A 72,089-nucleotide genomic window follows, 5' to 3' on the forward strand; every position below is an offset into this window, starting at 1 on the left:
GTACAGAAGGAAATGTCGACGCCGAAGTAAACAAATTTTATCACATTATAAACAAAATATTAGCCGAAACTTTGCCTATGGAAAGAAGAAGAAAAAATCATAACAGCAAATTACCTGTATGGTTCAATTCACAACTAAAACATTTGAAAAATAGGAAACAAAAAGCACACAAAACTTACAAACAAGAAAAAAGTGACGCTCATCTTCAAAATTACTTAAATCTATGCAATCAACTTAAAATAGCCATTAACACAGCACATGAAGAATACAACCGCAAAATTGAAAACGAAATAAAGACTTGCCCTAAGAACTTTTTTAACTACACAAAAACTAAACTAAAAAACAACAATTTTCCATCTCAAATGCACCTCGACGAACATGTAGGGAAAAATAGTACAGAAATCTGCAATCACTTTGCAAATTTTTTCCAAGAAGTATATACATCTTATTCAGAAACTGACCGTGATCGTGAATACTTCTCTTTCATACCTGCATTTTCCAACTCCATCTCTGTAAACTATCTATCAGAACATGACATTTCGACAGCACTGAAAAACTTAGACGCCTCAAAAGGGCCTGGACCTGACAGTATACCACCAATATTTTTAAAAAATCTTGCCGAAGAACTTACACTACCACTACAACTACTTTTTAACTTATCACTTAATAAATGTACTTTTCCTAAAGCATGGAAATCTTCCTTTCTTGTACCAATATTAAAATCTGGTGCAAAATCTCACATTCGGAACTACCGTGGAATAGCCATTATCTCATGCATTCCAAAATTATTTGAAAAAATTGTAAATGAAAAACTTTTTCATCAACTTAAAAATGTAATAACAAACAAACAACATGGCTTTTTCAAATGCCGCTCAACGACAACAAATCTCTTAGAATTTATGACATTAACTCTGAATGCAATGGACGCCGGAAACTACGTAGAAACTCTTTACACTGACTTTAGCAAAGCCTTCGACCGTATTGACATACCATTACTTCTACACAAACTACAAAAATATGGCATAAAACATACTCTTCTGGCTCAAATCATACTTAACGAATCGTGTACAGGTAGTCCGCTTCCAAAACATTCTGTCTGAACCAATTAATGTAACTTCTGGCGTACCTCAGGGTTCTCACTTAGGGTCTCTCCTTTTCATTTTACATATAAACGACATTTTCTTCATACTCAAAAATCTGAAAGTGCTTATATATGCAGACGACATGAAACTCTTCATGGAAATTAACAATATCACTACTCCAACTCAATGTAAAAAAATGTAACTCAATAACTTTCAGCAGGAAAAATGAAACTATATCTATAAACATACATCTAGGAAATCAACTTGTAGAAAAATGTAAAATTGTACGAGATTTAGGCGTAATCTTAGACTCAAAGCTCACTTTTGTGGAACACTACAACACCATAATCAATAAAGCTAATAGCATGCTGGGCTTTATTAAACGCTTCAGTCATAACTTTCAGGACCCATACACAATTAAATTATTATACACTACATATGTCAGACCTATTTTGGAATATTGCAGCCTAGTATGGAATCCATACAATATTATTCACGAAGAACGCATCGAATCTATTCAAAAACAATTTCTTTTATATGCACTTCGTAAATTAAACTGGACAGCATTTCCTCTACCATCATATGAAGCACGCTGCATGCTCATCAATATACAAACACTTAAAGAACGCCGCGACTTTGCAATGCTTTATTTTATCAGCGACATTATTTCTCAACGCATTCAATCAGCTTCATTATTATCCCAATTAAATTTTTATATACCTAGCCGTCAACTACGTTCCAGGAAATTATTTTTAGAAAAACAAGCTAGAACAAATTATGCAAAATACAGTCCAGTCAATCGAATAATGCGCCATTACAATCAATACTGCGAACATCTTGACCTTACTATGTCAAAAAATCAAATCAAATCTCAGCTTTGTCGTAGAAATAATGCGTAGTATGTAAGTGAACATTGTAAACAATTTATATGTAGTCTACATTTGCTTGACGAAATAAATAAATAAAATGCTTTGTTTTGATTGCTGTCGCCATTTCTAATTAATAGGATGAGCAAAAGGACCAACGATAGGATGAATAAAAATCCTTTGAGATGGAATTAGGAGTAGAGTACTGAACATATCAGAAGCGTTTGTAGCTGATTTTTTTAACATTATTTCAATTTCCAAGGAATGTGAATCAATTCTCCATGTGCAGTAAGACGAATTGAGCAGAAAAAGGAAAAAATCATTTTATTTTAATGACTAAATCAGGTTTTTAAGGTAACGTTCTTACAAATGAGATGAAATAGGGAGCTTTTACCCTATAACATTTTTATCACTCTTCACCCTGTAATTCCGGAACCAGAAGTCGGATCCGGATGAAATTCAGGAGTTTTGTATGAGACCATAAAACCATTCATTTGAATCCAAGTTTATTAAAATCGATCTCTGAAGAAAGTGATTAGGTTTTTTGAGATTGAAAACTTTCACTAGATCCCCTGTTATTCTGGAATTGGATGTCGGATTAAAAAAAAACAGCACCTTTATATGGGACTACAAGACCTATTATTTGAATTTGAGTTTGTCTAAATCGGTTCCATTTTGCGAAGGCACCTCGCGTCGCGTTTAATGCATCTTGAGACAACTTTAAACGCGTTTTTCTCGAAACACGATCACAAATCTTTATCGATTGTTTCCAAATTTTGAGGGGACTTCTATTAACACATTATCTAAATACACCACATGTTGTAAACTTTTTTTTATAAACAATATGAAATTTTCATGTAAAAAATAGAATTTCCCTACGTGGTATACTAGTTCATGATATATACTTAAAAAAGCTTTGGCTCCTGTTCCTGCTTAAAATTTGAAGACACTGGCGGTTCACCCGTTTTGGACCACCCGGGAAACTAGCCGCAACAACTTGGTCATGAAGAGACTGTTTTTCATCGAAATTATGTAACAATATTTTTTTTGTACGTTGAAGTACACTTGATTAAACACTGAAAAAATTAATTTCGATAGCTTTCACTATATTTTCGGAAAACGTTTCTGAAATTATCTTATTTTTTTAAAGCACATGGTGACCTTACCCCTTAAAAAATAACTTGTTTTTAACTGTGTTAGTTATGAGCCATTTTGTGTTAACCAAGTAGAATTTGTGGAAACTTTTAGTTTTCTGTTTTAATTGGAAGAGTGCAGATGAAGCTCATCAATGCTTGTGAATGATTATGATGATAATACACCAACAGATAAATCATGTAGGAAATGGTTTCGATGTTTCAAGAATTAGCGTTGAAGACAGGCCTCGCTGTTAAAAGCCTAAAAAATTTCGAAGACAAACAGTTTTACGAAACAATTGGACAGTTGCGTTTAACTCGTTCCTGAATACAAGCAAAGACATGATAAACTTATTCTCCTGCATGACAACGCTCATGTTGCAAAAGTCGTGAAAAAATATTTGAAAACGCTCAATTGGGACATTTTGCCGCACCCGCCGTATTCTCTTGACATTGTTCCTTCAGATTACTGGTTGTTCCGACGCTCTGGCAGGTCATCGGTTTACTTTCTCTGCAGAACCCGAAAATTGGCTTCAAACTTATATCACCTCAAAATACGAGACATGTTTTCGAGGTGGAATTCGAAAATTGCCTGAGAGGTGGGAAGAAGTAGTAACTAAAATTTCCTTACCTAACAGCTATAGTCCTGGGGTGTCCTTTGCTGTATCAAGAATACGTTTCCACATAACTCGGTCCATGGTTGCTCGTCGCCAGCCACTCAAGGCACGGATGCTTCTGAGATCACCCTCCTCTTGATCGATCCACCTTGCTCGCTGCGCTCCTCTTCTTCTTGTACCAGTCGGATTAGATTCAAGAACCATTTTCACTGGGCTGTCGTCCGACATTCTTATGACATGCCCAGCCCATCGTAGACTTCCGATTTTAGCTGTCCGTACGATAGGTGATTCTCCTAGCAGCTGTTGCAATTCGTGATTCATTCGCCGTCTCCACGTTCCGTCTTCCATCTGCACTCCGCCATAGATGGTCCTCAATACCTTTCTTTCGAAAACACTGAGGGCGCGTTGTCCCTCTGCCAACACAGTCTAGGTCTCGTGGCCATAGAGAACAATCATTCTAATAAGCGTTTTGTGTAGATGGTCAATTTCGTGCGGTGGCGTACTTTTCTCGATCGAAGGGTTTTTCTGAGTCCAACGTACGCACGATTTCCTGCCAAAACACGTCTCTGAATTTATGTGCTGGTGTCATTATCGGCGGTCACCAGTGAGCCCAAATACACTAACTCGTCATCCACCTCGATATCGTCACCGTCTATCAATATTCGTGGTGGGAGGCGTAGTGTTTCTTCTCTAGAGCCTCTTCCTCTCATGTATTTTGTTTTCGACGCATTTATGGCCAGTCCGATACGCCTAGCTTCAGCTTTCAGTCCGATATTTGTTTCCGTCATCTTCTTAAGGTTACGAGTCACAATATCAATATCGTCAGCGAAGCCAAAAAGTTGTACGGACTTTCGGAAGATCGTGCCACTCGTGTCGATCCGCGCTCTTCGAATCACACCTTTCAAGGCAATATTGAACAAGATACAAGAGAGTCCATCACCTTGCCGTTGCTCCCTCCAAGATTCGAAGGGACTCGAGAGCGTCCCAGATACTCGGACGTAGCACATCACTCTATCCATCGTTGCTTTGACCAATCGCGTCAGTTTATCCGGGAAACCGTATTCGTGCATTATCTGCCATAGCTGTTCTCGATCGATTGTGTCGTATGCCGCTTTGAAGTCAATGAATAGGTGATGCGTGGGTACGTTTTATTCACGACACTTCTGGAGTACTTGTCTTATCGCGAATATGTGATCCGCAGTGGCGCGGGCTCCAGTATATCCCGCTTGGTACGGCCCTACGAATTCCTTAGCTATTGGTGATAGACGACGGCAAAGGATTTGGGAGAGTAGCGTGTAGCGTTCACGTGAGCGGTTCACCTTCTCATAGAACTTCCGTGTGTCATTTGCGCCGTTCAACTGTTCCATCGCTTCGCGATCTTGGTCTTCTTGGTGGCGCTTTATCCTCCGGAAAACCGTGTTCTGTCTGTTACGCGCCTGTCTGCAACGTTCCTCGTCCGCTTTCGTGCAGCGTATCAGCATCCTCGTCTTTGCTGCAGTCCTCTCTTCGATCAACTGCTGATATACGCCGTAAAACCAGTCATTTCCGCGATTCGATAACTTACGGCGGACCTTATGTTCCTCCAGCCGTCTTCAAGAGTCGCCGTACCAAGCTGCTCTTCCGTTGGTAGCACTAGCTTAAGCTGTTGCGCGAATTCCTCTGCAGTACGAACGCTACGTATCTGCTCGAAATTGAGTCTCGGCGTTCCTGTGCGACGAGTGTTGTGAACCGTCGATAGTTTTGAGCGAATACAAACCGCGACAAGGTAGTGGTCAGAATCAATGTTGGCACAGCGGTAAATGCAGAGGTTGATGACTTAAAAGAAGAATCGCCCGTCGGGGAGAACGTGGTCGATTTGATTTTCCGTATGTTGTTCAGGGATCTCTAGGTGGCTTTGATAAAATCTTTTCGGGGGAACAAGGTTCTTCGAACTTCCATTCCTCGGGAGGCTGCAAAGTTCACGCATCGTTGGCCGTTGTCGTTTGTTGCCGCGTGCATGCTCTCCAGTCCGATCACGGGCCTGTACATTACCTTCCGGCCTACCTGAGCATTCATGTCGCCGATGACGAGTTTTACAGCCCGCCGTGGAGAGCTGTCGTAGGTTCGTTCCAGCTGCGCGTAAAATGCTTCTTTCTCGTCATCGGATCTCGACTCATGTGAGCAGTGCACGTTGATGATACTGTAATTGAAGAAACGACCCTTGATCTTCAAGACGCACATCCTATCACTGATTGACTGCCATCCAATCACGCGCTGGCGCTTCTTGCCCAACACTACGAATCCCGTTCCTAGAACGTTGGTTGTGCCACAGCTCTGGTAGAAGGGTAGCCGCTCGATGCCCACTTTTCCACACCTTCTGTCCTGTCCAACAAAATTCCTGCAGTGCTACGATATCGAAGCCGCGGATTTTAAGCTCATCATGCATCATTCGGTCGTATCCTTGAAAGCCAAGCGATTTTGATTTATTTATTTATTTCGTCAAGCAAATGTAGACTACATATAAATTGTTTACAATGTTCACTTACATACTACGCATTATTTCTACGACAAAGCTGAGATTTGATTTGATTTTTTGACATAGTAAGGTCAAGATGTTCGCAGTATTGATTGTAATGGCGCATTATTCGATTGACTGGACTGTATTTTGCATAATTTGTTCTAGCTTGTTTTTCTAAAAATAATTTCCTGGAACGTAGTTGACGGCTAGGTATATAAAAATTTAATTGGGATAATAATGAAGCTGATTGAATGCGTTGAGAAATAATGTCGCTGATAAAATAAAGCATTGCAAAGTCGCGGCGTTCTTTAAGTGTTTGTATATTGATGAGCATGCAGCGTGCTTCATATGATGGTAGAGGAAATGCTGTCCAGTTTAATTTACGAAGTGCATATAAAAGAAATTGTTTTTGAATAGATTCGATGCGTTCTTCGTGAATAATATTGTATGGATTCCATACTAGGCTGCAATATTCCAAAATAGGTCTGACATATGTAGTGTATAATAATTTAATTGTGTATGGATCCAGAAAGTTATGACTGAAGCGTTTAATAAAGCCCAGCATGCTATTAGCTTTATTGATTATGGTATTGTAGTGTTCCACAAAAGTGAGCTTGGAGTCTAAGATTACGCCTAAATCTCTTACAATTTTACATTTTTCTACAAGTTGATTTCCTAGATGTATGTTTATAGATATAGTTTCATTTTTCCTGCTGAAAGTTATTGAGTTACATTTTTTTACATTGAGTTGGAGTAGTGATATTGTTAATTTCCATGAAGAGTTTCATGTCGTCTGCATATATAAGCACTTTCAGATTTTTGAGTATGAAGAAAATGTCGTTTATATGTAAAATGAAAAGGAGAGACCCTAAGTGAGAACCCTGAGGTACGCCAGAAGTTACATTAATTGGTTCAGACAGAATGTTTTGGAAGCGGACTACCTGTACACGATTCGTTAAGTATGATTTGAGCCAGAAGAGTATGTTTTATGCCATATTTTTGTAGTTTGTGTAGAAGTAATGGTATGTCAATACGGTCGAAGGCTTTGCTAAAGTCAGTGTAAAGAGTTTCTACGTAGTTTCCGGCGTCCATTGCATTCAGAGTTAATGTCATAAATTCTAAGAGATTTGTTGTCGTTGAGCGGCCTTTGAAAAAGCCATGTTGTTTGTTTGTTATTACATTTTTAAGTTGATGAAAAAGTTTTTCATTTACAATTTTTTCAAATAATTTTGGAATGCATGAGATAATGGCTATTCCACGGTAGTTCCGAATGTGAGATTTTGCACCAGATTTTAATATTGGTACAAGAAAGGAAGATTTCCATGCTTTAGGAAAAGTACATTTATTAAGTGATAAGTTAAAAAGTAGTTGTAGTGGTAGTGTAAGTTCTTCGGCAAGATTTTTTAAAAATATTGGTGGTATACTGTCAGGTCCAGGCCCTTTTGAGGCGTCTAAGTTTTTCAGTGCTGTCGAAATGTCATGTTCTGATAGATAGTTTACAGAGATGGAGTTGGAAAATGCAGGTATGAAAGAGAAGTATTCACGATCACGGTCAGTTTCTGAATAAGATGTATATACTTCTTGGAAAAAATTTGCAAAGTGATTGCAGATTTCTGTACTATTTTTCCCTACATGTTCGTCGAGGTGCATTTGAGATGGAAAATTGTTGCTTTTTAGTTTAGTTTTTGTTTAGTTAAAAAAGTTCTTAGGACAAGTCTTTATTTCGTTTTCCATTTTGCGATTATATTCTTCATGTGCTGTGTTAATGGCTATTTTAAGTTGATTGCATAGATTTAAGTAATTTTGAAGATGAGCGTCACTTTTTTCTTGTTTGTAAGTTTTGTGTGCTTTTTGTTTCCTATTTTTCAAATGTTTCAGTTGTGAATTGAACCATTCGGGTAATTTGCTGTTATGGTTTTTTCTTCTTCTTTTCATAGACAAAGTTTCGGCTAATATTTTGTTTATAATGTGATAAAATTTGTTTACTTCGACGTCGACATTTCCTTCTGTACTCAGTATGTTCCGCCAATTTATTATACTTAGTCTACACTTGACTACTTCAAAGTCAATTTTATTGTATTCCGGCACTTCCTCATATTCCAAGTCGTAGGGAAGGGATGCATTGTGTGTAAATAATGAATATTCAATTGCGGTGTGAAATGCTTCATTTTTCCATAATGGCAGGTTTGATGCATTCACACAAAAGTCTTCTGTGCAATTTGTGAAAAGAAGGTCTAAATATGCGTTTTGTTGAATTTTTACGGAGTTTACTTGATGTAGGCCAAAATTAGAAATTTTGTCGAAAAAGTAGTGCAATGTTTCGTTTTCTCCTACGACTGGAAGTAAGATTGATTCATTTTCAATGTCAGAAATGAAGTTCGCACTACGTTGATTGAAGTCGCCAAAAATATGAAGCTTTACTTCAGGTTCCATATTCGAAATAATTGTGTCTAAAGATTGAAAGAATAATTCAAAGGAGAATTTGTTCGCATTTTCGGGTGGGAAATAGACAGAGCAGTAAATATGTTCTTCTTCCAATATTGAGACTTTGGCCCATACATGCTCAAATTCTTTATATTTAGGAGTAATAATTTCTTCAGAAGTAAAGCAAGAGTTTATGGCTATGAGGACTCCACCTCCAGATTTTTTCTGACAGAGAGATAAATTTCGGTCGTGCCGAAATACGTTAAAATTATTTCCAAATACTTCTTCGCTTCTTACACTTTCATCCCAGCTGCTTTCAGTTCCAAAGATTACGTCGAAAGAGGAGGTTATTAAATTTTGATGAATTTCTTTCATTTTGGCCGGGCTTTTCATGCGGTTGAAATTTTGGCAATAGACCAAAATTTCAGTCACATTTTGTCTATGAAGCGAAGAAGTTTTTGAGAATTCTGGAATACTTACATTACTAATTCCTGTTTCTATTCCTTCGTCAAAAGGCGTCGTTATTTCCGAAAATTCGGCCTTGTTAAATTATGTTCGGCTTCCCGGATTAGTTGGAGTCGGCGGGTACGTTCACTTGTCCAAAATTTCCCATAAGAGTCCAGGTCGGCCTGCGCTTCCTTAGGTTTCATTCCATATTCCTGATGCACTTCGATGAAGATTCGTAGAAGGTGGTCAGGTGTTGTTGGAAGGCCTTCTGATGCTAATAGCATTTTTATAAATACTAGTTGGTGTCATACCCTCGATGCATACTGTAGGTTGTTGATTTTTCTTGTACGACAAATACAGACGGACGACGTGCATTATTTTCGGGTCACGAAGTCTTGCTTTCAAGAAGCGTTCGTCGCCATTTGCAGATTGTGAAGTAAGACGTACAATTGGAGGACGCATTGGATCAATTTCGAATTGGCTGTCTGTACTCATGTCCTGTGATACTGTAGATGTATTTACGTTCTGTGATATTGAAGATGTATTCACATAGTTAGTGGATGGTGCAGCTTCGATGTCATTACTTCCTAAGACCGGAGTAGTGTTGTTTTGAATACTTCTTGTTCCTTTGTAAGGGTTGATGGTTTCACCTTTTTGAAAATTTATGAATTTTGAGGCAATATCTGCACCTGGATTCCCGGAGAATTGAACCCGTGCAGCTGCTAGTAGGTCTTTGTCCAAGGGTAAGGTATATTGTAATGACACATTATTGTTATTGTTGTGGCAGGTATTGTTACTATTAGTGTTCAAGTTGCTGTTATAGTGCACATTATTGTCGTTGTTGTTGTTGCTGCTGTTGTTGTTGTTGTTGTTGTTGTTGTCGTGTTTGCTGTTGTTGGTGTAGTTGTTGTTTTTACTGCGTATACTGTAATTTGTATTATTTTGCTGTTTCCGCTTCCGATGTTTTCGTCTGAGGTTTGCTGTTACACTCTCAGGCTCAAAATGTCCGAATTTTTCTTAAAAATGGCCTAATGCCAACTATAATACAACACACGATATTTTTAGGACCAGTTTTGAATTATTTCGAAGTTTTAAACATTTTTGGGTCGTATTCGTTACCTTTCGTTTAAAATTTAAAATTTTACTGTGCAGTTAATTTGGTACACTTAACAACAAAACAAAAAAGGAATTGTTTTTATTTAGGCATTAGCCCTTCTCAAAACAAAATGCAGAGCCAGAGATGCCATTTATACAGATTTATCTGTATTGTATAGATTTTTGCGTTCGCATACTGATTTAAATCAGAGTTCAGAGTTTAACAGATTTCCGAAATTTGATACAGATTTATACAGGTTTATAAAAAGTGAAAAGTAAAAAAATAGACTTTTTCCTTTGAGTATCTATTAGTATTTGATTGCAGTAATTCTTTGAAAGTTTATTAATCAACGTACAAATCGCATGTTAAAATGGAAATCTTCGCCGATATGAAGAATTACCTTTTAACATCATTTCATTAGTGAGAACAGATAGAGCAGATATAGGCTTTTTATGCAAACCAACACATATTTTCTATGAAAATATCTGACATCTCTGTGCGCAGCCGATGAAACACGGTATGTTGACATATAGCGGAATGAAACCAGTGCTACTAGATTTGCCACAATGGTTATTTCATTAGTATTTAACACACTCTTTCTGGCAATATTCGAAGCCGAAATAGTTTTATTGAAACCTAAATATCAATAATATAATTAAACTAATGTCACGGATACCAAAAAAAAAACTTGATGATAATTTGAAGAAGAAAAACAATTTTGTTTTGTAACATTATGAGAAAACCTGGCAACTTTGCGAAAGCAAATGAGATGAAAACAAAGTGCAATCAAATGAATTAAGTGAAAAACTTCTTCTCATATTTTGGAAGACTTTTATTGATTGTCGGATAATTTTTGAAGTTTTTAATCGTTAATTAAGCAAGTGGCAAGTGAACATTGCTAATTATGAAGTCAACCAGCATTCAATAGTAGTGTAATTGTGCGAAATAGTGATCATGTTTTGAGACGAATCGTTTAGTAGATATTCAGAAACATGACGAACTGTAAATCTTGAGACGAAAATGTGTCCTAAACCGAAAAGTGAGTTTGTTTTAAATGAAAAAAAAATGATCACCGAAGAATTTAAAACCATTTCTTCCAATGGAAACGTGTGACAATTGCTTAAATATTCAATTTTAAATATTTCACAGTTTGGTTCAGGTACGTTGTAAGATATTATTCATGTTCAAAGTAATGAGGTGATGAGATGGAAATAGGAGCTCAGATGAAATGGGGAGCCCTTACCCTATCGTCGCTCAAAGCGACGAAGAAAAAAACGTAAAAAACTTGTCTAAAGTGGGGTCAGAACTGTTACAATCGCTAGCCATTGTCAGTAGCAGGCCAAATAAACCACATCCGACTCCGAATATACTGGCTCTCGGTTTCCGATTCCAAAAGCACGGGCCATATAGTAACCATATACTCAAAATTTTTCGAAAATGAAAGGTCGTATGATTCCATAAAAAAAACTTCAGAATTTCATCCGAATTCGACTTCTGGTTCCGGAATTACAGAAAGAAGATTATTAAAAATTGTATATAGTTCAAAGCGGTGAAGCAAACAACGTAAAAAAATGCTGAACCAATCTCCAAATTAATCCTATCGAAAGAGAATTTCAGTCCGACTATTCTGGTTTCCGATTCCAGAAGCACCGGAAATGGTGGAAAATAGTGCTCACAAGTCAAAATTGACACTAACTCAATCAACCGCGGTTAGTTTTACCAGAAGTCTGATCGAATGAAATCTAAAACCCGTTGTCATATGTAGCTATTCAGAGGATTTGGTGCCGCTGCGATTTATAGTATGTTAAACCGTTAGATGGAATTGGCAGTTCAATGAAAACTGCTAATGCACTGATGAGCCGTAGGCGAAACGTTAAAGTAAGTATGTTTTATGGCCAAAGACAATGAAAAAGCAACCTTCGTCCATCTGAACATAAACAATCGGTACTGATGACGGCTGATACCAAATACAATCATGATGGTGATAAAAGGCTTAGTTAGAACTTCTAAGCCATAATCCCTTTTCCGAAAAAAAACGTTGATTATGTGACAATTTTCACTGACCCGAACCCACACAACAGCTCCCCTATCTGTTCGAAAGCCACTCCAGTAACAGCCAGCCTACCAACTACCGGTTCGGATTCAGTTTTCAACAGCTACCGATCCCGTTGGCTAGTTCAATTATTTAGTAACACTATCCAACAGTAGATGCCGGTGTTGTTATTGTTGCCACTGCGATGACCACTCTCGGGGACAATAAATTACAGCATTACCGGAGCCAACTACACATTCGACACGGGCTGAACTAATAATTCAACAGCAGCCCTTTACTGCCCTGTAACAGCCAGACAATCCGTGTTTCTGATTTTGAAGTGATACATAATGGAAGGAGTGGACCCTTCTCACGTTTGCTGTTGATGTTGGGCTGTCGAGAATGTGTACTTTATATCCGCTCAAACATCGACACCCATTTGCAATTTACCCACGGCATACGGTGACTGCCACGGTTTGGTTGCGGGGTGAGGCAGGAGAGACGCACCATAAATCTATATTAAACCCATTAACGGTGGCACAAACGAGGGCCATCAAAATTCGTCAAACAACGCTGGCATCAGCCAAGCACCCCGGCTGTGATTCGAGGAGCAAACCGGAGGTGAAGCGGAGCGGAGAGGTGGAGGTACTTAAACTGAGATTAATAAATTCCTCGTAAGCGAGAAATTATGACAGCGCATCAAATGTGCAGGGACAATGATCCTAGAGCCTGGGGGCACTGCATCGCAGTAAGCGTCGTAATTGCAGAATTTACGGTCGCATTCATTTTGGGCGGGACGCGATTATGGCGGATATATGTAGATAATGATGGAAATTGGCCACTCAATCAGCGTTCGAATTGCCGGTCACGGGTTTTAGTTGAAATAGTCATAAAACTTCAAGTGACACCAGCAGAACTGCTAGATTCATGAATTCAAAGCTCAGCAACGATTCGGTACCTACTACTTCAAACCCCTTTGGAGCAAGTTATTTATCCTTTTCATAAATAATAGAGCTTACCAGCCAGTACAATGAGCAATGATCAGCGTACAAGCGAACATAAAGAACCACACTTGGAGAAGACCACTAGCGGTGCCAGACGCAGTAGCCAAGTACTTCCAAGGGCTTGTTTCGCCTGTTGTCGCTTGGCAGTAGAACAGAACACAATAACCGGGACCTCCGTGGCTTGGGCTTGGGCTTGGTTCGCCGTGTTCCACCCGTTTGACACTGTTCATTAATCTCGTTCGCTCGGTAGAAAACCATCCGACGTCCGTTTGTAGAAATTGCTCTGGCACAAGATTTGCAACACTCACTGGAAGACGACGAAGATAAACTACTATTTCCTCGCTATCACGATGGAACGAGCAGCAGCAGGATGCTCTACGGCCAGCGCCTGCGGTAGGACCCGGGCACACGACTGCTTTCTATTTTCAGCGGAACCAGCATTACATTTGTGTACTATACCCGTAATACTGCGTACTGTTCATACTTAAACAAGCGAAAAATTAAATTACATTCTTTATGAGATAGACATTTGAAGATAGATTGTAGCATATTTTCTCTATCGTTCGGGAAAACATGGAAATTCATTTGCTGGATTGAAATAGTTAACTACACTCTTGCCAAGTTCAATTCCTAGACTTTTACTACTTTAAATATTCAGTTTTTTTTTGTCGTGAATACGACTTACTTTACTATGGGGTGCCTTTTCAAAATTCTGAAAGAATGATAGGTTTTTGATCGTGAATATCTCATGTTGTATCTAACGTATCAACATCATTTTTGCTACATGCCATCTGAAATATGATCATCAATTTATGATAACATTTTCAGTTGTATGACATAATCACAAATTTGTCGTTTTCAGACATTTTGTTCCCACATCCCCTTTTTTGCACGTTTTCCACAATATTTACTTCTCTTTCATTCTCTTCGGCAATATCATCATCACCGCCCACGGAAGACCGCTCCAGTCGAAAACCAGCATACGGGCTACCCGCCGGGCCTTCGTAGCCTGGGGGTGTTTCCCGCGGACCCACACGGACCAACGCCATCTGGAAGACTCATGCAACACTCAATGCATCGACCACTGCCGATCGCCATTATATTTCAGAATTTAGTTCCAGATACAGAATCAAGCATGCAGTTCTGCCGCGTGACTGTTTTTTGTGCATCGTTCGCGCACTTCAAACAAGAGCGATTGCGTCATCCAGCTGCTGGTCGTTTGCATTTGAGAAAAACACAACGAAAAGTGAACAAAGATGGGGAACTACAAATGCAGTGAAAATAATGCACCAAAAATGTGAAAATAATGTCACTCACTTTTCTCGGAGATAGAAGTTCTTAAGATGCCTTAAGAATCTTCCAATTTTCATTCGGATCAAACCCTTTGTTCCGGAGATAGGGTGCTCGGTATGAAAACGTCAATTCCAGGAATACTTTGTTCATAAGCTACTTCTTTATATTGGCTAGTGATTTTCTCTAGTTTGCATTTGAGATTAAAGCGAAAGGCCTTGAAATTGTTAAAAAAAATTAGAACATTTCAATTGGATTCGACTTCTGGTTTCGGAACTAGAGTTCGATAGGTGGGAAATTTTCAATTTCATGAGTGTTTTTTTTTTCACAACCGATGGCAAAAACAAGTACAAATCTTATAAGTTCTTCTAGTTTGCAGAACTTTATATGCAGGGCATATAAACTTAATTAGGCACTAATAGTTGCCCATTTTCTGTTCCGGAAGCACCGAATTTAATGAATAAATACTTCAAAAGCAGAACTTACTTCGATGCCTAAATCGATTTTCACTAATTTTGATTTAAATTGAAGTTCATATTGTCACAAAAGCTACTGTGACATTCCATCCGGAGCTGACTTCCGGTTCCGCAATTACAGGGCGATGAGTGTGAAAGCTTCCAAACCGCCATATAAAATGACGATACAAAACCAGTACGAGAAAACACAGCTCGCCATTACAAACAATGCACACAGCGGGCTTTGTTCGATTTCGTACACGTTACAAAGAAAACGAGAACCAACACTCAAACTGATTACTTACTTACTTTCCTTAGATAAGCGTTAAAAATGTTAAAGCGACGAAGTGAAAGAGAGAAAAGTTCGTAACTAGGTTCAAATCAGGTCCAAGGTCCAAGGTTTAAATTTGTAGGTCATGGTTGTTGCTGGCCATACGAACCAACATCGGCTATTTCGATCCTCAAATTAAGTTTCAAAAGTATTGGAAATAGCCAATTTTCACAAACTTATGGATTCAAAGGAAAATAATTCATACAGAATCACTGAATTCATTGTGGATGATACTTCAAGTTCCGGAGCTATAGAGTGTTTTGATTCGTACACTGACGTTCGAACAAAATTTCTTGTTCCTATTTAATGAACAGTTGTTTTTAGAACTACATAGTAATATTTGTGATGGTATAAGTAATACGAGAAAGGCATCGTTACACCACTTGGTGGATTTCTAACAGGTTTTCTCAATTACAATTTCTTATTATGTTTCTCCTTACTAAAAATCCGGCTACACTAAACTCCGTCGATAATTCGGGGAACGTTTGATCAATGCATCTATTTTTATTCGGGTTCAACGTTAAGTTCAAGACACGCGCGTGAAGTTTATAATTTGCATTCGAATGAGTATTAGTTGATTTAGCGCGGACTTGAATTTTTATCCTAACAACATCTTAAGGTTATATTTTATATTCCCATCATACGACTTTTATTATAGTTTCGAAATATCCAATTTGTTTCAAACAAAACAAGCGATTGGTTAGGCCGTTATCAGTCCGCATATTATTCTTATTCGTCGACGAGAAGACCTAAGACAGCAAACTTATTCATTGTTTAAGAACAACAGAACAGTTTCCGAAACAGCAGGGTGAAATATGTTTAAAATTTAAAACCGTCGTTTAGAGTGAAAATGCTAAGAATTCCAATAAACTTGAAATCTAAAATAAAATAGATGCAACATTTAATTTAAAGTGAATTTGTTATAACACCGTTGCCTAATTTTCACTTCAAGGAATCGTTCATAGTAATAAAAACGACAAAGGAAATTTAATTTCCTTCGAATATGTATAAGACATCTTAAGAGTACGTAAAACCTAGAAAATCATTTGATGAATGCAGGAATATCGCTACAGAGGTAATCGAAAGGGAGAAGAGTCTCCGGTGACATTCTGATGCTGAATTTCCACTACACTTCAGTTCGACGCCGAAGTGATTCGTGCAAAATTTAACGATTTTATTCTCATCAATAAAAAATTCTCTACTGAACAAATTCGCAACTAAGAATTGATGACTGTAATATTTTCGTTGCACGTAGGGTAATAAATATGAACAACAATTTTTTTCCATTCTTCAAATAGTGATTACAGCGACGAAAGGCTGTTTTAATTCCAACTGGTTGATTAACACTCATGCACTAGTTAGATTATACCCAATAAAACGCAATTTAGCATGAATTTTATTTATAAAAGTAACAGGACCGCAGCATTTTGCATGTCTCGATTACACAGCACAGCGTTTGAATTTGCATAGCGATATCCTGCGCTCCAGTTACTTCTGCGTATGGTATTCAAGCTAAATTTTTCAATCAGCTGCATAACATGCTATGTGATTGGTTTTTTGTAACTGTTGTATTTTTGTTTCGATTATAGAGGTTTCAATTTCAAGGTCATTTGCATCTTCGGGCCAGAAAAATTTTCTGATCCTATGTGCGGGGTTGGGAATCAAACCAGGCAGACTGCGTGAAAGGCATCGACTTACCCATCACGCCACACCCGTGCCCTTTGTTGATGTTTTTATTATCATTATAACTAACCCTCATATCCGTACTGTATTATACAGCATTGTATCGTATTTTCAACCCAAATACTGCGTACTGTTTTTTACCCTCGAATGCACTGAATTTTAATTTGCACTGTATTTTTACACTGAAATGTACTGTATTTATCACATTAAAAATAAGTACAGCATTTTAAACCTTTAACGCATCGCTTTTCGATTCGTGGTAATACAAAACGTCAGAAAGGACAGTGACAAAAAGTAGCGAATGTGAATGTAAATGTATGTACATGCAAACAATATTATTTTCATTATTCATTCTTGTGCAGACCGCGTCACATCAATTAAATGAAATTTGGATGACTAAAAAAAAAAGAAAAATGTCTCAACCAAGAAGAATCATGTGCTTCTCAAAAAAAGTTCCATGAAAAATTCGTGCATTTTTTTAGTTTTTGTCAAACTTAAAAATTCGCACCAAACGAGCGCAAATAAAGCTAGCATTTGGCTGCTTCGCGTTTGAGAAAAATGCTCGAAAAGTGTTTAAAATTCGCCAAGAATTCCACAATTTGACGCTTTTGAAAGCCGGAAATCAATCAAATTCCAATCAAATATTGGATGTATGAAATATTGAAATATATGAGCGATTGCACGACTTGCCGATTGTACCGATTTCTTCTAGACTCAAACTTACAAATAACTTTTAATGGCGCCCTACTTCTTTCCAAGACTCCAAAGCCACTAACGGCCCTTTTCAGGATCACAAAAGTAACGTAAAGAACTTATTTAGAAAACTGTCTTAAACTACCGGCCTAACTCCAAGAATAAAAACGTAATCTTACGAAACCGAATGGTTCGTTTCCTGACAACAAAATCTTAAACGTTCAAACGGTATCGAATCAGTTGATATCTATAAACATCTCGAATGCAGTCCTACGTCAATCTCGCGGCTATGTCTCTGACATTGACCAACTCAATCACAGTCCCGCACAGTTTCTCTGATTCTAGAAACGAATGCAAGAACCGGAACTGCTAAGTAGCAACAGAAAATTCAATATGAGCTGCCGGGCAATGATAATTTGAACATGAAACGTAACTAAACCGAACAATGTATGCTATAATAGGCTCCTACCAAATCAAGCGCATTGTGACAAGCTCGATTTTGAGCTGTATTTGGAAAATCAGCAGTTACTGTGCTAGTGATGCCGGAAAAAAACCCCGCTAAGGTTCACCTGCACAGCGAAATTCTTCGTCAGCGAGAATGGAATGGCTGCGGCAAATGTACTTCAGTCGTTCCCAACAATTTCCGTAGCCAATCAAATGCAAATTGGCTTTAACTCGTAGGTAGTGATTTGCTGTTGAAACAAAATTTTTCGATTACCAACCGGTCACACACGGGTGAAGCCGAAGAAAGTGTGTTGGACAGTTGCCACAGTTGCACACAGAAGTTTCGCTCGAGAATGGTGCCATTCGCCATTCGCCGGCAGCGCACAGACAGGTCACATCTGGAGGACGGAGAGCAAACTTTGAATGTTTCCAGTTGCAGCATGGTGTCCATCCGTTACATAAAATATTACTTTTGCAGAAAAGGCGGCAGTAGAATTTTCCCTCTAACAAACCAATCACGACTCACGACCACCCGGAGCACGTAGACCGCCATCACCATTTCGTTCGACATGGGAATGCAACAGAAAAATATCCTTCCTCATCCGCTTTCCCGGGGCTTCCGGGCCTGGTTGCGAAATTCTTCCCTTCTAATACGTATAACACAATACAATGGCAAAATGCATAGTGCGCTTTTCAGCATATAATTTTTCTGCTTCTTACAACAGAGGAGAAGAGCGTCGTCTACCACACTTAGTGCCATTCACTCGTCGGAGGCACGTTTCGTCAATGAGCCATGGGAAAGTGCTGGTGATGGTGGTGGTTGGAGGTGGTGTCCAGGCAGCACCTAGCTATCACCGATCACCAATGGGAAATGGTTTCACTATACGCTACATTGATCATTGTCGTCATCGCCTTAGTCGTCGTCGCCGTTGTCGTCGTCCTCGTCGTCGTCATCTAAAGCTTTCAAAGCCGGAACATTCCGGCAATCGATGCTTGTTAGAGGCAGCAGCTCTTCGGTTGGTTCGTGTCTCTCTCCATGTGTGTGTGTGTGTGTGTATGTCACTGTATAGAGCGAGTGCAACTCGTGTGGATTATGCTGCTTCCAGTTTCGCCCAATTTACTCCACTTTCATCAGAAGGAATAACAACAGCAATTGAGTACGGTTCTGCGCCAATATCATTTCATAATCGTGCGATGCGTTGGATGGCAAAAATGGTGAGTGTTTGTATGTGTGTGTGTGTGTGTGTGTTAAAATGTGTGCCGACACGAGAAATGTATGCTATCGCTTGAACCGCTTTAGAGCTTAGAATCGATACTTTTCATTTTTATGGATTGGAAGAAAAAAATCAAACTAGGGTAGCGTTGTGATAAACTAGAGTTAAAATTGGCTCCTACTTCACCTTGCTACGCAATTTTAATGAATTTCTCAAATTTTTGCAAAAACTCACCCCTGATGAAGAATGCTTCTACAGCAGATCGAAACGTCAGAACCGATGCAAGTGACACAATGTCCAAACCGAGAAAAAAACGATTACACCCCATTTCATCGTTGGTTACAGTTAGTGGAACGGATCACAATAAGGCCTGGGAGTTATTTTTTTATTCCCATCTTTCAATTGATCCACGGTTCCATGGTTCACTGTGGTAATGGAATGCAAACCTTCTCGAACATTCTTCATTGCATGTGTTGAGCGAGCAAAACGACAAATAGGATAAAGCTTAGAAATTTGAATCAGGCAGCATCGATCCTACGGTTGGTAGTATGTCAGGTAGGCCCTCGCAGCAGGGACTGCATAATGGCTCGGTAGGAATTGGGGTTCCGGTTATAATAAAAAAAAACGTGATTAATCCACCTAGCAGTGAGATGATACCTTTTTTTTATCAATCCGCATGTGTTTTTTGCATGAATATTCTTCGGTGTTTAAGTTTTCATTACATTATTTTAATGACCGTCGTTTTAAGCGACAATTTGAGATTTCAATCACTCATTACTCTGTAATGTCGAAACTGCAAATACAATCGAATTTATCTAGAAGTGTGATAATCGATTAAACATGCCATGATATGTAAGTTCCACTTTAGAGTTTACGGTAATTTAAGGTACTTCCAGAGCCGGTATTCAGGAACCAGCATAACCCAAACCGATTCGTATGGCCATATGACGAATAAATTACAGTTTTGAGTACAACTTTGAAGCTTAATTGGATAAAATCCATTAATTTTGGTATGTATGTATAAAACTAATTAATTTTGTATATAAGTTTAATTCAATTTGAATTTTTGTTTCTGAAATTTGATTAGGCTTTTTTGAGAAAACGATTGAGCTTTGAGAAACGATTTTATACTGGAACCGGAATTTTAAAATCGGTATGGCCGAAGTCAGATAAATTCACCTGAATAGCTGTATAGTTTGAATTTGTTTCAAAATATTTGAAAATCAGTGAAGACATCTTTGAGAAATCATAGCACGAATTGAATTTTTAGGTGCCTTCTGAATCGACAACTGAATACCACTAAAACTGAAAAAAGTTAATTTTTTTATCGACTATCCAAATCTGCTAACCCGATAAACCTGATTAATTTATGTGGAATAGACATTTTTATAGCAATCACCCTGTATCCCCGAAACCGGAAGTTGGATCTGACTGAAGAGCAAGATGTTTTAAAGAATCTTGAAACTTTTCATTTGCATCTTAGATGATTCTTAGATTTCATTTGAATCTTAGATCTGTTCAGCCATCTACGAGAAGAATGAGTTACACAATTTTGATTTCGTTTCATATATCATCCTGTAGTTCCGGAACCAGAGGTCGGAACCAAACATAATTCAGGAACTTTGTTTGGGAGCATACGAATTTTCGTATGAATCTGAATTTGTAGAAAAGAAATTTTCAGAGAAAATTTAGTGAAATTATTTGTCACACACGCATTTGCTGATCTCGACGAACTGATTCGAATGGTATATGGATGTTATCTTCTTCCAGCATTTATTGCTGTAAGTAGTTTAAAACAATATAATTTAAACAAATCTGCCATCATCTGGTTTATATATGTGTCTGGTTTATAACCGATGCAAGTGACACAATGTCCAAACCGAGAAAAAAACGATTACACCCCATTTCATCGTTGGTTACAGTTAGTGGAACGGATCACAATAAGGCCTGGGAGTTATTTTTTTATTCCCATCTTTCAATTGATCCACGGTTCCATGGTTCACTGTGGTAATGGAATGCAAACCTTCTCGAACATTCTTCATTGCATGTGTTGAGCGAGCAAAACGACAAATAGGATAAAGCTTAGAAATTTGAATCAGGCAGCATCGATCCTACGGTTGGTAGTATGTCAGGTAGGCCCTCGCAGCAGGGACTGCATAATGGCTCGGTAGGAATTGGGGTTCCGGTTATAATAAAAAAAAACGTGATTAATCCACCTAGCAGTGAGATGATACCTTTTTTTTATCAATCCGCATGTGTTTTTTGCATGAATATTCTTCGGTGTTTAAGTTTTCATTACATTATTTTAATGACCGTCGTTTTAAGCGACAATTTGAGATTTCAATCACTCATTACTCTGTAATGTCGAAACTGCAAATACAATCGAATTTATCTAGAAGTGTGATAATCGATTAAACATGCCATGATATGTAAGTTCCACTTTAGAGTTTACGGTAATTTAAGGTACTTCCAGAGCCGGTATTCAGGAACCAGCATAACCCAAACCGATTCGTATGGCCATATGACGAATAAATTACAGTTTTGAGTACAACTTTGAAGCTTAATTGGATAAAATCCATTAATTTTGGTATGTATGTATAAAACTAATTAATTTTGTATATAAGTTTAATTCAATTTGAATTTTTGTTTCTGAAATTTGATTAGGCTTTTTTGAGAAAACGATTGAGCTTTGAGAAACGATTTTATACTGGAACCGGAATTTTAAAATCGGTATGGCCGAAGTCAGATAAATTCACCTGAATAGCTGTATAGTTTGAATTTGTTTCAAAATATTTGAAAATCAGTGAAGACATCTTTGAGAAATCATAGCACGAATTGAATTTTTAGGTGCCTTCTGAATCGACAACTGAATACCACTAAAACTGAAAAAAGTTAATTTTTTTATCGACTATCCAAATCTGCTAACCCGATAAACCTGATTAATTTATGTGGAATAGACATTTTTATAGCAATCACCCTGTATCCCCGAAACCGGAAGTTGGATCTGACTGAAGAGCAAGATGTTTTAAAGAATCTTGAAACTTTTCATTTGCATCTTAGATGATTCTTAGATTTCATTTGAATCTTAGATCTGTTCAGCCATCTACGAGAAGAATGAGTTACACAATTTTGATTTCGTTTCATATATCATCCTGTAGTTCCGGAACCAGAGGTCGGAACCAAACATAATTCAGGAACTTTGTTTGGGAGCATACGAATTTTCGTATGAATCTGAATTTGTAGAAAAGAAATTTTCAGAGAAAATTTAGTGAAATTATTTGTCACACACGCATTTGCTGATCTCGACGAACTGATTCGAATGGTATATGGATGTTATCTTCTTCCAGCATTTATTGCTGTAAGTAGTTTAAAACAATATAATTTAAACAAATCTGCCATCATCTGGTTTATATATGTCATATTCGAACGATTATGTTGTCAAAAACGAGCCGTGCTAAAATCGGTCCGAGGCTAAATGTCATGGAAAAGGACTGTACACAGTCTTTTTGGTACTTAGAAACAATTGTATGTAACAGAATAAAAAATCGTGTTTTCCGTTGCTCCCTAGCATTGCTTTGTCATACAGCGCTCAAAACTCCTACTGCTGGAATAGCGGGAAAAGTCGTTTACACAAAAATTTCGATATCTCCGTTAAAAATGGACGGATTTTAACAATCTATGGCTTGTTGGATAGGTTTTATCATGCGGAATCTAAGTCTGAAAACATATTCTGTGTTCAAGGTCAATTGTGACAGATACTATCGAAAAACTGAAAATTTTGACATAAAACTTTGTATAACTCAAAAAGTAAACATCCGATCTCAAAACCATTCAATAGCGTTTTGGGTGACGGGGAGACCTTTCATTTGCGACTAGTTTGATCAAAATCGGTCTAGCCATCTCTGAGATCTCGACCTCTTAGTTGACAACACACATACGGACACACACACATACACACACACACACACACACACACAGACATTTGCTCAGTTCGTCGAGCTGAATCGATTGGTATATGTCATTCGGCCCTCCGGGCCTCGGAAAAATTTCCGAAAGTTTGAGCGAATTCTATACCTATTTTTTATATATATAAAAAAAGGTAAAACGAGGATTGAGCAAAGAAATTGAATTACTTGTTATACTGAAAATGTAGAAGAGCACTTGTTTATAAGATCGATCATTAGCAACCAATTAAGGATCAAGAGTAAACCAGGTTTGCTAGTGTTAGATTTTAGTGTATTACGACCGTTTATGTTGTAGATGTGCATTTGACTTATTTCCAATACACATACAAAATACACTTGATATTTCAATGAGTAGTATTGATATTGATAAAGATCGATATTCGATTATTTTTCACGCGAACTTTTAAAAAGTGTTAAGATATGAGAAAGGATTGAAGTGTGAACTTTGAGAAAGGGTTAAATTGGTATACACTATGTCGTTTTTCTGTACTGTTGCACGAGTTGTTAATAAAAATATACAAAATTATTTGTTTTTCTTTTAATTTTTAATGGAAATTTGATCTAGAATTACTTTTTTCACAAGAAATTCATTGAAAAATTTAAAAAATTTTAGGTTCAATGTGACTTCTGAAGTATGATTCATCTCTTCTAATTACTTTGGAAATATAATCACTAACATTGCTTGCATTGATAAATACAATCAAAGCGTTTGGAACGTCGCATATGTGCATAGATGTTTGAGACTCCACAATCATTCTTCTATCAATCATGATTTCACCATTACGTATTTGGCATCCAAGTTTATTGTTGGGCTTTTTCACAAACTCTGAAATTTTATCTGTTTTCTTCAATGATTTTTTCTTAATAATCAACAAATATTGTTTATCTTCAGATATAGCTGAAAAAAAAACATTATTTATTGATTATTAAAATTTTATTATACGAACCATCTGCAACGCAACACAAGAAACTATGACAACTATCAACAACCATGCGACTTCCTGTCATTGAATAACCATGGTTGTCTTTTAATATACCAATTACAGATCCTACGAGAGATCTATTTGATTTTAATATGTTCCATGTATTGGAGGTTAATATAATGGTTTCACGTTTTTTATCTAGTGTTTTTATTGTAGAACCAATGATATCAGCAACGCATTTCGATAGTATTCTACCTTTTGAAAACTCTTCCATTTCGGTTAGGCTTAAACATTCGTTTAAGCGCTTCTTGGATAATTCAGTCATCTACAAGTAATACCCGGGACAATATATTGATATCTATGCTATGAAAATATGAAAATGCAAGAAATTCTAACCTCGTATTGTTTTTTAATGACAGGCGTTTCTTTTTCGAAGTCTATTTCTTTCACTTCCACAGTTTCTATTTCAAATCCATAATCGTGTTCCACAGCTGGGTTACTTGACACAGCTTTTCTACTGTAGGAGGGACGCTTTTTTGATTTAGCAGTTGCAGCTTTCAAATTTGCCTTGTCAATATCCAATTGCGTTAGTAGCTTTCCGGGGCTATTTCCGGTGTAGAGCTTCATGTAAGTGTGATGCCACTGAAAACCCTCATTGTGTTGTAATGTAGTTATCCACACCCTTCTCTGGTAAGATCCTCTACTCGTAAGATTTATTCTTTTGCCGACATTATACTTACTAAGGCGACAGAAAATATTTTCAGCACTAAAACGGTTTATTACATAAGTATTTATGTATATATATATATATATATATATATATATATATATATATATATATATATATATATATATATATATATATATATATATATATATATATATATATATATATATATATATATATATATATATATATATATATATATATATATATATATATAACTCCGCCTTAGCTGTCAATGCTTCGACAGCCTCCTGAACCTTTGAAAAAATACCATATCTTTCTAACAACGGTACTTGGCAAACGTCATCTGTAGATTTTTTCGTGCAAAAATAACTTCGACAATTATCATGTTTCCCATAAACATGGGAAGGGACATTTCGAATGTCGTAACGAAGGCCTTCTACATCAGTACCACCCGTGTCATTAGCACAATGTATAATTGCACTTCGAACTCCAAAAGTAATTCGTTCTATATTTTTCGATACCAAGTCTCCAACATCTTTTGGGACTTTAATCTATAAACGGTAGATATTGATAAACTTAAACGATTTTTAGACACTTTCAGGTGAAATTTACAGCGAAAAGATTCCGGACTACTGAATGCATAAATACTACAGTTCTACGATAAGTTGTGTTTAATTAATTGATCATGTACGAATTTGGTTGCCCGAAGGGCTCTGAATATTTCAATATTTCGAAGAAATTCTAAATTTATTTGTTTCACAATTGAAAATAAATGTAATTCTGAATCGTTTTGAAAAATTTTTGACATCCATATCAATGCTTGATTAGATATGAACGAAAAGAAAAAAGTGGAATATAAGATATAATTGCTGCAAAGATGATTATGAAATTTTAAATATTCAACATTAATGATTACCTCTCGAAGCTTTCTTCCAAAGTTTTTGCAAGCATGATTGCAGCATAGTTGATGTTCAATAGATGGTCCGTATTTGATGGCATTCTTTAGCTTTGAGACCGTAGTCGAATCGCCATCAGTTGTAATTGTGGTAAGTAAAAGGTTTTGCTTTTCGAGTTTACGGAAGCCCTCAATCATGATATCTGGTTCCACACTTCCTGAAGATTTTGAAAAATTTCTGTAGCACTTATGCTTTGAGCCGGTCTTTTTTAGGCGATCGTTTCGAACACATATGGAACATCGCTTGTTCCTAACGCCAACGAAAAGAATTTTTTTCGATTTCTCCCCGATTATTACGCCACAGCCAGAAGCAGAATTGAATCTAGTTCCGTAGCTCCTTTTAGCCCAACTTCCATCTAAAGCAACCTTCACTTTGACTGGAGCATCCCCGTTTACGGAGAATCCTTTTCCTTGGATCTCTGCAATGCTTTCCCTTTTCTCTTGTTCTGCTGCTCTTCTCATCGAATCGTCTTTTGCTTTTTCTAGTATATCGTCCATTTTAACCTCATCCACAGCAAAAGTTTTCTTTGGCATAAACGGTACGTCGAGAAATGCTAAAAATTCACGAGTGTGGCTATATGTACCACCCGTACACAATGTTGCCCAAACGACACTTTTACGAAGTACTGGCTTATCAGACGGTTCAATAGTTTTTATTTTGAAAAGGGACTCGCATTTATCGCATTTGAACCATGTTGTGGAAACCATTGAAGAATATTGTTCTCGATATATGCACAGAATACCTGAACATTTTCTAGAATGACTAGCTTGAGCTTCTAGTAAACACTTGCATACATAATTCCAATCCACTATTCTACGTCCTTCGACAGCATTCCAACATGGATTTTTAATATGGGCATATCTATACATATCTATAACGCATGACTTTGTATTTTTAGTACTCGTATTAGGAACATCCATCATTGTATCGTTCTTGTGATTTATCTAAAATATTTGGAAGACATTATCTTCAGTTGTTTATGATCATGACTGAAACTAATTCTTAAAGCCTATTTGAGAGCAATTTGAATTACTAAATGGCATTATCGGCAGTATTGTAAATTAATTTTCAGATGACAGTTGAACATTCCCTGCTTTGTTAATAATGAACTTACTTTAAGTGTATAGTTCCTATCATCCTCAGTTTGGAAAATATCAGATATTTCTTCAAATGAACTCGCAGAAACTGCCAAAGTTGTAGGTACGGAAACGCACTCATTGACGTCAATCTAGAATGACAGTACATGATTCGCATTGAGAACGCAGCGAAGTAAGTGTTACACTCGCCAAATCGAAAACATTTTCCGGCTTTAGTTGATGTGAATATGCATCAACTAAAACATCAGTAGAACAGATAGCTGCAGTTCTGCTAAAAGAATAATAAACTTACCATGTTACACTCATTTTGATTCCAATCCAATGAAGCTGAGCACAAGTGCTGAAAAAACTCAACTGTTAGTCAGCAAATATATTTCTTCATAGTATGTCGTTTGAGAACGAACCCCTTGCATATTATTTATATCAAAGTCAACTGGCCAAACAAGCTCTTCAGAGTCTAACCCAATAGGAATTTCTTCCCAGTAATCATTCGACTCAGTGGATTGGTCAACGCTCTCGTCATCATACATGTCTATACCATGCGTTTTCTGATCTATAAAAGCACGTTTATCGTTCAAATTCTGCCTTGCGACTTTTTTCCTGACCTCTCGCCTCAGTGCAGCCACCTGCGCTTTCCGTTTTATTGGCATGCTAAAATACAAGCAGTAAAGCATTGAAAGCATCACGAAACCCAATAGAATAATTTAATATATAATATAGAAAGTAATCATTTTTACAAATAGTTTACCGTTGATGAAAAGTTTTATCTTGAATTGTATATTTAGGCTACTTGATATTTCGTGAAACTTTATATGTTTTTAATTATTTGTATAACGTGTGTCAGTTTTCGTCTGTTTTACGCATAAATTTGAATTTTTTTTCCTCGTGAATAATATGAAAATATAACCCTATTTCTATAAATGCATAACAATTTTAACTGATTTTTTCATCCTTTCAAACTATATGATGATTAAAATTAGAAAGTATTCATTAATCAGAAATATTCAGTTTGTGGTATGTAATTATATGTTTCAAAATTATATATTTTCATAACCATATTTTTATTATGCGCGAAAATATTTTTTTAAAGAAATAAACTCGGAAAAAAAACATTACAGTGTATTTACTTCGTAAAATAATTATATTTCGGAATATGCTTCGTATAATGTACTTTTACAACACTGTATGCTTCCAAGGTAGTGGCATTAAAAAAGGTTCTATCTAGAAATAAATGTCCATTCATGAAGTTCATGTACAGTCTTACACCTCGAGAAGAGCGTTCAATGTTATTTCGTTATAAAGACGTAGCTACCAGCAGATAACTTTGATGGTGTGATACATAATTTCCCATTGAGGCACGGCATACTACTACTAATGTAACAAATTTTGTGCAGCATCTACTGGGTGTGCAGAATTTATATTTTCAGCGCTGCCAGTTAATCAAAGTAATGTATAAAGAAGAAGAAAAATACATTTTATTTTCCAAACATGTCTCCTAAAATCATTTTGGAGTACTAATTCTAGGTTTATAATTTGAGGTTTACATTTGTTTATCATTATTTGTTGGAAAATATCACAAATTTCGAACTTAGATATAAATTAAAATAAAACTATTCTAGCAACATTGTATCAGCATAATTGTATGAGTTGACTAAATTGTAAACAAACAACAGTTTAATATTTTCGTTTAAAATTCAGTTTTATGAGAACCTAGAGGATTTTGTGTCAGTTTTTTTTCAACTTGTGCCTTCGTCATACTAAAACAATTGATTCTATTTTGTTGGAAAGCTAAGAAAAGGTAAGAGAATCTTCATTTTTCCACAAAATCAGCAAGTGAAAATGCACACGGAAATGTGTTGGTAGCTGATCAAGTGGCTTAGTGTGAAGAAGAAGAAATCGGTTTTATTTTCCGACTGCAGTTTTCATAAAAACTAAAAGATGTAGAACTTACCTCTTTGTTTTTTCCAAATCACAAATCAAAACACGAACAACCGATTCGTTGCTTATCTCGTTCTGTGGTGGTTTTATCGAATAAAACTGATAAAAATGTACTAAAACTTGTATTTACGCACACACTTTTTACTTCACCTACACACTTGCAAAGAGTCTTGCTCCTTAACACTCCAAATACCAAACCTCAAAAAAAGTTGGAACGGTAACTTTGACCTGTCATAGCTCAGCTGTTTTTCAACGAATCTCAATAAATTTTACACCCTCGAAATTTGTGAAGTTCGTAGATTGATTCTAAAACTTTGTAGCAGACGATTGGAAAAGGAAAACCAATGAAAATTTGATTTTTCCCGTTCCAAGTTTTTTTCACGCGCCCAATATGCCCTATCTGCTTTTCAATTTTCTTTCCTTTGGCATAAACGTCGCATTGAAAACATTGAATATTTCAACTTTACCGACGCATAACTTTGATGTTAGTCAACCGATCTTCAACATTTGTTCACCATTGGAAAGGTACTACTTCCACAAATAAAATGCACTGAAAAAAACTAAAAATAGAGTTGTCTACCCAAAGTTATAATGAAAACTGTACATAGATGACCTAAGAAAAGATGAGACTTTTTACAATGATCGTAAATATCTCGAAATTCCAGCTACAATTTTCGCTCAACTACCATTCCTGCACAATCAAAAGAAAACATTAAACAATCGATGAATTTATAAATATATATGAATTTTTCACTTTTTTTCACATGTTTGTATATAACTCAAAAATTAAAGCGATGACATGTTCATTTTTTTTATTCAAAATATTGGAATCATTACCAGAAACAATGTATTGATGATCAAAATTATATATCCGTTCAAAGAATCTCAAGAAATTCGCACAAATACAGATAATTTCTATTATTTAGAAAATTTTGCCAAAAAAAAACAAATCAAAACTTTGAAATTTTATGACATATATTTTTTTATTATTTTAGTTGGAAATATATTATGAACAAAATTTACAAAAAAAACTGAAACTTGGATTTCACGGAAAATCTTAAAAATTTTGGTAAATATACCTAAACTATAAAAATAATTATTTTTTTGTATTGGACAGAAGATCTAAACAATTTTTAGGCATAACCCAAACGAATTGATAACTACTAAAATTAGGTTTTTTTTGTTTTAGGTTTTACGTAAAATCTCAAAAAATCGGTAGAAGATCGGAAATTTCAAAATTTCTGAAAATATAATCCTTTTTGATTTCATCTGTTTCAAAGACACGTAGAATTTGTTTCAATTAATAAAATAAATTTTGTGACAACACGAAAATTTTAGATTATTTCAATTTATTATACAAATTATTATACAATAAGAAATAGAACGTAAAATTATATGAATTTCATTTACTAACCCATGGCAAAAGAAACCAACTACAATTTAAAAAAAATTATTGCTTGATTTTTGTTTTACAAGCAATTAAGGTGAAATGTAGCGTCATAAAATGCGCTCTAAATTTTATCCGCTTCAGTTGAACGAACCGTCGCACAAAGCATACCAAGAAAAACGGACACATAGAAACAAGAACTTTTTTCAATGATTGAGCGCAGTGGGTTTACCTCTCGTTACATTGACTTGTAAAAAATTTCTCAAAAGAAATGTAATTCCAAGACTTCCATACTCAGACATTTTCCTGGTATGGATTCAGTATTCTCCCAATACTAAGTCTGTTGAAACAAATGGTCATATTCAACAATAAATGTAATACCAAGACTTTGCTTTGCTTGACGACGTTTATTCGAGTTGTTTATTATTATTGTTTGTATCACAGGTTAATGAACGATAATGCTTGGCTTGTATTCATTTCATTCAGTAGCTTGTCAATGATGAAGTTATAGTTTTGCTATAAAAATTTCTACAATCTAAAATAATACCTGTTATACGATATTACACAGCAAAGCTTTATAGCTTCAGCAACATCAATGCATTGAACTCAACAGAATTGTACATTATTAGCATTATAAATGACAGTTACTTAGAAAATAAACGATTTCTTACAATACCCATTGTATTGTATTCAACTCTTTTTTATTTCAACACAAAACCCAATGCTGCATAAATTCGCGTCATTATTTTATATGTATGCATTTTTTTTTGCTCACGATATAATGCCACCGTGCCCACCGTGCATTTCTCACATCACCTCAATACGAAACAACAGCGCGCAAGCAATAAAAAAAAATGCGGAAAAGTTTATGTAAACTTTTTCAAATTTCGGTTGTTTTAGCTAATATTTTATAATTTTGAGTTGCATTTTCAGATTCTTTGTGAAATTCTGCTACAAACACTACTTTTCACTTCTAAAATCATCCCCGTGGAACGGAACAGTAACCGTTTATACATTTCAAAAACCAATTACGGCTCGGCAAAGCAAAATTTCAAAATTCTAAGAATACTTAGTTGTGATAAATTTGATTTCAAAAACTTAAGTGTTTTTGGTTTTTCGAAAATCGATCTAGTTTTTGAATAATTGATCAAAAACGCGATTTTCTCATTCCGCTACATTTCACCTTAAGAACAAAAACATATATCTTAAATTTTCCGCTATCCTAAACAACATCAATTATAATCGATAGAGTATTAAAATTTGAATATCACAAACAAATTAAAAAAAAAAAAAAAAAAAAAAAAAAATCACAAACACAAACTTAGAATTATTTCGGAATGAATAGAATTCGAAAATTATTTGAATTTTCTATTAGTAAACAATTCAGAAAAAGTAGAATTCTGAATTTAGCACAAAAAATCACACGAAATTAAGTAAAACTTGTTTTTATCCACCTAGTTGTGTAATGATGCCTTTCTCATATCTCTCTTATTCTCATATAAAAAATATATTCTTTAAACAGTTTTGTTTGATTTTTGAAAAACATTTTGAAAAAATGAAACAGTTCTCATATCGGTTAGGTCATCTTTTTTCACTATTTCAGGTACTTATGAAACTGGAATCGCCCCGAATATTGGCTTTGCAGCAGCCTTTGCGATTAGTAATGATGATATCAATCAGAATGTGCAGTTTAAATGAAAAATGCGACACCTTTCGTCAGAGATCTTGCTTCAAAGTCATTACAGACGAAGTCAATTCGACAACTACCGGGAGAAATACTACCACTGAATACTCTTATACCAAGAAAAGAACTAATGATTCCTTCACGGATAGAATAGAGTAATTAATTCACTTGAATAATATTTATGCTCATTATTCTTCAAAATTAGATACAAGCTTTCGTTTCGGTAAGATACGTCATTGTGCAAATTTTGATCAGTGTATTTCATGTCGTTGTACGATCATTTCTAAACATTTCATAATTTTGACATTTCTAGTAGATTTTGCAAATAAGGCACTCTTCAATATGTTAAAACTGGGATGACAAAACTCTCTTGAAACGCTTTTTAACATCTATAGCTTACAAAAAGCAACACATATAACGCTTCGTAACACACAAAACTTACAAAATAGTAACGGATGTAACGTCTCTCAACGGTTGTACCTTTCAAAAATGTAACACATGTAACGTTTTGTAGCATCTAAAACTTACAAACAAAGTTACGCATATAACGATTTGTAACGCCTATAACTTTCAAAAGAGTAACGAATGTAACACTTCGTAACACCTGTAATTCACAGAAGAAACTGTAATACAACTCAAGAAAAACCTGTTTTAATACACCTAGTGGTGTAATGATGCCTTTCTCAATCAATCATACTGTCATATATAGTACTGTGGTATTCTTCAATATTTTTTTTCGATTCTTGAAAGAATAACTGAAATCGGTTTGTTTGACCGTCTTCTGATGAAACAATCAATAGGAGAAGATTTGCACAAACACACACATACATACACACAGACATTTTGCGTACTCGACGAACTGAGTCGAATGGTATATGACACTCGGCTCTCCGGGCCTCGGTTCAAACGTCGCTTCGTAACGCCAAAAACTTATACAGAGTAGCACGTGTCACGTTTCGCAACATCTGTAATTTACAAAAAAAAAACACTTCGTAATGCCTGTAACTTATAAAAGATAAATACTTCGTAACGCCCAAAACATATATCAAATAACACATGTAACGCTTCGTAATGCCAATAACTTACAAAAAAGTAACTCATAAAACGCTTCGTAACGTTTCTAACTTACAAAAAAAGTACCGCGAAAAAGGCTTCGTAACGCCTACGACTCACAGAATTGTAGCGCTTGTAACGCTTCGTAACACCTATAACTCACCAAAAAGTAACGTTTGTAAGGCTTTGTAACGCCTATAACTTACTTAAAAGTAACGCATGCAACGCTTTGTAACGTTTACACTTCGGGCAAAAAGTAGTAAGACTTTTGAATCAAATTTCGTGCGGAAACCTTATTCGTCCAAATTTTTTTTCCTTGGCTAGTCTTGTCTAGTCTTGTCTAGTCTTGTCTAGTCTTGTCTAGTCTTGTCTAGTCTTGTCTAGTCTTGTCTAGTCTTGTCTAGTCTTGTCTAGTCTTGTCTAGTCTTGTCTAGTCTTGTCTAGTCTTGTCTAGTCTTGTCTAGTCTTGTCTAGTCTTGTCTAGTCTTGTCTAGTCTTGTCTAGTCTTGTCTAGTCTTGTCTAGTCTTGTCTAGTCTTGTCTAGTCTTGTCTAGTCTTGTCTAGTCTTGTCTAGTCTTGTCTAGTCTTGTCTAGTCTTGTCTAGTCTTGTCTAGTCTTGTCTAGTCTTGTCTAGTCTTGTCTAGTCTTGTCTAGTCTTGTCTAGTCTTGTCTAGTCTTGTCTTGTCTAGTCTTGTCTAGTCTTGTCTAGTCTTGTCTAGTCTAGTCTAGTCTTGTCTAGTCTTGTCTAGTCTTGTCTAGTCTTGTCTAGTCTTGTCTAGTCTTGTCTAGTCTTGTCTAGTCTTGTCTAGTCTTGTCTAGTCTTGTCTAGTCTTGTCTAGTCTTGTCTAGTCTTGTCTAGTCTTGTCTTGTCTAGTCTTGTCTAGTCTTGTCTAGTCTTGTCTAGTCTTGTCTAGTCTTGTCTAGTCTTGTCTAGTCTTGTCTAGTCTTGTCTAGTCTTGTCTAGTCTTGTCTAGTCTTGTCTAGTCTTGTCTAGTCTTGTCTAGTCTTGTCTACTCTAGTCTTCTTTACTCTAGTCTTGTCTAGATTAGTCTCAGACTTCAGAAACTGAATCCCGTCTTAAATTCAGGAAAAGAATTCTAAATCTGAGCTCCGAGCTCAGTTTCTATAACTGATTTCCGCACTTGGATTGTTCAACCGATTTCTAAAACTGATTTTTTATCCGGTACCGGAATTTGGACCTAAATTTAGATCAAAATCTAGAAAATAGTATTTTAAACTGGAAAAGAAAACAGATGTACAACTAGAAAGAAATGTATTGACGTTCAACAGTACTTCAAGACAGAAAATTCGGCCTTATTTCGATTTGTTTTGTTGTCTTTCCAGAATAAGAAAACTATAAATACGAGTACTCTAACTCAGTAATTCATTAAAAGATCTGAACCGATGTGACGGTTCAGACGGTTCTGTATTAACCTACGCATCGGAAATCGGTTATTAAATGGTTAAGATTATATAAGACACAACCATGCGTATCTCCCACACAACGTTGATCTGACAATAATCAAGTTCCTAGTTCACTATGTATTGACATCTTTACTTATCTGAATTCCTAATTGCCATTTTGAGGCTCTGTTTTGAAAATGACTAAAATCAAAATTGGACATAATTCGCTTGAGTGCTTCCATCACTAAGTGGTATGTCGCACTAAGTATACATTTTACAAGATGAGGTAGAACGTAAGTTTACACGGTCTCCACTTACAGAATCATTTTTTACCTGAATATTTTTCACTTGTCCAATGTGTCCAGGGTGACACCTTTACAAAAATCAGTATCTGAATTTGCTATTCTCCTTAAAGCATGCTTGTTCAGCTCTCATAAATCCTGTTCTCGTTCCATTTAACGACGACTAATTTTTTCCTGGAATTTTCCAACAATGACTACTTGATGCGTAAAATTCCTCAGGCAAACTTCTCGGTGACAGTTTCCCATTTAATCAAGCACCCGAAAACATTACGATACAAACATTCAACCATTCATTGACAAATTGAAGTCGGTTATGTAAAACAGATGGGCTAGAACACAAATTGGCATCAAATTAATTACGATTGTGTTGTTGTTCTTTCCATCTCTCTCTCTGTCTCTTGTTTGGTCGACGTCAACGGCAACCAAAAGCGCCATAATAGTTATCAACGATTATGACCTGGTTCCGTCGCGATCCAAGGAGGCACGGAAGATTAATTACTCGGACCATCGGACTATGGCGTCTGCCTCGTTAGGACCCGTGCTCATCCGTCCGTCCAGTGACGTAGCTGGAATGTGGTTGTTTGGTTCTAAGGTTGGTTAATAAAATAATTAGAGAATTTGCGAGAAAGAACGAAGTCCGAGGTGCGCTGTAGATTTGAGGATGAGAAGCTGATTGCACAAGCCAAATATTTAAAAAAACATGAACTGCAGAAAACATTCAAAGATGGCGTTTATCTGTCATTCGTTGCTTTAAAAATAAATATTTTTTCAAGTTTAATGCATGACAGAGAAATTACCATCAAATCAAATTATGAAACTTTATTCTAACTTTATGTACTCTTCATGAAAAAGGTTTTACTCTAGTCATTTGCCTCTCCGTGCAAAAAAAATATTGACCTTATTTCCAGGTTTGAGAATCGAACCCAAATAAGTTGGAAGAAAGAAATTCGGTATTCTATCTTTCCAAATGATTAATTAACTCAGTTTTGAGGTTTTTTGTTTGCTATCGACTCGCAGTAGATTCCATTTCCAAGCTCCAAGACCCTCGCTACTACATCACTGTGTCCTTTCGCGACGTCCGTCAGCACGTCGCGACTGTAGCTGTGACTCCTGTGACTGAAGCCCGCGCCGTCAACGGTGGCTGCTTTCAAGGATTTATCAATTAAGAAGCAATTTAATGAACGATAATTTAATTTAGCCTTCGGCCGAGGCATTCGCGGCGTCCGGAGAGTCTTCGGACTGACGGTCCTGCGTGGACTTCTGTTTCCGACAGGTTTTCTTCGTTGAACAGCCATGGTGGGACTGAACGGGACATCAAGGGATACCATTCCGATGAGAAAACCCATCAATCAATGCGAAAGCATGATTTGATTTGTCGCTGAATGTCGCCAAATGGCCACTGGTAAATGTTTCTGGTTAGAATGGGCAAACAGGGGGAGCGCCTAGCTCGTTTAGTTCGCTAAGTTTTCGGCTCATTTCGGATTCCGTTTATGGTTGTTGCTGACAGATACTTCAGCAAACAAGAAACTAATGACGTAAAATTTGATAAGAGATTTACTTATAGCAGCCAAGAGCTCTCGATAGAGCTTATCGCTAAAATTTCCGCTTCATGTTTCGGAAATCGTCATTCTGCAATTATATAAAACCTCGAAACTAAAATTCTACTTGCACCGGAAACATACATGAGTAAATAAATATGGTTTTCAAGCATAAAAACAATTCGTCGAGCTAGTCTACAAAATGAGAGCAGCCAACGAAATATAGATTGAAAATTACATGCTTTAAGTGACGAAAAGAATATTTCATAAGCAGAACTGCAACCAGCAAAGCTGAAGTCGTAGAATTGTTCTACCAATTGAAGGTTCTCAAAAAATATTCACAAGTGACACAAATGCATACTGTTGGACGACAAAAGGTATTTTCTTTAAGTAATTTCATGCAAAAGTTTTATCTGGTCACTGACTTGAAGACGTTCCCGAGCATTACTTGCATTCGGTTGAATAATTTCTGATTTGGCAAGCTATTTGCAGTTCCAAGTCAAAGAACTCTAAGCTTTACAAACAGGAGTACCTGAAAAACGTATTCTACCATATATCAAAGCACTGAAAGATGTTGTACATTTTCGTACCGATTTGGCAAATTGCCGCTCTAGTCGAGAGACACATCGACGTGACGGCAGGGTGTATTTAATTGAAAAGGACCTTATTACAATCTATTGCATCCGATCGAGTAACATTTGACGAACAAGCAGCACCAGTTTTGAAACAAACGCTTCATTTTACTATTCATAACCAAAAATAGTGAAAAGCTACTCAATTCTTATAAATTTGGTAGAGTTGACTCTTCGCTTATATGAAAATGCTCTTGGAATTCTAGAGAATTTTGTCTATATCTGTTTTTTTTTTCTTTTTGGAAAAGCATATTTTCTATACAAAGACAAAGACAAAGCTTATGCAAACGGTTACAAGTATGATCAATACATAAAATATTCATGAAATTTAAAACAAAAATGCACTATAATTCAACTGCCAACTTTTCAAGCCAATATATTTGAATAAAAAAGGCGGGTGGGTAATGTCACAGACATAACTGGAGGACGTGAATACAAATAAAATTGATATGTTTTTTTTGTAGATTTAGATACTCAGCAGAGGTAAACTTCTCATAGTCCTTTATATTTAATGGTTCTAAAAAAACGCTTTGTGTTATTTTCCCAATGTTTTTAGCTGATGAGTCTTTTTGCCATTATTTATTTATCTGCACCAGTACATAAATTCAATAACTAAATTCGAAACCAGGGACACGCTCCGAATTCAGCAGCAGATTTCAGGTTCGGAATCTAGATAAAAAAATCAGGTCATAAATTTAGTTCTAGAAATATGGAGCTGAAATCATTTTTAGAATTCAGATTTTATATTTAGTTTCAGAATCTAGATCGAAAATTCATATCCTGAATTTTGTTCATGAATTCTGAGGATGAAATCCTAAATCAGATTTCTGAATTCGAATCCCGAAATATGAAACTAAATTCAGTTTCAAAATGTACAAATGATGCAAGTACTTGTTAGTTGTTGCTTCAAAAATATTGCCTTTATTGTAATAGATTCGTTTACTTATATATCCTATTCTCTCCTAGCCTAGCAAATTAGTTCTTACAATTAGGATCTCTGAGAATCCGGGAGGAGGAGTTAGAACGCGCAATGTAAATCGGGTTTAACCAATGGGACTCGTTGTATCGTGTCGGCCATTGTATATTTTGCGGGTAAGAGCGTGAGTAAAGCTTCTTGATGAGCGTGAGCGGTTGTGATACGGACAGGAGAGGGCGATAGCATATTGGGTTATTCTCGTGAGTGTCGGTTTGAATTAGTGTGTGTTCCTGAGTTACTGTTAGGACTAGGTCGTGTTGACTTGTATCGATTGTGGGACATGAGGGACGTGAAGAAGAGGTAAGTAACACAGGCTGTTGTGTTTTTGTGTTCTGTTTTATTTCGAGGACATAACGATTTGAAACTTGATGCTTCCTTGTTTCTGTAGTCGAATTTTATGACCACGGCGTTTTTCGCTGGGTCACCGGAAAGTGCAAGTGTTGACATTTTAGTTAGCTTCATGTTTTTTTTTATTTTATATAGGTTCCTAGGTTTTCGTGAAAGGGTGCTTTCACGGATTTTTGTTAAGTGCGTGTGGTCTGGGGTGTGTGAAAGATTTAGTCTTAAATATTCATATTACATGGTCTGGGATGTGTGAGGAGATTTAGTGTTAAGGCTCATATTACAAAATTCTAGAATTAGGATTCAGTTTCAGAGTCATAATTTTAAATTCTAAACTTGTAATCTGACACTAAATTTTAAAATTGAAGAAATTAAATTCGGAACTTAAAATTAAGTTCAGAATTCAGGTGGACCAGAATCCAGTTCAGTTCTAGAATTTACCCAAAAATGCAGTACACTGTTGCTGCTTGTTGTCTTGATGGTTCCAACAGTTTGAGAAAACATAGTTTTTGAGTAATTTATGGTTATTTTACACTGTTGAAAATATAGTGACAGATTCCTGATTATATTCCAAAAGCATGGAGAATTTTTTTTTTAAAAGGCACCCCATGGTAAAGTAAATCGACAAAATATTATTTACAAAAAAAAACTTAAACTTCAAATTGATGGGAATGAAAGTATGAACAATATTTGCATATCGATACTTTAAAAAAAACTCAAAATATCAAAGATCAGCTTCACCATAAATATCGGACATGGATTTTGAGTTGATATGATGGATTTAAGAAGCTTAAATTCTATATTTTAATTCTGATCATCGAACGCCAATCTGTGTTATATTATTCTACTTCACTGTGACTGATGTGCACTGGATCAAATAAAATGTTCGTTACTGAGAACTTATCTGGCAACACATTTTGGCAAGTCACACAAACTCCGCCTCCTATGATTTTCAGGTTACATAGCAGTATTTCACGTTGCTTTGATTTCAATTTGTTCCATGAATTTGTTTCATATAAGTTACTGTCATTGAAGTTTTATAACGTGTGCTATTTAGACAGTTGTTAAGGGCAAGCCACAAAAAAAGCACTGGAAAAGTGACTAGAAGATGCGTCAGAGATGAAGAGCTGATGGATATAAAATGAGTTCGCGATCAGAATGTTCTGTACTCCAACAGCAGTGGTGCATATATAATTAAGTTGTGTTTCTGTTCCGTGTACAGGTAACATTGCTGAGAGTGTGTCATTGTTCAGTTGCACGGGTGACACCTCATTGAAACGTTTCATTTTTTCCTTACGGTGTATGTCATTGCTCAACTGTAACGTTACAATACTCGTTTGTGGTGCGTGTCCTTGCTGGGATAAATAAAAAATGACAGTTCAGTTAAAACAACAAGCGATTAGTTGTACTAAATTCTAACCAATCTAATTCAGAAAAACCTTTCATTTGAATCTAAGTTTGTGAAAATCGGTTCAGCCATCTCCGAGAAAAGTTAGTGCAAAAAAACGTTACATACACACAGACATTTTGCGTACTCGACGAACTGAGTCGAATGATATATGACACTCGGCCCTCCGGGCCTCGGTTCAAATGTCGGTTTTCACAGTGATTGCATAACCTTTCTATATGAGAAAGGCAAAACAACTAATATTTTAGTTGTTTTGCGATCGTTGGCTTTTTCGTGTAGGTTCAGTCTATGGTAATCCATCGAATGCGCAGGCTGCCATCTACGCCAAGACAATGGAACTACACCCGACATTATTCAACTGGTGCTTCAGTCAATGGCGAATGTGAGGTTCCGTTCCCCCAAGCCTAAACGCAGATAAACAATAACTATTTCTTCTGTGAGCATATCTGCTGTTGGACATTCGAGTTTTTGGAGAGAAAAAAACGAAAAGTAGACAACGATGGGGTATATTAGACAAAATTAGCCGTTCTAATGGATCAAAATGTTATTTTAAAAAAACTATTAGGATTATTTCTTTGCAAATCGAAGGTAAAAATCATCAATTTAGTGCAAATCTAGAATAATTTGATTAGCTTTGTGCACTTTTCGCAGTGCGAAACTCACACCAAACGAGTGCAAATAAAACTAGCATTTGGCTGCTTCACACTCGAGAAAAAATCTTCGAAAAGTGTTTAATATCGTAGAGAATTCCACAGTTTGGTCCATGGTTACTAGTTTTGTGGCCCTTGGGACCGCCCACTTGTGAAAAAGCACAAACGAAACCACGTAAAAAGAAAGCTCTTAACCAAAATTAGTTCAGTTTAGAATCAATCAGCACTGTGAGCAGATGTGTTGCGGGTCATTCGCAAAGCCAGCTTCGCTTCGAACAAGATCGATTGCGTCTTCCAGCTGCTGGTCATTTACATTGGAGAAAACGGAAAGTGGACAGCGATGGGGAACATTATACAAAATCAGCCGTTCTAATGGCTCTAAATGGTATTTAAAGAACAACTAAGATTACTTCGTTGCAAACCAAAGTTAAAAATCATCAAATTTGTGTAAATCTAGAATTGATTGGCTTTGTGCACCCTTCGCAGTGCGAAATTCGCACCAAACGAGTGCAAATGAAACCAACATTTTACTGCATCGCATTCGAGTAGAATGCTTCGAACAGTGTTCAATATCGTAGAAAACATAACCATCTGAAAACCTGAAATGAATCCCGATGATTCAGCTGCTGATCGTTTGCGTGTGAGCAACAGAAAAAATACATTTAATCGGCCCGAAAAATGAAAAATAATAATCTGGACGAACAGGAAAAAGTGAAGTCTTCTGCCCCAAGAAAAAACGAACGATTTTGATCTTTTGATTTACTATGTTCATCGTTCGCTCCGGTCGTTGTGCGGCTTTCGCTTTAAGCAAGTGCGGAAAATTCATCAAAATATGAACACAACGAAGAGAATACATATACATAAATCGACAGTTCGACGGGCCCTTAATGATAGTGTTTTAAACCACAATTACGATCAAATCACTTAGTTCCTAACAATTGGCAGTGTCTTCACATAGGATCAAGCGAAGAGTTGATTTGATTTCCTTATATACATTAATTTGATTTTATAAAATCGATTTTCAATAAGAATAAGTGTCGTCACTAATACACACAACATCCAACTTTACGGGTGCCGCGACTCGTTGCGGAACGTTAGCGCCGTAGGAAACGGCACACAAGCAAGTGGCAGATTAACTCTATGCGCCGTTCGCCGAACGAGAGGCAACAAATTTGTTCGGAATTTTGTTCGTGAAAATAATTGTCAACTGTGTTGAAAGTTGGAGAAATGGTAAACCTTTGGTTCTTTCCATAACGCAAACCATTTTACAAAGAATTAATGAGATTTTACTTGGAAGGGATGATTTATTAGTAGAACAATGTATCAAAATAAATGTTCATTTTTAAAGGCCCCTCGTCGACAGCAGTCCTACCTCAATCTCGTGGTTCTGTCTCTAACATTACCTACCACAGGTTTTTTTTAAACTTTTTATCCCGGTACTCCCGAGCCGGAAGTTCAATCCAAATTAAATTTAATATCAAGACCAAGAGACCTTTAATCTGAATCTAAGATTGTGAAAATCGAACCAGCCGTCTCCAAGAAAATCGAGTGCACAGGCATTTTGCGATTTCGACGAACCTCCAGGCCTCGGTCCAAAAGTCGACTTTTCGCAGTTAAAAAATATTTTTGCATTTCTTATATAGAAATGCTATGCTATGGGAAATGCAAAAACATTTTTTCCCGCTACAAGTTGTAGGGAACCGTTGCTTATTTCGTATAGTCTGAGTTAGTAAATGTTTAGACGCAAAAATAAACTTATTTATCTCGGAACAATGCTGAAGAAATGAAAATATTGAGTAGTCGAAATGAAAGTCATTTTTAACACTCTAAAGGAAAACTGATGAAATCTAATATTTGGACTCTCTGTTGACTAACATGAGAGGCATTCGTGTGTCGCATACCAAAGATACCTTTCCCCTTTTTAAATTCTCTGTGTGTGTGTGGTTAACATATTCCAACATAGTCCAAAGATGTTTCCATGTGTTTTGTTTATACATCCAAATACCTTTAGTTCAGAACTCTGGGAGGAGTTGACTCAATCGAATTCCGATAATCCATTTCGTATACAAAGCATACCATGTTCCGATGTCACCGTTCCATCGACCAGCCCCGCCTTAATAAAATGTTTGCATCAAATAGACTTTGACGTTCATTTTTGTTCACAGTATAAATTTGTAGGGGAACAAAGCTCGACGGGTCCACTAATCTTCTATAAACGATAAATTTGGATGAAAATTTCTTCAGAGTTGTGACAAAAATGCCATTGTGGATGCTTTCATACAAAATGTTTCAAAAATCAGAATTTTTTCACATTTGAAATTAAACAAAAATATGTTTTCGACTATTACTTTTGATTGACCAGATAAATTTGCAGTCAATCACTCAGGAATTGAAAAACTAGGCTTTATAGTTTAATACGATATAAGCGGCTTATCTAAACATCAAAATCATATCATATAACTCCTTCGTTCTTGATTTTTAGGGGGAGCGTGTCATTTCGACGAAAGTCATTTCGCCGAACGTCGTTTCGCCGAATGTCATTTCGCCGAAAGTCGTTTCGCTGATTGTCTTTTTACCGAAAGTCGTTTCGCCGAACGCCGAATGCCAAAGGATGTGGTGGAGGCGCATTCGATATTTCTTTCATCTGCACTTAGTTATCGGGAAATACTTGGTAGATACTCTAATAAAGTCAACAAGTTTTCTTGGAAATTTTTTTTTGAAGATTATAAAAATAAATAAAATAAAAAAGAAAACAATTGAATCATTTAAGTCTTTCTGATTTATTTCAGAAGTACGATTGTAGTTAAACAAAACGAAAGTAAACATTATTATTTTTCATTTGTCTTTATTCCTAATAAATTCGAATCACCTTTTCAGTGAAATGGCGTTCGGCTAAATGACATGCGGCGAATTGACCCTTTCGGTGAAATGACATGCGGCGAAATAACCCTTTCGGTATAATGACTTCCGGCTAAATGACTTATTTTTCGTAGGAAATACCATAAACATTTTTTTTTTGTATGTAGACCATGTTCGATGTACGCGCTATTGTGTCTGTTTGGCGTTTTAGAGTGACTAAAACAAGATTCAGAGTGGCGAAATGGTAGCGCGTATGCACGGAATGCATAAGAACGCAGGTTCGAGTGCTGTCTCTGAGCGTATCTTTTTCCAATAATTCATCTTTTCTGTTAGTTTTGCATTCATTTGGCTTCCCCAATATATGTTTCCGCTCAGTCATTGCAAAAACTGAACTTAGTTATGGCGGCTTTACGTCAAACAACTAAAATTAATAAATCGACCATAAACATGCCAAACTAATTTTTCATTAATTTCAATTTTTATGAATATCAAATGAACGTATGCTATGAACTGTAAATTTAGGGAAAGATTTGTATTACTGCTCAAAACTAGTTGATAGAGGTTACCTCGGCGAATGACCGTAAGGTTAAAACCGAGGGTAAATAAAGCAACATATTAATAATAATAATAATAGTTGATAGAACATTTGGCTGAAATTTTCAATCGGTTGTCACTCATTGTTCCAAAAAAAAATATCCACGGACATTTTGTCCTTTGAACCTGAACCTCCTGGCAAAAATTTTTGACGTTCCGAACGGCGAATGGCATTCATGCAGGCGGATTTCGTCGGTAAAAATAGCTCTACCAACCCATTCGGTGTTGGGCGGCGGCAGACTGTGAGGAACTTTCTTTCACGACAAACCGATTGTCATCAATATCCGCGCGGTGGAAGGGATGTCGAACCTATAAACTCGGACTCGGCTGGCCATTTTTCCAACGGGCACAATCCGCCGGCGAGCTTCAGGGCCAATGTCGTCAAATTAAGTTATTCCGTTCACTTCGGCTGTCGATTTCTCAATTTAGTCTCCCCCTTACTCCTCTCCCTGGTGCATCTGGTTTCTCGGTCCGCCAATTGCCAGCCAAGCACTGTTGGAAGTGGATGTCAAAGCAATAAAAAAATACGATGCCCGGCTACATAAAGGGGAGCGCGGAGCACATTCTTTTTTTCTTTGGTCCCAATACCGCACCCGTGTTCGATAGCGGCGAAATACCGACCGACCGACCGATTGCAGTTCAAAACCCTAAATTGACCACTCAAACCGGCCAGCAGCCTTGGGCGTGTTTCTTTCTTCGGTTCTGGCAACCGAAACGATATACCGTTACGCACTAGACCGGCACAAATGTGCAGTTTTTCTCTCGGAACAATATCGGAATATTAAGTTTAAAGTTCTAAAGTTATATAAGACAAAGGGGATTGCTATCGCCATTTTGTGACTTTTTTTTCTTTCTTCTGTACACCATTAATTTTTGTTTTTATTTGTCCATGACATTTTCGTTTATAGCTGGAAAGTGAAATATTGCTGAAAATTGGAATTAGGAAATTCCGTCAAAGACAAACTTCAATGGAAAATCACGCATCATCGAACGATTCTCGGCGGAGGATATTAAATGCAAATAAGTTTGCTTTTCTTTTGTGTATCTTTCGGAAAAATTCTCGAGCTTTAAGATGAATCCCTAAATCAATGTGTCGTCATGGACGATATTTGTAATAATATGCTTAATCGTGGAATAAAGCTATGTCAATCCGCAAGTTTTATTTGGTGCTTCCTTTGGAAGTCCGCTTTCTTTCTCCATCGATTTTTCAACCAATACTAAGAATAGTCCCTCAGTATCGTCCTTAACATCCGCTCGACCCTCTCAATTTCCCGAAAATCTTCGAAACTAACTCGATCTCTATGATGTCACTAGTCTTTTTACAAAAGCGGGTGATCTTGATCTTTATGATGTCACTAATTTTCTGGAGCGTTACGAAGCGTTAGTTTGTTTGTCAGTTATAGGCGTTACATGCGCTACTTTTTTATAATTTATGACGTTACGTAGCATTACATGCGTTACATTTTAGTAAATTCTAGGCATTACGGAGCGATACAAAGCGTTACTTTCTTGCAGGTTAAAGGCGTTACGAAGCATTACATGCGTTATTTTTTTGAAAGTTATAGTCGGTACGAAGCGTTTGTAATATGAGCCTTTAACACTAAATCTCCTCACACATTCCAGACCATGTAATATGAATATTTAAGACTAAATCTTTCACACACCCCAGACAACACGCACTTAATAAAAACCCGTAAAAGCACCCTTCCACGAAAATTTAGAAACCTAACATACATAAAATAAAAACATTACCTACATGAAGCCAACTAAAATATCAATACTTGCACGTTCCGGTGAACCAGCGAAAAAACGCAGTGGTCATGAAATTCGACTACAGAAACAAGGAAGCATCAAGTTTCAAATCGTTATGTCATCGAAGTGAAACAGAAAACAAAAACACAACAGCCTGTGTCACTTTCCTCTTCTTCACGTCCCTCATGTCCCACAATCAATACAAGTCAACACGACCTAGAATAACAGTAAGTCAAGAACACACACTAACTCAAACCGACACTCACGAGAATAACCCAACATGCTATCGCCCTCTCCTCTCCGTATCACACCCGCTCACGCTCATCAAGAAGCTTTACTCGCTCTCTTACCCACGAAATATACAATGGCCGACACGATACAACGAGTCCCATTGGTTAAACCCGATTTACATTGCGCGTTCTAACTCCTCCTCCCGGATTCTCAGTGATCCTAATTGTAAGAACTAATCAGCTAGGCTAGGAGAGAATAGAGTATATAAGTAAAAGAATTTATGAAAATAAAGCAATCTTAAACTCAACCTTAATCAATTCTCACGCTGCATTTTAGTAAGTTACAGGCGTTACGAAGCATTACAAACGTTACTGTTTTGTAAGTTAAAGGCGTTACGAAGCGTTACATGCGTTACATTTAGGTGAATCGGTCTTTACATTTTTGTGAATCAGGCGTTTCAAAGTGTTACATGCGTTACTTTTTTAGTAAATTATATACATTACGAAGCGTTACATGCAAGGATGGCTTTTATCGTATCAAAGAACGCTCACCAGCAACTCTTCACACGATTGAATCAGTGCCATCAAAGAGAGACCGATATCATCGCAACAACAAAAACCCGGCATGGCTCATTTAACATAGAATCGACACCAGTGCGAGAGCGAATTCCTCTCGATGACCTGTCTGAGAATCAAAGGTTAGCTCGCTGCTGTAGGGATCCTCTCTGAAGCAACAAACGGTCGCTTATTCTCGTTTCGCGATCCGATTCTATACAGGCAGTTGATAATTGCGATAGAATCATTTTACTATTGCCGCTTATTCTAAATATGTGCATATAACCTTTGTATAAGTTGTGTCTATGAAAATGTCTGTGAATGCTTCACACAAGGGTTTTGAAACCTAGTATGAGAATCATCAAGTTGAATCATCGATTCGATTTTCTGCGATAATTGTCAACTTGCGATTCTCTCTTGGGAAATTCCACACAGCAACGATCATTATCAGACTGTATATTTTTTCATGGGCCGTGAAATACTCAGAGTATGAAGTGAAGCGAAGAAATGTAGAAATATTCTCTCGCGGTTCATGCATTGAGAGACTCGAGTTCTTATAGCATCTTCTTCCGGATTGAAAATGTTGTATACAATATAGATAGCAATATAGCAGCTACTGTTAAATTTTCGGCAATCACCAACACTGGTTACATGCGTTACTTTTTCTGAGTAATAGACATAAGGATGCGTTACATGCGTTACTTTTTAGTAAGTTATAGACATAACGAAGCGTTACCTTTTGTATGTCACAGGCGTTACGAAGCGTTATTTTTTGTAAGTTACAGATGTTACTAAATGTGACATGCGTTAGTTCTTTGTGATTTGAAGGAGTTACGTGCGTTACTCTTTTGTGAATTACAGGCGTTACGAAGTGTTACATGCGTTACTTTTGCACTCTTTTGTAAGTTATAGGCGTTACAAATCGTTACATAGGTAACTTTTTATCGTTACATGCGTAACATTTGAAGTATTACAAAATGTCACATGTGTTACATTTTTAAAAGATACAAGCGTTATGAGGAGTTACATCCGTTACTCTTTTGTAGGTTTTGTGTGGTAGGAAGCGTTATATGTGTTACTTTTTGTAAGTTATAGGTGTTAAAAAGTGTTACAAGAGTTGTGGCATCCAAATTTTAACATATTGAAGAGTCACTTATTTGCAAAATGTACTGAAAATGTCAGAAATATAAAATGATTGAAAATGATCCTAATGATCAAATCAATCTGAATGAATGTGTGGTGTAAACCAGCCCAAATTCGCGTCAGAAATTATCCTAATGAACAAAGTATGTTTTGAAAACAATATTTGATTGATAATAGATAGTCATTATTTCGCCATTAGCTACAGATTACGAAGAGTAAAAAAGCAGAACTTCTTAAATTCGCAAAACTTTTGAAACTCGCATTTCATTTGCCAAACCCCATTACTGTGAAAATTCGCATGAAACCCCGCAGAAATTCCTGAAACGTTAAGATCTGGTATTATCTCGAAAAAAGATTTTTTTTTTAAATTTAGACTTTGAGACTTTTTAGATTTCCGAAAATCACAGAAAAATGGTTTATCTCAGAGAGTCAAATTAACGAAATTGTTTTCAATATAACACCAAACCTTGACGTTCCGTGCATTTCTAAGCCAAAACAAGAAAACCGCATAACTTTGAAAATAAAAAAACCGCATTGCTTTGAAAATTCGTATAAAAAACGCATTAAATCGTTCTATCGAAAGCTATGCCTTGCGGCACTAGATAAGTAAGTCTCCGTAGAAAGCTTGGACGGGAACAATTTTCCCACCATTATTTCGGCGGAGCTGGGATGGTTCCATTGATTTTCATTTTATTTTATTTTAATTTGAAAAAATTAGACATGTTTTAGGTATTGTCAGGTATTACATTTTATTTTTTTCAAAATTTCTGAGCATGTATTGAAATATACGTGGAACAATTTTCATATTTCTAATCATAGCACCACTCTGGATTTTCAAGTAATCAATATATGTTTTTTGAAAGCGTGAGAGTGTTCCAGTTTTCATATTTAAAAAAAAAATTTGGACGACCACATTATTCGATTTGTTTTCAAATCATGCATTTCCATTGAACCTCTATTGAAAGGATACGTTTGATGGTAAGTTTTAGTAGTTATGCACCGTGCATTTCCTATTAATATGAACTTCAATGGAGATGCATGGTTGAATGGATTTTTTTTAAGAAAAACTCAAAAATTGTGGCGTTCCGCATTTTAAAATCAATAAACCTAAGTACTTACTAAAACATCCTAATTGGTATCAAAACCGTGGTATTTGAAGTGTAAAAATATAAGTTCCAAAATTTGTGTTTTTAATGCAAGAAGTACTTCTTCAAAAAATTTGAAAAGCATGGAACTTTCCTGACAACATCTGCTTTTGAAATCAAATAAAATAAAAATAAAAAAATAAGGATAATAAGAAGAGTAACGGCCCTGATAACGTCTCTGTCAGTGTACTAAAACATAATTCATTTGCATTCGCAAAAATACTCTCTCAGTGCTTAAACGAAATTATTCAGACCGGTTACTACCCTGATTGCCTCAAGGTGGCTAAAGTCATTCCTGTGTTCAAATCGGGTGACCGTTGTGATTGTAATAATTACCGTCCTATATCTACATTGTCCGTATTCAACAAAATATTTGAAAAACTTCTAGTCACTAGACTTATCGAATTCCTAAGTAAGCATAATATCCTCTTTAGATTCCAATATGGCTTCAGACAAGGTTCTAGCACCCAAACCGCTATAATTGAATTAGTTGACGAAATTATAAGCGAGATCGATAGTAAAAATATAGTTGGTGCATTATTTTTAGACCTTAAAAAAGCTTTTGACACATTAGATCATAGTATACTTTTGGACAAACTCGATTGCTATGGGATCAGGGGCATTGCTAATTCAATTATCCGTAGTTACTTGACTAATAGAAAACAATTTGTATCCATCGAAAGTGACAGTAGCAACCTTGCTCCAATAAACATTGGTGTTCCACAAGGAAGTAATATTGGTCCACTATTGTTTCTTTCATATATTAATGATATAGGTAATTTACATCTTAAAGGAACTCCACGACTATTCGCCGACGACACAGCTCTGTTCTATCCTGACAGTGACATCAATGCTATTATTAACTCAATGGAAAGTGATTTAAGAACTCTTGATCAATATTTCAATGCGAACTTATTATCATTAAATGCCACAAAGACTAAGTATATGATTTTCCGTTCCACAAGGAAAATTATACCAACGCATAATCATCCCCAGCTTGGACACAATATTATTGAAAAAGTTGACTATTTCAAGTATCTGGGCATATATTTCGACCCCACATTAACCTGGGCTCACCACATAAAGTTTGTTGCCAAGCACGTGGCGTCGTACTGCGGTGTTTTATGGAGAGTCAAGTCCTTTGTTCCCCAGCGTGTGCTGTTAAATTTTTATTTTGCTTATATCCATTCACAGCTCAACTACTTGGTATCGGTGTGGGGGCGAGCCGCTAGTTCTCATCTGAAGAAACTCCAAACTCTACAGAACAGATGCCTAAAAATCATTTTCAATAAACCCTTACTATTCTCGAGTCTATTGTTATACTCTGACAGAAACCATAATGTTTTACCAATAACATACTTATGTGATGTCCAAACGTTGCTATTCATCCATGATAATTTGTATAAATCCACAGTACACCATAACCTACAGTTCCCAACTATATCCCATTCTAGAACAACACGCCGTAGTAACAATTTGTTTCGTGTTCGAGCAGCTACAAGCCTTGGTCAAAGACGGATCCTTTTTGTTGGTCCAACTAAATATAATGCACTTCCGCCTGACATGCGAGGAATAAGCAATCGTGCCACATTTGCGGCTAGACTAAAGTACCATTTTAAGCACAGACTGAACGAGATATTTAGCTAATTTAGTTTTTTGTTTTATAATGTAATGTATTTATCGTCAACAGTATTTCATATAAAAAAAAAAAAAAGCTCTTGCTCTGTCAATCTGTTCTTTTAACTGTTCGAGTATACGATTTTAATTCTTCCTAATGTAAAATTGTTATCCTTTAGAAAGTTCTTTCAAACATGGTACAACCACAAATGAATTTCCAGACATGACAGTCACGATCTTTTTTTGTCGCACATCTACGGTCCTCCGTGAAACTGGCACCTATGATGACAAATTGGTTGCACTGCTGAGTTCCCATCATACATCCATAATGCAAATGTCAAACTGTGAGAACCCTTTCGATTCGGTAGCTCATTTGTATATATTGAGATTTTATGGCACACTTTGGTTGAAATGATAACAATGCAATTAATCTCGCGCTCCACCAAGCGGTGAGTGCGGTCATTCCAGAAGGTACCGGGAACGAACCAAATTTTTTTAAAATATTTATAAGCACGTACATGTCTTTATTATTTATCTTTGGTACAACGATATAAATTCCCTTTGGGGACCCCTTCCCGACTCCAGCCTTTACATATCCTAAAATTTGGTAATTCCTATCATTGTTGAATTGCTAATTCACCGATGTAAATATTTAAAATCTGTAACCTGCATTTACAGAATCTTGATCTCGAAATTATCTGGAAAATCGGTAGAATACAAATTAATCTGTACTTCTGGCAACCCTGCCTGCACTTTGTGCAGTTTTTGTTCGTCGTTAACTTTGCATGACAACCAATCACTTTTATTGGAAAAACAAAACCAAACGGTCCTGTTTCGGGCACTAAAAACTGGGAAAGAATTATCTTCGAAAGTATTTTTCGCATGCATGCAAGAGAAGCGCAAAGAAATGATATCCGAACATTAAAAACAAACATTAACAGTGATTTAAAAAATAGTAGTGTAGTCCTACGTCAACAGTCAACTTATCATTTACAGTTTTTTATCATTTATTATTTTTATCGAAAGCCAAACCAACGAGGGTCATAATCATCCAATAATGCCAATGCTGCTTAGAATGACACATGGTGACACCACTGCAGTGGTGCAGTGACTACCCGATCTGGTACCGGATAGAAATACATCACGTCCGTCATACCGCAAATCGGAAACGTGATTATCACCTCAAAGAGGAGACCCAACGGAACTAATGAACGAACATTCACAATCCCAGGCCATTACATTCCATTCCTCGTGAGCACAAGCAGGAGAAGTATAGTTCGGGTACGTGTAAATGATGGGTGATGACACACTACCCGATCAGATGCACATAACAAAATCATAACACAAGTATATAAACAGTTGATATGTATAAAAATTTGTGTTATTTTGAGATTTTTTTTTTATTCAATAGTAACATATTTGAAGGCACACTGCTTAAGCTCTTAGATGCCAAGGGCATTTTCTTATTTTAAATTATAACTAACTTAAAACTAGGGTATAATTCCTGTCGCAATGGTCGATTCTGGCAGATTCAGTCTGCAGCTGGCGATCGGCAATGGTCGGTGGATTAAATATGACATTAGTGTCCTCCAGATGACGATTATACGTTTCAATGGGTCCGCGGAAAACACCCCCAGGTCACAGAGACCCAGCGGGTGGCCCGCATGTTGTTCATCGACTGAAGCAGTTTTCTGGTGGGCGATGATTTTGCCTAAGAAAATGAAAGAAGTATAGAGAAGTAATTTTGTGGAAAACGGGGTGAAAAAGGGGGTATGAGAACGAATGACCAAAAACGATAAAGATCTAATTAGTTGACATCGAGATGGTGGAGAAACGGAGAAAGGGGGAACGAAGAAGTTAGTGACAGCAAAAAGATCTTGTTATTTTCTACAGAGATGGTGGACGCGAGGGATTTGGAGAATCGGGCGAATGTTAGTCTCGAACCTGTAGGTGAAGATTATTCTTAGCCTCGACAAGAGAGAGGAAACTACGGATTACACTTGTATATTCGGTCTACCTCGGGCCCTAAGGGATTCCAGTAGCTCCGACCTGACGTCGCGATACTCTACGCACGACCACACGACATACTCGATGTCCTGATAACCGTCGCCACAGGTGCAGAGACCGCTCTCCGCGAACTCAACACGCCGGAGATGTGCGTTGAAAGTGTAGTGATTTGACATGAGCCGCGACATAACACGAATGAAATCGCGACTCACGTTCATCCCCCTGAACCAAGGTTTCGTCGATACCCTAGGGATAATGGAGTGTAGCCATCGTCCCAGTTCGTCATTGCTCCATGAAGTTTGCCAACTTTCGAGAGTTTTCTGACGAGAGATTCTGAAAAATTCATTGAAGCATATTGGTCTTTCATAAATATAACCTTCTAATGCGCCCACTTTAGCCAATGAGTCTGCCTGTTCATTGCCTGGAATAGAACAATGCGATGGGACCCAGACTAAGGATATTAAATAAGACCGTCCAGATAAAGCTCTCAAGTGTTCCCATATTTTCCCCAGAAAATAGGGGGGATACTTTCCTGGCTTCATTGCCCGGAGAGCTTCTATTGAACTTAGACTGTCCGTGACAATGAAGTAATGATCTTTGGGCAAGGTTTCAATGATCTCAAGAGTGTACTGAATGGCAGCTAGTTCTGCGACGTAAACTGAAGCCGGATCACTGAGTTTGTGAGGAGCGGTGATGTTTTGATTGAAGATGCCGAAGCCTGTGGACCTGTTGATGTTTGATCCGTCAGAGTAAAACATCTTTTCACGGTTGACTGTTCTGAATTTGTTATAAAAAATATTGGGGGCCACTTGAGGGCGTATGTGATCCGGAATTCCACGAATCTCTTCTCTCATGGATGTGTCGAAAAATACAGTGGAATCAGAAGTATCCAAGAATTGGACACGGTTGGGCACAAACGAAGAAGGGTTAATATTCTGAGCCATGTAATCAAAATACAAGGACATAAAACGGATCTGAGAATTGAACTCGACAAGCCTTTCGAAGTTTTCAATCACCATCGGATTCAAAATATCGCATCGGATTAGCAATCGATATGAGAGATCCCAAAATCGATTTTTCAACGGTAAGACGCCCGCCAACACTTCGAGACTCATCGTATGAGTTGACTGCATGCAACCTAAGAAAATACGCAAGCAACGATACTGAATTCTTTCCAGTTTAATGAAATGGGTGTTCGCGGCGGATCGGAAGCAGAAGCATCCATATTCCATTACGGACAATATCGTTGTTTGGTACAATCTGATCAATTCTCCTGGGTGGGCACCCCACCACGCTCCGGTTATCGTACGAAGAAAGTTGATTCTCCGTTGGCATTTTTGTTTCAGATACCTAATGTGACATCCCCAGGTGCCTTTGGAGTCGAACCAGACCCCGAGATATTTAAATGTGAAGACCTGAGCTATGGTTTCATCCCCTAGTTGAAGCTGTAATTGTGCTGGATCTCGCTTCCTTGAAAATACAACTAGCTCAGTTTTCTCCGTAGAGAACTCGATACCCATTTGAAGAGCCCATGTCGACAAGTTGTCGAGGGTATCTTGTAATGGTCCTTGAAGATCAGCAGCTTTTGGTCCTATAAGAGAAACAACGCTGTCGTCGGCAAGTTGTCTAAGCGTGCAGGATGTGTTGATACATTCATCAATGTTGTTTACGTAAAAATTGTATAAAAGGGGGCTTAAGCATGAGCCCTGAGGAAGACCCATGTAACTGAATCGTATTGTCGACAAATCACCATGTGCGAAATACATGTGTTTCTCGGACAATAGATTACATAAAAAGTTGTTCATAATTGGCGAAAGACCATGCTGATGCAGCTTCTCAGATAAGATATTTATTGAGACTGAATCAAAAGCCCCCTTGATGTCAAGGAAAATTGATGCCATTTGTTCTTTGCGAGCCAATGCCAATTGAATTTGTGTTGAGAGCAACGCAAGACAATCGTTCGTTCCTTTATCCCTGCGGAAACCAAATTGTGTATCTGAAAGTAAGCCATTAGTTTCGACCCAATTGTCTAGACGGAAGAGAATCATTTTTTCGAACAATTTCCGGATACAGGAAAGCATAGCAATCGGCCGATACGAATTGTGATCGGAGGCTGGTTTTCCTGGTTTTTGGATGGCGATCACTCGCACTTGTCTCCAGTCGTGTGGGACAATATTACCCGTAAGAAACTTGTTGAATAAATTCAGCAAGCGCCTTTTGGCAGGGTCAGGGAGATTTTTCAACAAGTTGAATTTAATTCTGTCTAGCCCCGGGGCTTAATTGTTACATGACAAGAGTGCGAGTGAGAACTCTACCATCGAAGACGGTGTTTCGTTTGTATTTGATGTCGCGGCGCGGGTGATCTTCTGTTCCGGAACAGAGTCTGGGCATACTTTTTTAGCGAAATCGGATATCCAGCGGTTGGAATATTCCTCGCTTTCATTCGTGGCGTTTTGGTTGCGCATTCGTCGGGCTGTGTTCCAAAGAGTGCTCATTGATGTTTCTTTTGATAATCCGTCAACAAACCGTCGCCAATAACCAAGTTTCTTTGCTTTGACTAAGTTCTTCATTTGCTTGTCTAACGCCGCGTAATTCCGATAATTATCGGGTGTTCCATTTTTTCTTAACTTTTTGAACGCTAAAGATCTTTCCGCGTTGAGTGATGAGCACTCTTTGTCCCACCACGGGTTAGGAGGACGGATGTTGGTTTTCGCGCCAGGTACACGTTTCGTCTGAGCTTGAGTCGCGGTGTCGAGAATCAAGCCAGCCAACAACGTGTACTCTTCCTCCGGAGGAAGTTCTTGTGTTGATTCTAGTTTCTCAGATATCGAATTTGCGTAGTATTTCCAATCAATATTCCGTGTGAGGTCATACGAAACATTGATTGTCTCCGATGGTCTCAATCCCCTGGCGACTGAAATTACGATAGGTAGATGATCGCTACCGTGGGGATCGGGGATCACCTTCCACCTGCAATCCAACCGTAGCGTGTTCGAGCATAAGGATAAATCCAGCGCGCTTGGTCTTGCTGGTGGTGCGGGAATCCGTGTCATTTCTCCGGTATTCAAAATAGTCATATTGAAGTTATCGCAAAGATCATAGATCGCGGTTGATCTGTTGTCATCATGAAGACAACCCCATCCCGCACCGTGAGAGTTAAAGTCTCCTAAAACTAACGTCGGTGCGGGAAGCAGTTGCATAATACTGCTGAGCCAGTGGTACCCAACCGAGGCTCTAGGGGGAATATAGATAGAAGCAATGCAAAGGTCCTTGCCTTTCATTGTGACATGACATGCGACAACTTCAATACCTGGTATCGATGGGAGGTTAATTCAATAAAAGGAATAGCACTTTTTGATCCCCAAAAGTACTCCTCCGTAGGGATCGTCTCGATCCAGGCGAATAATGTTAAAATCATGGAAGTTTAGGGATGCATCAGAAGTTAGCCAAGTTTCGCACAATGCAAAAGCGTCACATTTCAGATTATTCACAAGAATTTTAAATGAATCTATTTTTGGGATGATACTTCTACAATTCCACTGTACAACAGTGATTGAATCCGTGACCTCGGTGGATGAGTTAGCCATCGAAGGATACGATCGCTGAAAGAAGGGGCCATTTTGCAGTCAACTACTTCAAAAAAGTTCTAACTGTAGGTATCAAAGCCATAAACAGGCTTTTAAGAGGATCAGAAATATTGAAGGTATTAAAAATCCAGTCCACAACATCAGAGAATTTTATGAGCCCAGCACCCAGCTGGTTCTCTGTTGGGTTTTCAGGGGCACCTGGGGATTTTGGTGTCCCGGGAAGTGGTGGGAATTCCTTCTCAGAATTGAGTTTTCCGAGACCAGGAACTGTTTGCTTCGGAGCTTTGTCTCCACTACTTCTAAACATAAATGTTGGAGGCCTATCGGAAGACAACTTCGTACCCTTACTAGGGAGCTTAGGAGAGGATTTGTTTACTCTTTTCCTATAGCTATGAGGGACCGCCGAAGATGAACCTTCTAATGGGTCGTCAAACTCGCTCTCGTCAGTTGACAAGCAGGTATAGATGTTCGTTGATTGCTTAGGGGGGGTGGCACTCTTGAGCATGTCAGCAAAGGAACGCTTGGAGTGTTCCTTCAGGGAACGTTTCAAACCATCCTTGCGCACTTTGTACGCGGGACATGCCATCAGGTCATGCGAACCCTCCTTACAGTAAAGACACTTTGCTGTACCCTTACCACAGGAGCCATCCGCATGAGCCTCCCCACAATTAGCACAACGGGGCTTATTGCTGCAATGGGACGCTGTGTGTCCCAGTTGCTTGCAGTTGGTGCAGTTCATGATACGCGGAACATAGAGACGAACAGGGAGGCGAACTCGGTCCAGGAGGACGTAGTTAGGTAAAGCCGAGCCAGCGAATGTCACCCGATACGAGTCTGATTGGGGGTATGATTTGGTACCATCCCCCGCGATCGACACTGAATGCAATCGCTTGCAATCCAGTATCTTTACGTTCTTAAGTAGGGGGTTTTTAAAGCAACCCATCCCGTACTTAAGAACGTCATCGCAAGTCAAGCTGGCATCGGTGACAACGCCGTCAATTTCAAATTCACGAGCTGGGATGTACACACAATTTTTTACTATCCAAAGTCTATACACTTCACTATTGTATTATGTGTAAAAACCTCTCAGCGGGACGAGCACAATTGTCTATTATACAATAACGGTACAATTTCGATTGTCCGATCGCTTTATCACACACGGCACTGGTTTTCAGCGTTTCGCAGTTAACAAAAGCACGTCCGTTCTCTCGAAAGGTTGAAACGGCAATGTTATTTTGAGATATTCAACGTATGAAAACAGTTTAAAGTTAAAACTTATGATAACAATATAATAAGAAAATCAGTTATGATGTTTTATTTTCATTTGCAAAACTCATGATGAAGTTCATTAATTGAAAAAATAAGTTCTTCCGTAGCTTGTTATCGAAATATAATGATCAGAATTTCAAAAAACTAAAAAAAGAATTTAGATCACTGAGGGGACGGATATAGAGTGATAGGTTAGTCGATGCCTTCAACGCAGCCCACCTGGGTTCGATCCCCAACCCCGCACATAGGATCAGGTAGCTTTTCTGACCCGATTCTGATCTTTTTTTCATTAAATTATTCATTTATTAAATAAATCATTCAACAATTTTGGATTGAAACGATGCTAAAAGTTAGCTGGGATAAAGTTTTTCTGTGTAGAATTTGCTACCTATTTTTTTACAACTATCATTATAAATTTCTGCTTTCGGACTTCTGTAGTTATATCAAATTCAATAATAATTGTGATACAAACGTTCCAAAATCTGTTACGATTTTGTTCCCGTTAGAGTCTTTTTTGTTATGATTTTTGTTATTTTAACAGCTCACCAGCCAAAAATATTTCTGAAATAAATTACTCCAGTTGTTATAATTCTGTTATTACCATCTGATCGGGTAAAGGGTGCATTTGATCAAAATGGCACATCAAAAATCTTAATCTTTAGTAACTTTTGAACCGGATGAGTGAGAACCTGTTTTAGTTCACCAAGTGGTGTAATGATGCCTTCCTCAAATAACACGTTTCAAAAAAATATTCCTAAATAATTCGAATCTTGAATAAGAATAAAAAAGCTTGTTTGAGCACACATTGACATAACTTTTCCAATTTATAAAAGAATTATAGTAATTCTTCGTTTTCTTTTGCATTTTCGCTCTACATTACTACATAAATTTTGAACACATTTCACCCTGTTGTTCCGAAACCGGAATTCACATCCAAACAAAAGTCAATAGCAGTCTATGAGACCATAAAACCTTTCATTTGCGTCTAAATTTGTGAACATCTACTCAGCCGTTCCTGAGAAAATGAAGTGGATTCCGTTTTTGAGTGTTTGACCACTATTTTCAATTCCGGAACCGGGAACTGTCAACCGGCATAGCTGAAATCGGTTCGTTTGACCAGCAACTAACACAACCCACCAATTGAAATGATTTTGAGCCAAATTAAGAAGAATTTTTCCATTTTTGCATTATCCGTTTGAATCACGGGTTGCATACCCTGTATTTATGGAACCGGAAGGTGGATGCAAAGAAAATTTTACACTTACTTATTAGAACATAATAGTTTTCATTCGAGTCTAGTCTTGTGAAAATCGGTGCAACGATTTCTGAGAAATTGGAGTGAATTCGGGTTTGAAATACACGATCACTTTTTTGCGGTACTTCCGAAACCGCAAACGAAGATACCCAAAACCAATGTATTTGATAATCAACTAACCAAAACTGTTTAATTGAAATATTGTCTGGCTAATTGAATGTATTTTAATCGATTTTTTCCGTGTCATTTATATAAACACGCTCTTAAAAAAAATTTCTACTTATCAGCATGTAATTCAGGAACTGAGAGCCGTGTCCGGATGAAATTCGCTAGGGTTCTATGGAATTGTGAAGCCTTTCATTTAAACTTAAGCCTGTGAAAATTTGTCGAGCGTTCTTTGAGAAAATCAAGTACACTTTTTTTACTTTTCTGCACATTTTACCCCGTTACTCCGGAACCGAAAGTCAGATGAAAATGAAATTCAATAGCAGGCAATGGGACTAAATGGCCTTTCATTTGAATCTGAGTTGAAGAAAATCGGTGATGCGAAAACCAAATGCACTTTTTGCCTTTCTCATATAGAAAGGCTATACAATCACTGCAAAAACCGACTTTTGAACCGAGGTCCGGAGGGCCGAATGTCATATACCATTCGACTCTTGGATCCGACTTCCGGTTCCGGAGCTACAGGGTGAGATGTACAAAAATTGTGAAAAAAATGTCACTCACTTTTATTCGAGATGGCTGAACCGATTTTCACAAATTTAGTTTCAAATGAAAGGTCTCATGGTCCCATACAAAGTTCCTGAATTTCATTAGCATCCGACTTCCGGTTCCGGAATTACAGGGTGATATGCACCAAAAAGGGGAAAATAATGCATTAAAAATGTGAAAAAAAATGTCACTCACTTTTCTCGGAGATGGCAGAACCGATTTTCACAAACTTAGATTCAAATGAAAGGCCCTACGGTCCCATACAAAGTCCCAGAATTCTATTTGGAACCGACTTCCGGTTCCGGAATTACAGGGTGATATGCATAAAAAATGTGAAAATAATATCACTCACTTTTCTCAGAGATTACCAAACCGATTTTCACAATCTTAGATTTAAATGAAAGGTCTCATAGTCGCATACAAAATTCCTGAATATGATTTGGATCCGACTTCCGCTTCCGGAATTGCAGGGTGATATGCACCAAAAATGGGAAAATAACGTCACTCCCTTTTCTCGGAGATGGCTGACCCGATTTTCACAAACTTAGATTCAAATGAAAGGTCTTGTGGTCCCATACAAAATTCCTGAATATCATTTGGATCCGGCTTCCGGTTCCGGAATTATCGGGTAAAATGTGCAAAAAATTGCGAAAATAAGTGCACTAACTTTTCCCAGAGATGGCTGAACCGATTTTCACAAACTTAGATTCAAATGAAAGGTCTTGTGGTCCCATAAAAAATTTATAAATAATTTTTGGATCCGACTTCCGGTTTGGGAGTTATGGGGTAAAATGTGCAAAAAAAAGAAAATATGTGTTCTAACTTTTCTCATAAATGGCGCCACCGATTTCCACAAACTTACTTTCAAATGAAGGGTCCTGTGGTCATAATTCCTGAATTTCATGCGAAACCGATTTCCGGATCGGGAAATATAGGGTAAAGTGGGTTAAAAATTGTTTACCATCACTGAAAATGGGGAAAAACCTTAAAAAAATTACTCATCAAACCCGTTCCGAAAATACCCATATTGTAGTAATTACCATTATTGTATGCAAAAACCTCTTTTTACGAAGTAGGTTCGTAAAAAAGCGATGTTGGACAAGAAAATAATCGAAGAAGAAAATGTTCAAAGGAAACAAGATAAGGAGTAAAAGAAAGACATTCAAAGTATAATCCGATAGCAAGAGAAGGCGCTGTCTCAGAAAACAAAAGCTGAACAGGAGACGCTAAATTTAGTTGAAACTGAAATCAAACAGATTAAAAGCTTGTCGACCAAGAACATGTTGAAGCAAAAAATTGTCTTCACTGAAAACTATTTACATTCTTTCAAAATCACAAAATTGTAAGCAATTTTTTTTCTATGTTACATTTTCCGTACGTCAGAGAGTATATATTAATAACTAAGGACATCGAAAAGGATGTAGAATAAAACGCGAGTGGTCATTGCTAAAGACATCACTGGATGTTCCATACAATTAGCTTACAGCAAGCAAATTCAGGACAGAATATATATTTACTCGGATTAAAACAACTATTAATTTGGTTTGAGAGACAAGTTTTTTTTTTCAAAAAAGTTTGTTTTTTTCTAACAATTAATATTTTTCTGTGTGAACATAAAGCAACTTCGTGAGTAATAACTTCTATCTATGGTTCTTGTTATAAAATTGAACATTATAAGTTTTAGTAAGATTAATAACATATTATTACGCGAAAAATGTTACCTCCAAGATGGGACTCGAATTCGTAGCTCCTAACCGGGAAAATTGTATTTCCAATTATGGGCTGAAGCCAGTGTGTTTTAGGATGCTTTAGAGGGCTATTTTCACACTTCAAATCTGATTTTCTCAGAAACGGTGACGAACATAAAAAAAAAACCAACATACAATCTTCTAGAAAATTAGTTTAGATTATTCTGTGAAAATTTCAGACTGATTAATTTAGATGCGATTACTGCATAAAATCATATATGTTGTCGCGATAAAAATGAAGCGAGTGTTAGTTTTGTGATGGTAAGTCGATTTCTATGGCGGCGCCATTGTTTTCTGCTTCAGTTTCCTGATAACGTATCGAAATATAAGAGAGAAATAAAATCGGCTCAAAAAGGCTGCCAAACAAGTTGTAACTTTTTAATGGATTTTATGTGATGTAGTCAAACTTGTAACCGAAAATATCAAAACTTTCTTGGCCACCCGGCCACATCGAGAGTCATTTTGCACATTTGCGAGAGAGCATGGGAGATGTAATACGCAGCGTAAGCCGTGTGAATATACGCGACCAACTGGCCTCAGCCCTTAAACTATAAAATAACATATTAAAACACATAAAGAGACATTTCAATTGACTGGAAGATCCAAGCATGCTTCGTTTCAATTAAGGAGTGTATCGAAAAGTAGTTAGCAACATTGATTATTGAATAAAAAAGCGAAAAAAAAACATATTTTGACATCAGTTTTCGATATATTGTAGAAAAATTACATTTTTATGCATTTCACTGATTATATTGAAGAAAATCCTAGTTTCTGTGGAACGCTCGCACTTTGGACTTGACATACTTCATTAAATTCTGCACAGTTACTTTTGTGACTTTCCTGGTGGCAGCTGTCCAGTTTTTTTTTGAACTCCTGCATGTTTTGGGACACTGTACCTTTCTTCCGAAAGTGCCGCTTGACAATTGACAATTACCTTTCAATTGGCCAAAGATCCGAGCAGTTCGGTGGGTTGATGTCCTTTCCACGAATTGTACATTTTTTGACAACCACTGTAGAACGGAGTTGGCGTAGTGGGCTGAAGCAAAATCCGGCCAGAAGAGATGAGGAGCCTTATGCTTTCTGTACAGTGGCAGCATTCTCTTCTTCAAACATTCTTTTTTTTGTCGTGAATACGACTTACTTTACTATGGGGCGCCTTTTCAAAATTAGCCATATGGAAGAATCGGCAGAACTTAATTGCGAATATCTCGACTTGTATTAATGGTAGCAACATAATTCTTTCACCATTTCATCAAAAATATGATCAGGAATTCAGGATAATATTTTGAACAGTGTGCGATAACCACAAACAACTCAAAAATTAAGTTTTCTTAAAATTTGAAAACAACGCGGAAAACTTTTTACTTTCGCTTGGGTTTTTCGCGCAAGGACGACGATTTTGAGATAGTCAGGCACATATCTTCAACTGAATGCGTATAAAAGGGGAACCGTGGTCGAAAATCGATCATTTCTTTTCGTGCGTTCGATGGAAGCAGACGTCGTGGGAGTGGAATCATCAACCAGCAGCGACAGAGAATGCACCTTCTGCGTGGTTAATAAAAACCTCAAACGCTCAGGTCGCATCTCTCATTCGCTTGCTGGCCATCGAGGCGCGAGGACCAGCCAGCAGCAGCAGCGGGAGTTCAACTTTCCACCAGCAGCGAGAGAGAATGCACCTTCTGCGTGGTTAAAAACCTCAAACGCTCAGGTCGCATCTCTCATTCGCTTGCTCGCCATCAAGGCGAGAACCAGCAGCGACTGAAACTGGATTCTGAGTCTGTTATTGGATCTAAATTTAGGTCTTGAACTCAGGGTCCAGTTCTCTATTCCAGACTTCTATTCGGTTCTTCTTAAAACCATAATAATACTCCTAAAGAATTATGCGGAATTTACTTTACTGTACCTCTACACAACCCATTTTTGTCGTGAATACGACTTACTTTACTATGGGGTGCCTTTTCAAAATTTACCCTCTGAGAGAGTGATAAGTTTTTGATCGTGAATATCTATTGTTGTATCTAATGAATCAACATAATTCTTGCGACATGCCGACATGGAAATATGATCACAATTTTATGATAAAATTTTCAGTTTTGTGACATAGTCTCAAATAATTCAAAATTAAACTTTTCTGAAATGTTTGGTATAAACGAGTATCAAAGAGGATAATTCATAAGGCGCGTTTGCCTTTCTCGTATTTTTAAAGCTCATAGCTCAGTGATCTGTGGAAGGATTTATATAATCTAACTACCAATAGAATCGAAATTTTTCAACTTACACGTGTATAGCAAAAGCATTGAAGTATTTCAATAGTACACTATTGAAAAACCTGTCTCATTTGCTCCATGTCAACACCAGCCAATCAGAACGCGTTCTAAGGAAGAGAACAAAATATCTGCTGCTGTACAACAAATCGTCCGGGAAAAATGTTCCGAAAAGTGGTGAATATCGCAGTGAGTTCCTCAATTTGGTCCTTGTGAATGCTAGAAACGAATCCCTACAGCATATTGATAGTTTCTTTCAATAAATTATGCAAATCCGAAATGAAATAATCGACAATAAAATTCTGTATGCGGCTATTTTTATAGCCGTTAAGACCGCCCATTAGTGAAAAAGCTACAAACGAAATCACATAAAAGGAAATCTCTTAACAAAAATTCAATCAGTTTGGATTCAATCGCCACTGCGAGCAGATGTGTTTTGTGTCGTCTGCACGCTTTCGACAAGAGCGATTACGTCACAGCTGCCAGTCATTAGCATTGGGAAAAAACAACGGTGGAGAGCATTGCACAATATCAGCTGTTCTAATGGCTCTAAAAGTTTTCTAAAGAACTATTAGGATTTGTTGTTTGCAAATCGTAGGGAAATATCCTCAGTTTACTGCAAATCAAGAACAGTTTGCTTAGATTTGTGCACTTTTCGCTGTGTGAAATTCACAGTAATCGAGATCAAGTGAAGCGTTCTTTGTTTTTGCGAAAAATGTGAAAATGGGGAATGCGTACATAATTCATACAATTGATATTCGGAAGTGTTAAGGAACATGTCAGTTGTTTTCGTATTCACGACATCCAGTTATGTCTCTGACATTACCCACCCGCCTTTTTTTTTTTTTTTGTTTCAATTATAGAGGCTTTAACATTAATGTCATTCGCCTCTTCGGGCCAGAAAAACTTTCTGACCCTATGTGCGGGGTTGGGAATCGAACCCAGGCGGGCTGCGTGAAAGGCATCGACTTACCCATCACGCTATACCCGTCCCCTTCCAAACATTCTTCCTCGTAAACCTTGGCGTTAATTGTGCCCTTCGTGAAGAAAATCGACGACCGCAAACCACAGGTACAAATTGCTTGCCAGAACAACACCTTCTGCCCAAACTATTCCATCGGCACCGTGGTGTCAGCGTCGTCCAGGTCCTGGTACACCGATTTCGTATAATATTGCGGTCCGGGCAGCGCTCGAGAGTCTTCCTTGGCGTAGGTTTCGTCGTCGATCAGGATGCATCCGTCTTTATTCTGTAGAATCCAGTTATACAGTTTTCGCGGTCTTGTTTTGGCCTGAACTTGCTGTACCAGGGACTTTTTCGGCACCTTCTGTTTCTTGTACGTTTTCAGGGAGTTCCGAACTTTGATCCGTTGAATCATCCCGATGCTGGTGTTGAACTGCTTGGCCAAATCCAGCGTCGACGCCGATGGGTTTTTCCTGATGTACTCAACCACTTTTAAGTCCCGGCCGGGCTGGTTGGGACCCGTTTTCCTACCGGATCGGGGCAAATCCTTCATGGAATCAGGAATCAGAACAAATTGGCTCAAATGACACGTTCTGACTGCCTTAAACAAGACGCACAAATGTCTTTCCCTCATATCAATTAAAAATATTTATGGTTTATAACCTTAGTGCTTGTTTTACAGCATCAGTATGTAACGGGGAAAATAGATTGAAAAATTGACATGCGAATGCAATTACGTAATGAAAACCGCAAATTCTAACTTCTTACCGAGAAAATTGTTCTACCAATTAAACTACCCTGTTTATGAAAATACATGAAGAGATAGTTCAATTGATTAGAAGAACCAAGTATGCTTCGCTTTACTTGATCATCACGGCATTCACTTGGGATCGTATATCTACGGAGCTGATGGTTAATAGATTTATTTATAAACCAAACGTTAACTGTTTGTACGATGCTTCTAATCGCTTGCTAAATCAGATACTTTCCAGACAACTTTTCTCGAGTAGGGGCTAGCTAAACTAAGATTTCACTCGAGAAGCTACCCGAATTATTTCTTTGCATATGCTTCGTCGTCCTCCAGTATGTATCCTGGCTACCCCGAAAGAGCTCCGCTATGTATCTTCCAAGTTCGTGGTTTGAACGTTTGAGGACACAGTAGATTCAGTAAAATTTCAAACGAAAGTGTCCTCAATTGGTTCCAATTTTGGATTTCATCTGTCACAACTTTCTAAAATCTTTACCTACCGAAAGAGAAAAACTTCCCAAAATGTTAACATTCAAAAATACTATCAGAACTTACTACTGGAAGCGTTGTAGAAGCCATGCCAGACGTCCATACATTGAATGCCTCTCTATCTTTTAGTCCATAAGATATGAACAAAATTGGGAACAATAAACTTAAATTCATGAGTTTTTATAAGTATATAATAAACCATAAAAATTGCAAAAACATGCGCTTGCCCAAAGACGTAACACCGGAAGATGCGTTCAGCCATTTCTTCGTGTCGAGTTCCTCTGTGGAGGTGGTCGATACGTACTCACTCCATGAACACACAAAAAAAACAATGGATCCCGAACCGAACGATAAATGTCCAACGACAGGGACAGAGAGTAAAGAATTATAGCCAATCAACCGTAAACCGTACATTCTGTTTGCACTCGGCACTCGTTGACCGGTGGTCACTCCATTGCCGGAAGTGGATTGGTTTTATTTCGTGCTGGTTTGTTTTCCTTTCTTCCGCACGCTGCTGCTCCTGTTGTTGTTATTCGTCTCATGGATGCGATTTCTGGTCCATTTGCGGGTTGGATTTGTTGGCGAACTTACAGAATGAAAAACAAAAATAAAATATATGTATACCGGAGAAATACCCTACAGGCTGGCGGTGGTTGTGTGTTTGAGATCTACGACGACTGAGCTGAAATATTAAAGCAACGGGATTGTAATTGACGTTGGCTAACGACCAAATTAGAAGAAGCAAAAGGTCCCCAGCTCGCCCGAAGGGACCGAGACGATTCCATTCGTGGCAGCAAGCGGTTCCAGAGATGCAGGATTAAGCTTCCGTGATTTAGCAAGCTGCAGGCATGATTATCCCGCTTTGTCGATTAGAGCGATTGGAGGACGGTTGTCCGCAGTGTTCTGAGCGATTGGGAATTTATCCGAACCTCTGGCCGTCTGGAACCGGCTAGCCGAAAGCGGTGGACATGAGTGGATAATGGGCAACTACTGTTTTGGTACCCGCAGTCTGTTTCGTGTCCGGTAGGTATAAAGCTTTGTTATTTTTTTCCTCGGTTTCATTGCTTTACTAATCAACCGAATTAACTACAATTTGGCGTTAGACAAATGGAATGGCTCCCGGAATTGGCTGTTCCATGGTCAATGAACAAGTGCACACACAAATTGGCATTATGTGAGCTGTGTGTTTGGGGCCTCTACGATTGGGAGATATTGGAACCGATTGCTTTATGCGGAGCCGGCGGACGTTTTCTTGGGATTATGCAATTTACGAGATGTCTATGGAAACAGTTGAGCAGAACCAGTCTGATGTCGTCGATAGTTTGGGTAATTGAAGCTTCATCGACCGGGCAAGTAGATAACGAATTTGGTTTTATGGGTGTTTTGTTCTTTTATCACGATGGAAATGTCACCAGATTTTCGTGCTCTAGGATAACCAGAAACTATATTCATTTGTTAAAAGATTCTGATTCACCAGAGAAGTGTGATAGCACTTTTCCAAAAATGTGTTATCTGATACCTACAAGCAAAGCACACGATTTTTGATACGAATACTCTTCTGATGACATGTCGTAGATATTCAACAAGTATTAAGAGTTTTACTCTTATAACCGATACAGCTTGGCGCATTACCGACCGCACTGAAAAAACTTGTACTTGACCGATCTAAAAAAAAAACAATTTCCCTGAGGGGATGCCGGAAAAATAGCAACTTGTTAACATGGTTGATAACAAGCAAGTTCACAGCCAATACTGTCGACTCGTGCTGAGCCTCTTTGAAGTGACTGTTATAACACCAGTTTTTCCTTAGTCATTTGTTCATTGTTTAGTCTAATGGGAAAAGAACACGATCGTTTTAAGGTAAGAGTAATGAACTTATTTATGCTAGGGTAAAGTGGAGAGAGACGTCGCACCTTTCTTTAAATTAAAATAAAATGAACCAGGAAGTTACGAACCGTTAATGTGATTGATTTGAAAAATATTGCTACAAATCCTTAATAATCTAATGAATTTGCTCGGAAATATATCAATGATTATCATAAAAAATGATTAGCATCCAAAAAAATTAAAAATGTCTACTGACCTTCTTTGACACATTTTCGGGGGACACAGATTTCGCATTACACCAGGCTTCCTTTTATAATGGGCATGCTTTCTGTATGGCGTAATAAAGGCGGGTGGGTAATGTCAGAGACATAACTGGATGTCGTGAATACGAAAACAACTGACATGTTCCTTAACACTTCCGAATATCAATTAGTTGATCAATTGTATGAAATTGTATGTAGAATTTGAAACGATGCACCTAAACTAAAGTACAGATTAGTTACATTTAACATTCTGAAACACAAATATTATGAAATAACCAGTATAGTTTTTTATAATGAAATAATGGTGGCTCTGAAAAGAACCTTTTATGAAAGCGTTTGTGATGGGGAGTGATGAGTTGAATTCGAATTCCGATGGATGCCGCTGACTTCCGTCATCTAATTCTAGGCTGAGCTGTTGTACGTGGGTGCAATACTGATATGGTTGGTGTAGGTTTATTACAATTACAACCGATTATAATCTTCCAATAAAGAAAACATTAATTCACTGGGTTGATCAATGATACAATAGGCCTAATTTATTGAACGAAACTATCAATATGCTATAGGGGTTCGTTTCTAGCATTCAGAAGGGTCATATTGCGTAATTATCTACGACATTAAACTCTGGAACATTTTTCGCAAAAACAAAAAAGGCTTCACTTGATCTCGATTACTGTGAATTTCACACAGCGAAAAGTGCACAAATCTAACCAAACTGTTTTAGATTTGCAGTAAACTGAGGATATTTCCCTACGATTTGCAAACAACAAATCCTAATAGTTCTTTAGAAAACTTTTAGAGCCATTAGAACAGCTGATATTGTGCAATGCTCTCCACCGTTGTTTTTTCATCAATGCAAATGACTGGCAGCTGTGACGTAATCGCTCTTGTCGGAAGCAAAACTAGCTTTGCAAACGACACAAAATACATCTGCTCGCAGTGGTGATAGAATCCAAACTGATCCAATTTTTGTAAAGAGCTTTCTTTTTACGTGATTTCGTTTGTAGCTTTTTCACTAATGGGCGGTCCTAACGGCTATAAAAATAGCCGCATACAGAATTTTAATGTCGATTATTTCATATCGGATTTGCATAATTTATTGAAAGAAACTATCAATATGCTATAGGGATTCGTTTCTGGCATTCAGAAGGACCAAATTGAGGAACTCACTACGATATTCATAACTTTTCGGAACATTTTTCTCGGACGATTTGTTGTACAGCAGCAGATATTTTGTTCTCCTCCTCAGAACGCGTTCTGATTGGCTGGTGTTGACATGGGTCAAATGAGACGGGTTTTCCAATAGTGTACTTTTGAAATACTTCAATGCTTTTACTATACACGTTTAAATTGAAAAATTTCGATTCTATTGGTAGTTAGATTATATAAATCCTTTCACAGATCACTGAGCTATGAGCTTTAAAAATACGAGCAAGGCAAACGCGCCTTATGGATTATTCCCTTTGATACTCGTTTATACCAAACATTTCAGAAAAGTTTAATTTTGAATTATTTGAGATTACGGGTGGCAACTAAAATTTTGGAATTTCTTTCTCAAGCTGTCAAAAAAAGACAAACATACTTATAGAAGATCTGATTTATTGAATTTTATTTCAATTGTTCATTGTTGAAAAAAGTACGGGAGTGTAATGTCAGAGACATAACTGGATGTCGTGAATACGAATATGACACGCTTTATTTATGCTTCCGAATTCGAATTGGTAGTTCATCGATTGTTTGAATTGTGCAACTTTCCCCTCTTTCATTACTAGAAATTTAAACGATGCGCCTAGACTAAATTACAGATTAGTTACATTAAACATTCTGAAACGCAATTAAATATTATGAAATAAGCAGTACAGTTCTTTATAATAAAAAAAATGGTGGCTCTGAAAAGAAATTTTTATGAAAGCGTTCGTGATGAAGAGTGACGATTTGAGTTAGTTCAGCACGCAGACTCTGAATTCTAAACCCATATTCCAGAACTAAGCCCTAAAACTTGACGATTTTTCGCTATGACTACCAGAATGGGTTTTATAGAGTACAGTAAAATAAATTTCCGAATAATTCTTTAGGAGTATTATTATGGTTCTAAAAAGAACCGAATAGAAGGATTCTGGAATAAAGAGCTGGATCCTGAGTACAAGAACTAAATTTAGAACCAATAACAGACTCAGAATCCAGTTGCAATTCTAGAATTGCAATTTCGAAACTCAAATTAGTTCCGGAATACAGTTCCAGAATCCAGTTTCAGCACGCAGGCTCTGAATTCTAAACCTATATTGCGGAACTAAAATCTGAAAATTGAACTTGTCGTTACGTCTACCGAAAACCAAATGATGGCAGGTGCTCTCTCCGTCGCTGCTGGTTTAACTCCCGCGATGGCAGTCTTCTCGCCTTGAAGGCCAGCAAGCGAATGAAAGTTGCTACCTGAGCGTTTGAGGTTTTAACCACGCAGAAGGCGCTCTCTCCGTCGCTGCTGGTTTAACTCCCGCGATGGCAGTCTTCTCGCCTTGATGGCCAGCAAGCGAATGAAAGTTGCTACCTGAGCGTTTGAGGTTTCAACCACGCAGAAGGTGCACTTTCCGTCGCTGCCGGTTGAAGGTTGAACTCCCACGACGTCTGCTTCCATCGAACGCACGAAAAGAAATGATCGATTTTCACCACGGTTCCCCTTTTATACGCATTCAGTTGAAGATATGTGCCTGACTACCTCAAAATCGTCGTCCTTGCGCGAAAAACCCAAGCGAAAGTAAAGAGTTTTCCGCAATATTTTGAAATTTTGAGAAAACCTAATTTTTGAGTTGTTTGTGGTTATCTCACACTGTTCAAAATATTATCCTAAATTCCTGATCATATTTCTGATGAAATGGTGAAAGAATTATGTTGCTACCATTAATACAAGTCGAGATATTCACGATTAAGTTCTGCCCATTCTTCCATATGGCTAATTTTGAAAAGGCACCCCATAGTAAAGTAAGTCGTATTCACGACAAAAAAATTAGTGAACATTTGAAAACGGTCCGTGATCAGATGTTCGGCGAAGCTTCCGTTTGATGTCGGAACAGGAGCGTTGTACGGATTTCATGTCAACTTTGCGAATGCATCTCTTGATTCTACCAATCAACTGTTAGCAATTCGTGGCTTCCGGAAAATTTTTTAATCAACCAGCGGCATTGGGAATTCAGCGTTGAAAGCTGTGCGTCAGTATATTCCGGAGCTCGTGTTTTCTTTCGGCACTTGATTCCGACTCTTTTCAACGTTTTGCAGATGTACTGGTGAGAACAGAGAACGTTTTGCAGATGTACTGGTGAGAACAGATTTTTTTTGCGGCATCCCTTTGAATCCTTGTTATTGAAGGCACGAGAAAGAGAACGAAGTCCTTTTGCGTCCATAATTTTGGCTGGTTTTCCACTACCTTCCTTACGAGCAGTTGTTGGGCATCTTAGGATATTGTAAACTGTCGAAGACGCAACATTTTTGCTTTTAAAATGTTGTACCGTTTACTATTTGCGGAGATTTCTGTGCAGTTCGTAGAACTGTACAATGCGCTCGTGAAATACTACTTGTTTCGACGGCATTTTGAGCAAAACTGAGCAAGCATGAACAAAACAGATAATACTAGCAGAAAGAGGAGAAAGAGAGCAAACACATACACACTCTTAGTTCTTTCTGAGCCTCGAAAAAATTCCAAAATTTTAGTTGTCACCCGTTATGTCACACAACTGATAATTTTATCATAAAATTGTGATCATATTTCCGATGTCGTGTAGCAAAAATTATGTTGATTGGTTAGATACAACAAGAGATTTTCACGATCAAAAACTTATCACTCTCTCAGAGGGTAAATTTTGAAAAAGCACCCCATAGTAAAGTAAGTCGTATTCACGACAAAATGTATGGAAACAAAACATTCTTCGATCAATTTTTTGAGTACTAGACGCATTTTATGTCATGCGTTTCATATTGAAAAGACGGCATCTCTCCCATAGTGCGGCGTCTCTACCCATTCGTAGATGTAGACACCGATTAATTCCAAATGACGATGAAAAATAAGCTTGGCTTGTGAATGAAAAAAATATCTTCAAAAACGTGAAAAACTTAGGTAAATTTGAAAACGATAAAATAATGATCTCCTTCGATGTTCAGGAACTAATTGGCTCGAGTGGCACGTTCCCCTAGTTATTTGAAGATTTGTGCCTTGCCGTAGCTTAACATCAATTTCCTGACGGGAAGGAAAGAATAAAAGGAACATGGAAGGGAATTGGGAAGTGAGTGATGTGGGAAAACAGTACAAACATAAAGAAACAAATCGTTCTGCATCCCCAAAACGATGCTGAACGATCTGCAGGTGCCAAATTGCACGGTTAATAAAACCTCCAACCCCCGAGAGGATTTAGAGATTTTACAATAGCGACACCATTCTGCATTCCCGGAAGAATGCAGAACAATTCGCAGTATGTACGAACAGAAGTAAATTCGGTACCCCCTAAAGGATGCCAAACAATCTGCTAAACCCTATTTAAGGTGAATACAGAAAGGATTCATTTACTCCAGGAAGAACGATGAACCCTTCTGACTACAGCTCCTTACCACATTGGGTGAGAAACAAGAGAATATCCTTTAATTTTAGCTCCGCATACACAGACTCAACCATGTATGGAGAACCAAATATCCGGATACGTAGTTGCGTCAATGCGGGATAGTTACATATCAGATGATATGAAGTACCGTATTCGCATTCACACAAATCACACAAATAATACTCAGCACGTTGAAGCCATGTGATAATTGAGTTTGCAATGTCC

The sequence above is a fragment of the Malaya genurostris genome, chromosome 1 (assembly GCF_030247185.1).
Source record: "Malaya genurostris strain Urasoe2022 chromosome 1, Malgen_1.1, whole genome shotgun sequence".
NCBI classification, from domain to species: Eukaryota; Metazoa; Arthropoda; class Insecta; order Diptera; family Culicidae; genus Malaya; species Malaya genurostris.